The 72,089-nt window shown below is 38.6% G+C and overlaps 1 pseudogene; it reads right to left on the reverse strand.

Moving 5' to 3' along the window:
• Nucleotides 1–7,977: 7,977 nt before the first annotated feature.
• Nucleotides 7,978–33,129, reverse strand: LOC110287139 (uncharacterized; annotated as a pseudogene).
• Nucleotides 33,130–72,089: the final 38,960 nt, after the last annotated feature.

Raw genomic sequence — 72,089 nt, forward strand, 5'->3', positions numbered from 1 at the left:
CAAGATTTTGCTGAAAGGATCCTGATATAGCTGTCTCTTGTGAGGCTATGCTGGGGCCTAGCAAACACAGAAGTGGATGCTCACAGTCAGCTATTGGATGGATCACAGGGTCCCCAATGGAGGATCTAGAGAAAGTACCCAAGGAGCTGAAGGGATCTGCAACCCTATAAGTGGAACAACAATATGAACTAACCAGTACCCCCCAGAGCTTGTGACTCTAGCTGCATATGTAGCAGAAAATGGCCTAGTTGGCCATCACTGGAAAGAGAGGCCCATTGGAATTGCAAACTTTATATGCCTCAGTACAGGGGAACACCAGGGCCAAGAAGTGGGAGTAGGTGGGTAGGGGAGGGTATGGGGGACTTTTGGGATAGCATTGGAAATGAAAATGTAGAAAATACCTAATAAATTTTAAAATGGGAAAAAAAGAAGTCAAAATCCTTTCCAAATACTTCAATAAAAAGCCATACAAATGACAAATATATGAAAAATTCTGCCTATCATGAAAATGCAAACTAAAACAACACTGGACTACTATACCATACCTACTAGGATGGTCATCCTCCAGATTACTGACAAGAACAAATGCCAGCAGGGATATGAAATAGTAGGAACTCTTGTTCATTGTTTATTACAACAGTTCTCAACCTGTGGGTCGCAATTTCATTGGGGGCCAAATGACCCTTTCACATGTGTCGCACTGATAAGGGATATATCAGATATCCTATAATTTACATTTTGATTCATAAAAGTAGCAAAATTACAGCTATGAAGTAGCAATAAAAATTCTACAATTAAGGGTTCCCACAATATGAGGAACTGGATTAAAGGGTCTCAGCATTAGGAAGGTTGAGGACCATTGGCATATTAGACTGCAAAATGATAAAGCCACCTTAAACCACTCTATTATACAAACTAATTATACTGATACCCTAAAAATCTAGCCATCACATTTTTTCATACTTACTCAAATGTACTGGAAACTTATGTCCTGAACAACACCTGTGCATGGATACTTATAGCAGATTTATTTATAATTGTCAAAACACAGAAGCAACCAAGATGTCCTTTAGTAAGTAAATGGATAAATAATGGCACATCAAGATGTGGAAAATTATTCCATGCTAAAAATAAATGAGCATCAAGACCCAAAGAGATGTGAAGGAAACATAAATAGCTGACTAAAGTAAGGAAGCCTGTGATGTGGTTTCAATTATCTGACATATTGGAGACAGCACTGTGGAGAGATTTTTTTTTAATGTGGCTTCCAAAAGCAAGGGACATGAACAGACAAGGCTCAGAGGACATAAATTTTAGTTTTACAGAAGGGCACTCTATATTCCCCATATTCTGATCCATATCTCACATGCCCTGTTTCTACCCCTCACCTTCCCACAAGTCTCCTGTATCCCTCTAGACAGTTTCATGTTATAGATACACATAGGATTTTCTGTGCCTATATAAAATCATAGAGTGTTAAATGAGAGAAAACATATGCTATTTATCATTTTTGAGAATGGTGTTATTTATTTAAGATGATTATCCCTAGTTGTATGCATTTTTATAAACAATGTAACTTCATTTTCTTATACATTTTTCTGTTTTGGGACCTCTAGGTTGGCTCAATAATGTAGCCATTAAGAATAACACTGAAGTAAGTACTAATGTGCAGGTATTTGTGATATGTTAACTTAAGGTCCTTTGGGGAAATACCCAGAAGTATCTTTGGGTCAGGCTTACAATCTAGTTACATTTTTAATGCCCATATTGGCCACCAAAGTGGCCTGATTAGTTTATATTCCCACCAGTAGTAAATAAAAGGCTCCCATTTCTCCACACCTTTGATAGCATTTGCTATCTGTTTTGTTTTGTTTTGTTTTGTTTTCATTTTCTGGTTCTTTTTATTTTTCTCTCGTTTATTACATCCAAGCAGAGTTTCCTCTCCTTCCTGTCCCCCAGCCTTTCCTCGCACTGCCTCTCTCCCTGACATCCACCCTCCTGCCTTCACTCAGAAAAGAGCAGGCCTCCTAGGGACATCAACCAAACACTGGATAACAAGCTACAATAAGACCAGGCACATACCATCACAAAATGGCAGGACAAGGCAACCCAGTATTAGTGGAAAAGGTCTCATAAGTATGCAAAAGAATCAGGAACAGCTCCCGCCCCCATTATCAATATTCCCACAAGAATACCAAGCTACTCAGCTGTAACATATATGTAGAGGACCTAGGTCAGACCCCTGCAGGCTCCCTGAGCTCTCAAATTCACAGGAATCCTGGGAAGTTGATTCTGAGGTCCATGTTCTTGTAGTAGAAAAGACAGGACCTTGGTGAAGTTTTGATTTCTACATTTATGATGACTGGTAAAGTTATGCATATATTTATTACATAGTTGTCTTCATCTTTTGATAACTGTTTATTTCTCTGGGCTCAGAAGAGTCTTAAAAGCAATAAAACAGGTATGGTGATGTCAGATAATGCTTGTAACATCTATTAAAATCCATAGAATGTACAATAGTGAAATCTAGTGTAAATTGTGGGCTTTGGATATAAAAAGGGTCATCATTTGTAATAAACATACTGTTCTGGTAGGCCATGTTTACAATGAAGAGGCTTATACATGTTCAGTGGTAGAAACTGCATAAGAAATCTCCAAATGTTTCAATTTTGCTGTGAAATCAAAACTTCTCTAAAAAATAAAGTCCATTAAAAATCAGTTAGGTTAAGAAGGGCATACATGGCTGAGAGCAGTAATTGGATGAAAATTACTGTCAATAAGTTGTTTCACTTGGCTATAAAGTTTCAGAATATTTTTCTTTTATTCCTTATTTATTCTTCTTTCATATATTATATTCTGCCTGCAGTTTCCCCTCCATCCCCTATCCCAGCCTCTCCTCCTCCTCTCCAGATCCACCCCCTTCAAAAAAGAGCAGGCCTCCCAGGGAAATGAGAATATATTTTTCAAATGATCTATTTTATTTAACTGATTATATACAGAATATTATATCTTTTTAAATTAGGTATTATTTTGCCACACATAGATAAGAAACACAAGTTATATTTACTAAGATGACAATAAGAAAAGCTAGGCAGAATGCATTGGAGGTTTGACTGTTTATATTGGTATCTAAGAGGAAATGAAGAGAGAGAGAGAGAGAGAGAGAGAGAGAGAGAGAGAGAGAGAGAGAGAGAGAGAGATGGGAGGGAGGAAAGAAGCTAGCATTATATACTGGGGCTATTATACTTTGGAGACCACACCAGAGGATCAAAAGCAGCTTAGTTAACATCCATTATAACCCCTCAAAGAATACCAAAATACTACAGTGGTAGTGCCATTGGGACAACAACATCTGAACAAAGAAAGACACAAAAGGTATACATTTCGGAGGGAAACTAGCATCTTTCTACCCCTGGTATTATTCCCTTTCTAGGTGTGTAGATGTGAGAAGTTCACAAAAAATACTTCAAAAAAATCAACAGTCATTCATAGAACTAAACTCATCCAACAGCAAAAGTATAGTTTTTTTCTGTCTTTCATTTTTTCTTTTTTTTTAAATTGTTTTTAGAGACAGGATTTTCTCTGTGTAGCCCTGGCTGTCCTGGAATTCTCTATGTAGACCAGGTTGGCCTCGAACTCATGGAGCTCTGCCTGACTCTGCCTCCCGAGTGCTGGGAGTAAAGGTATGTGTCATCACCACCAGGTTTCTGCCTGTACTTTCAGTTCCCAGAAGAACTAGAAGAGAGGGGCTCCATAAATACTCGCATAGTCTCCAGAATAGCAACAATGTGCAGCTATGCTCAATAAACACTGGTCACAGATTAACTACATATTCTTTACCCACTGCTCCAAATTGCTAGGCTAGATAAAATGTCAGTTTCTAAGAAATGGAAAGATTAAATGACTAAGGTGATCCACATCCACTTATTTAGTTCTCTCCTATTTCCAAGATCATAGCTTACACTCCCCTCTGATGATACTTCGGTTCTTTGGTTGATAGATTCAAAAACTACTCCAGAAAGAATAGTACATGACAAATGAGGAAGAGTCTTTGCAAGCACTGCCTTGGCCAATCAGGCCCAGCTCTATACATTACTTCTGGCTCTTTTGCAGGAAGATATTTCAATATCAGATATGTAGAGTGCCTAGTATGAACCCATGGCATATAAATACATTTTCTATAGAGATACATGGATAAGTAAGACGAGAAGCTTGTACCCAAAATATGTTATATTAAACAAAGAAGATGCATACATATATCCTATAGGATGGTTATGACTGGACTATAAAATTTCACCCACAGGATCATGTATTAGAGACTTAGTCTCAAGCCTTCACATATTCATTCATTCTTTGACAAGTATTTGTTTATTTCTCTCTGCTCAGAATAGTTTTAAGAGCAACAAAAAGTTTCAGTATGGTGATGTTGGATAATGCCATTATGCATGTATCTAAATCCTACTATTTTGGGAGGTTTTTGGAATGTTTGTGAGGTAGGTAACAGCTGGGTAATTGTGTCACTAGAGGCATGTCTTTAAGAAACCAGTCTCCCATGGAGAATTAAAGTTCCCTTACTATATATTTCTGCTACTGTGGTGTTTTGTCAAAATGCATGTAGGCAATGAAACATGGACTCAGTACTCTCTAACTGTGAGTCAAAATAAATCTGTTCTCCCTGAAGAAATAACTAATGCAATAACTAAGTAAAACCTAGCCCTTCATAGAAGCAGAGAAGGATGGAAGTATGTGAAATATGGAAAGATTAAGGCCAAGAGGTATCATGATGAAAATCACCAGTTCATGTTTACTGAGTATTTACCATGTGCTCTGATTCTATAATAAGCCTTTTTTTCATAAACCATCTCATTTGATTCTCATAATCAAATAAGTAGCCTCATCTACACTTAATTGTATGAAAAAAGTAAATAGCATATCCAAAATCATGTAGCTAGTTAAAACTTGTAATTAGTCTGCTTTAATCAACATGCTTGGGTCTCAGTTCTCAAGATGATAGTAATAAGGGGTAGGGTGTTGGCAAAGCCATTTAGTCATGAATGCTGAGCCCTCGTTATTAGAATTAGAATGTTTAAAATAGAACCTAAGAGATCTAAGTCCCTCATAATGCAAAGATGCTCTAGGAATTGGATTCTCACCAGACATTAAATCCATAGGCACATTGGTCTCAGGCTTCCTAACCCTCACAATCATGCATTGAATACAATGAACCTATCCTATGGTATTCTGTCCTCAAAGCACTGCAGATATAATTCAGCTCTTTCTGTCTTTCCGGCCAAAGATAAGGCTTTTTGTTTGCTTTCAGTTTTGCTGTTCTTGTTTTTACAACTTTAGAGTTATTGGTTTGCTTCCTTCCTTCCTTCCTTCCTTCCTTCCTTCCTTCCTTCCTTCCTTCCTTCCTTCCTTCCTTCCTTTCTTTCTTTCTTTCTTTCTTTCTTTCTTTCTTTCTTTCTTTCTTTCCTTCTTTCTCTTTCTTTCAGTATGGTCCAAACTCTATTCTGTACTAATTAAGAGAAAAGGCAAATTTGCCTCTCAGGAATTAAATTGTAATGAAAGATAAGTTCTCTTACGGAGAAAAAGACATGTAAGATGATATCTAACAAATGCTTAGAGTAAAAAGTAAAAAAGGACACTTAGTAAAGACTTCCAGGTACATCATTGTAGTACAACAAAGTTAAATTTGTTAATTCAATAAAATAATAGACCACACATCAGAAAAAAGTAGGCACATAGCCAAAAACAAACAAAAAGGGTTACAGGGCTATACTTAATTGGAAGGATAGAAGAATATGGATGAAATTTAAATGGAATACTGTTTGGGTAATCATGAGGAAAAGTGAGAATATATGTAAATATGTCAATTCCATGCCTGTGATCAGAAATAGTTCTGGGGTCATGTGTCCTTTGAAACTAATGAATTAAGACAAATGTGTCTAAAATCCTTTATTTGAAACTCAACAACTGGATTGAAAATTAAGGCTGCTTTCAGGCAAAAATAAAATGTTCCATTGTTACTAATATGATTCACAGTACAAAGTTTTGAAAATCAGAGTATTTTATTCTTTAATTGATTTCCAAAAAGAATCTTAGTTCATTTAGTTCATTTTTACAGGTTCACAAAGTTCATCTTCCAACTCTAACGACCTGAGTGTTAAGTAGCAGAGACACTGAAAGGTAAAAAGGCAGCTCCCTCTACACAGAAAGAGTGTAATTTAGCATTCTCCTGTGCTTTATAAAAGGGAAAAAATAAGATGGGAGGGCACCGGTGGACTAATATGAAGCAGTACTGTGTAGAAAATAGTGTGACCCTGTTCATAACACTGAACAACGTCTGTTAAATTAAAGGACAGATTATGATCACAATGGAAAGAGAAGCATCAAGTCAATAGTGTGACAGATTAGCCAAAAAGTTTTAAGTGAGTATGTATTTACACAGGTCATGAGGAAATGTTACATCGTATATCACTAGTGTAGCAAAACCTGTAAGCTGACTTAAAATATATATGAGACAGGGAAAATCGAAAAATGCTATCTCAAACTACAAGGAAAACAAAAAGAAGAGAACTTATTCTGTCAAGAAGCAGCTATCAGAAATCAAGTTCTGTCTCTATTAGTGAACAATCACCAAACTCAGAAATACACACAAGAGAAGTCACAATGGCCTATGACTAAGCAGTTGAGACATGCAAAATATCAACAACAACAACAACAAATAGAAATTCAAAGCTTAAGACACTATTTCCACTTGCCTTTATCTTCCTCATGAAGCATGCAATTACTTGGGACTCTTATGACCTCCTTCTGAAGGTAGGACTGTCAGTTGCTAATGAACATCAGGTTCCCCCAGCTGTGCAGTAGAAATACTGAGAGGATGATAGACTGCCAACAGAATGCTCCAGGGTAAGGACACAAAGACAAAGATAGTTAAACTTAACTATCAAAATTGAAGCTTTGTTATTTTAGCAACTGGATGTCACTTTTTTTTTTGACAGAAAATACCTAATGTAAAGAGTTTTAAAAGAGAAATTCATTTGACCAACTCCTCCTGGTTTGAAATATTTCAATCTTTGATGAAATGCCCTGAGTCAGAAGCATGGCAGTAGGGAGGCTGTAGCAAAGGTATTCACATCATGGTAGACAGGAAACAGAAAGGAATGCCTTCACTAGCTGGCTTTCTCCTTTTTCCTTCTGTGTTACATCTAGACTTGTGTCCTATGCAGGACATCCTCTCCAACCTTGGTAATTCTCTCTGGAATGCCCTCTAAGGTACCTGAGAGGTATGGGTTGCTTATCTTTTAAGAGTGCCCCACTCTACCTAATGAAGCAAGAGAGAGAGAGAGAGAGAGAGAGAGAGAGAGAGAGAGAGAGAGAGAGAGAGAGAGAGAGAGAGAGAGAGAGAGAGAGAGAGAGATTCCCACTCTATTTGAAATAAACCATCAGGTACCCGTTTTCTTTCTGTTTGTTTGTTTGTTTATTCGCTTTACGTTCTGATTGCAGCCCCCTCCCCTCAGCCTCTACCTCATACAAATCCTCCCTCATCCCTCCCCTTCACCTCTAAGAACCACTCTGGCCCCTCAAGTCACTGAAGAATAAGCACATCTTCTCTAACTGAGGTTAGACAAGGCAGCCCAGTTAGGGAAACAGGATCCACAGGCAGGCAACAGAATCAAGTTAAGCCCCTGCTCTAATTACTGGGGGACCCACATGAAGACCAAGCTGTACATCTGCTACATATGTGCAGGGGGCTTAAATCCAACTCTTGTATGCTCCTGAGTTGATAGGACAGTCTATGGGAATCTTCAAGGGTCCAGGGTAGTTGACTGTTGGTCTTCCTTTGGGATCTTTATCCCTTCTAAATTCCTCAATTCTTCTCCCAATTCTTCCACAAGATTTCCCAAGCTTGGTATAGAGTTTGGCTATGGGTCTTTGCATCTGTTTCAGTCAGCTGCTGGGTGGAGCCTCTCACAAGACAGTTATGCTTAGGCTCCTGTCTGTGAATCCAGGTTGACAGACACAAACATAGCCTGAGGGTCCAAGGTAGTTGAAGGATGCAGACAGGCCTATAATATGTCCCTATTGACCCCCTGAGCACAGCTCAGCACCCTCCCCCCAAAAAAATTGTCAGGAGTTGCTAATACATTCACTTATGTCTGTCTCACACAGACATTATCTGGGCCAGCAGTAGCCAAAATAGCTGTCAATGGTGTCTTCACATGTTGTATCATTGTGTCAAGGCTTTGACCAACAAAAAGACATCAAAGTTTCACAGTGTGTCCCTGTGAATCCACAACCCATGCTGTCTCACTAGTAGTTGTTTCCTCCTTCCACAAGTAGACCTCCATGAAAACATGGCTGTCTGGTACATTCACCAAAGCTGAGTTCACAGTAGTCTTCTAGGAATTCAAGTAAGTAAGCCCCAAGAGCATACTGACATGTGGCACCATGTGTAGGCATGGCTGGGATCCACATTCATCAATTTCCAACTCACAGTTCACATCAGAACAGTCTTGAAGAGAGACACATGTGTCTTCCTATCTTACTGGGGCACACAGTCTCATTCACGAATCAGAAACACATTCATCTACTTCTAAGTCACAAAGACTTAGAACACCTTGGTATTCAGGCACACAGAAGCAGTAGTGGCCATTGATTCCATCCTGGCATACAGTACCATTATGACAAGGGCTGGAAGCACACTCATTGTGATCTCTCTCACAGAACCTTCCAGCATATCCAGCAGGGCAGACACAGACAGGGTGCTCAGGGTCTTTATGGAAGAGGTCTCCCTGTTGGCAGGTGTTCTCTCCACAGTAATTAGTGGAGGACTCACAAGCCAGCCCCTTTATTCCAGGAAGACAAGGACATCAGAAGCCCCTTTCTCCTGGGCGATTCACACAAGTGGCAATTCTTTGGCAGGGACCGGAGAAACAAGTGTCTTTTAGATTTTCACAGTCTTTGTCCAAACTATTGGCTATGTCTAAGCAACAATAGTTGTCTTCTGGAAAACCCTCAGACATAGAATTGTTTGGCAAGATTTTCAGAGACATGTGGTATTGTTTTTATTATAAAATGAGTCCTGGCACCTGAAGTCACTGCAGGATCAAGTACATCCTTTCACACTGAGGTCAGTCAAGACAGCCCAGTTAGGGAAGCAGGATCTACAGGCAGGCAACCCAGAGTCAGGGTAAGCCTGAGCTCCAGTTGTTGGGGGACCCACCTGCACATCTGCCACATATGTGGGCAGCATATCAGGCACTCTTAAGAATATAGAATATTTTTAAAGATAATTGTATTCTTTTTGGAAAACTTCATGTTTTAATATGCATGAGAACATCACTTATATCACCCCTACTTCTCCATCTCCCTCTTCAACTTCCCCCATGTCACACTTCATACATTTCATAATTAATGCACTAATGACAGAAAATGCAAGATTCCACCTGTTATTTAACCCATGATGCTCCATGGGTTAAATATGCTCTTTAGTAAACACTAAAATCCCAAAGAAGTAGACTCTAATGCCAGTGAAGGAATGGACTTGCCAGTGAGAACAAGCAAACAAAGAGCATGTGCTTCCTTCTTCCATGTTATGTATATGAGCTGTCAGCAGAAGGTATGGCTCCAAATAAAGACAGATAGTCCCACCTCAAACGATCTGGATTAAAATTGGATCATTCCTATTTCAAATGATTTAATTAAGAAAAAATACCCCTCACAGGTGTGTACCAGGCCACTTGTGCTCTAGTTAATTCCAGTAGTAATCATGTTGACAACCAAGAAGAGCTATCACAGTTCCACCCTTGTCAACTTGACATGCAATCATATCTCCTTAGGACATGCTTAATTTTCTAATGAAAACAAATAATCAGATGATAATTATGTCTAACACACTATAACTGTCTCATGTACAACCACAAACACATTAAAAATTTTAGAATATTTGGCAGTGGTCCTTGAGGGATAGTCTTTTATAATCTCAAAACTAGAATATAATAACTGCTGATAGTCTCTTAATTGATGTTACATTACATGATAAAGAAATCCCAGAAAGAAAACACAAATATCTGTACAAACACATTCTTAACAAAATATGGCAAGAAGCCCACATGTCAATTATAATCTTTGTTTCCTCTACTACACACTTTGCATTTGTTCCACCCTCAACAAGCATTTTAGAAGGTCTTGGATCTTTTCCTAGAACAGTGGCCCATATCTTCACTTCTGATGAGTCTGTGCCATTTGTCATTCTGCCTGGATTAGGCTGTTTTAGTTTCCCACTAACTTCATTCACAGGACATGGTAGCACCAAGAGATTCCTTAAAGGATCTCCTGCACTGCAGGCACCATCTTTCTTATCTCCTTTACGGAGAAGCTATCCAGTTCCCCCACGGTAATCTGAACCAATTACCCCTCCTAAAGATAATTGAAGCCCAAAGTGACCAGGGGAAAAATAAGCTTCAGGTTTGATGAAATGTTTGTTGTGACTCTTGGCAGGAGCACTCTGAACTCTGGAAACCAAAGTTCTAGGACAGCAGAGTTTAAGGTCACTGGGACAGGAAGCAAAACTTTTCATAGTTGGTCACTAAAGGTGATAGTGAATGAAAATATTCCCTTTTCTGTATTTTTATTCCTAGACCTGTGACTATAGGAGAAACCATACCATATATTGGACACTGATTCAACACATATACTGCATTCTTGAGAACTCTGCCCCAGCCCTTCAGGACGCTGCCATCTACTAGGCATTGTAACTCTGTCTTCAACAGGCCATCCCATCTTTCTAATAGGCAAGCTACTGCAGGATAATGAGGAACATGATAAGACTAGTTAGTGGATTCCATGATAGTGGGCCCACAAATATATTTCTCTGGCTGTGAAATGAGTTGTTTGGTCAGAAGTAATATTGTGTGGAATATCATGATGGCAGATAATACATTCTGTTGAGAGACCAAATATCTTAACTTTAGACTTCACTTTAGAGAACCCAACCTAAGTTTAAACTCAGGTAAACTAACAGGCCTAGCATTAGTTTCCAAGTTGCCCCTCCCCCAACAAAACCTGAGCCCAGGCCCAGTCTCTAGGCTAATCCCCAATAAGACCAGAGTTTCCAGGTTACACCCTCAAAAAGACCAGTGTCTCCAGGTTATTCCCCCAACAAACCTGCACCCCAGGTTACAAGCCCACCCCTGCCTAAAGATCACCAATGCAGAAGGGAACAGAAATTAAGCTTATGATATGACTCCCAACACCAGCCAATTATGTTAAAGGCCACAATAGCTTTCCAATTAGATGCTTGCACACTTACCCACTGCGTTCTGCTTACTGTAAAGCTTTATCCCATAGACATCCAGGGATCCCCCACCACCAAAACTGTTGTGCTTGATGGCAGTGCATTTGGGGAGCCCAAACTAGCTTGAATAGAATAAAAACCCTGCTGTGAGGGTTTGGGGGACCACTAACATTTCCCTAGCACTACACTGTAAGTACACAAATGGTGGCAGTTCATGTTCTAGAGCCCATATGTAAGCCCCATCTTTACCACCATGACCACTTTGTTCATGGTCCCATTGGTCAGTGACAGAGAGGGCTAGAGAAAGATTAACAAGGCACAGAATGGATGGATCAACCTATCTACCTGATTATTAAACCCCTCTTCAGCTGAGTCACCTTTTGATGAGATTTACATGGGACACAAATATCTTCACATCCTTTGTCCATATCTAGTCACATACTTTTTCCTCAAATGTCTTTCTTACCAATTTTTGAAACATGTTTTCTACAAGTCCCTGACCATGCTGCCAATTCATTTGTTATAGCCCACGAATCTCTGAAAAAATCATATACCTGACCATTTCTCCTTCCAAAAATAATGTGTACTGCCTGATGTTCTGCCTACTGTGAAGATTTCCCTTTGCTGGTGTCTTTCAGAGTTGTCCAAGAAAGGGGTTGTGAATTTCTGATTTCATTGGAAATTTGGTTATGTCATATGATGTTTTGCTGAAGCAGCACAGGTGAGAGGATGTTTTGCTCACCTTGAATCGAGTTGAAAATCTTCCTTAACTAGGAAAGGGGATAGCATTTGAAATGTAAATGAAGAAAATCTTCCCTTCTTGTGACTTTGTAGAGTGTAACTCACCAAAGAACTTCTCATGGCTTCTTGCTGCTTCTGTGGACTCAGACTGATTAGTGGAGCCTTGCAGTTTCTTCTGGATAGAACTGTCATTCCTGATTAATGAGAGGTGATTGCCAAGTGAACTGGACTGCTGCTGCTGCTGCGTGTTGGTGTTTTGCTAGTGGACTGGATTGCTGACAACTACGATTGGAACAGTCTCAAAGAACTATTTCCAAATAGGTCTACAAGCTCTGTTTCATATTAACCTTTCTTTCCCACTACCTCTGGTGGATGGTGGGCTAGAAGAGAGGTTGAACCATTTAAGGAGAGAGGCTATGGTGTTTAAGAATGCTTATTAAAGGGCTGGAGAGATGGCTCAGTGGTTAAGAGCACTGACTGCTCTTCCAAAGGTCCTGAGTTCAACTCCCAGCAACCATATGATGGCTCACAACCATTTGTAATAGGATCTGATGCCCTCTTCTGGTGTGTCTAGAAACAGCTACAGTGTACTCATATAAAGATAATAAATTTTAAAAAAAAACTAAAAAAAAAAAAGAATGCTTAGCCGGGCGTGGTGGCGCACGCCTTTAATCCCAGCACTTGGGAGGCAGAGGCAGGCGGATTTCTGAGTTCGAGGCCAGCCTGGTCTACAAAGTGAGTTCCAGGACAGCCAGGGCTATACAGAGAAACCCTGTCTCAAAAAACCAAAAAAAAAAAAAAGAATGCTTATTAAAGTAGGTTTTGAAAAATCTAAACGAACAGAGTTGTAATGCTATAGCTCTCTACTTCAGGTTAGTGCCTGCAGGAAGTGCAGGATAATCAGTAAACCTGACCACCCTAGTCTTCTCTTCCTCAGTCAGTCAATCATAGGGCACACCAAAGGTGTCTATAGGTGCATGCTCAGGAGTAGATGGAATTGTAGCAGGAGTAGCAACCATAAGCATTTGGACAACTTCTTCATATAACTTGCTTGTGTCTTCAGAATATGATTGGGACCAATCACATATATACCACTCCTATATGATAATAGATTGATGCTGTGCACGACCTAATTTATGGTTTGGTGGGTCAGATAAAACCCATTTCATGATGGCCAACTTAGGTCACAAGGTAACTTGGAGGCCCTTGGTCAAATGTTCAATTCCTACTAAGGTCCAAACAGGTGAAGAAATGCCATGCGAAGGAAGAATAGTTATCTGCATGTGATGGTAAAGGCAGGAATAGCCATCACAATGTTTGGTTTTCTTTTGTTTTTATGACCAATTAGTTTCATTATGGTTGCTTATAATGGTATAAATGGACCCCTTTATGTACTACACCATGGAAGACTTCTCTCCCACCCACAACAAAACAAACAAACAAAAAAGAATATATAAGCTATACATGAAGACAAGTCATTAAAAGACATAAAATCCATATTGAAATGTGGAGCTACAAATCTAAAGTGGCTAGGCTTTAAGCATCAGTAAGGCAAATGTGTTCTTCAGTGATAATTTACTTGTTGTTACTTATAAGGTATGTATTTTCATAAACTGGTCTCCAGTTATTGTATATGGAATTCTTACATGCTTGACACTGCTGTGCATTTTCAAGGAGGCCAAAAGCAGTGAATGATGGAGGATCCAGATTCCTCATACTCCTCCTTGATTATTCATATCTCCTAGAAAGTGGTTAATGAGACAAGGATAGAGCCACTGATCCACACAGAATATGTGCATTTAATGGAGTGATAATCTTGATCCTCATGGTGCTAGGAGCCAGACAGTGATCTCCTTCTTCATCCTGTAATTGATATCTGATCATAGAGTGGTGCCACCAGACACCACTGTGTTGACATAGAGGTGTTTTGTTTGGTTGACTGGTGTTTGTTTGTTTTTGCAAATATTGGCATCACACCATGATGAAATTAAAGGTAATTTCTTGGATGCTGCAGGATTTTATAGCCAGGAAGGAATGTTGGAGGAGACTCTCTGGACAGTGGATCTACTCATTATCAATAGTGATAATCTGGCCATCAGGCTGCTCATAACTCTTTCCCAAGAAGGAGAAAGACACATGATGATTATGTCTTGCTCAGTGTCTATGGTGATATACAGAAGTGTTTCCATGATGTCGTTATCAATTTCCCACTGGACTATGTAAGGAAACTATAGCCACGCTTGGTCGGGATTTTCATGACATAGTCTGTTAGACCCAAGCAAGCCTGGAGTCTATCACAAGTTTGTGGTAAGACTGGAAGCATCCAGATAGCACCTACTGAATGGCTAAGTACATGGCTGGGGTGTAGAATATCTAAACATGATCTGTGTCATGTTTTCCTGATTGGCTTTGAGATATAGTCTGTCTTTGGAGAGTAAAACCAGGGTGTCGGTTGGGGAGGGGGGGCGGTCATGAACCATATTATAAAAAGTTTGGTGCCAGTTCTTCTCTGTGTCATCCCAGTTGGTGATAATGTTGTAACCAATGGATTACTTCAGGTTCAGGATGCCTCTGTTATTCTAGGTCTCATTACCCACATAGTTCTTCTGTCCCATGCCCAATATCACACCCTGGCAGAAGGCATCCACTTATGGAGGGGAAGGAGGTCTTGTGAGCATCAGAACCTGCAAGTGTGTTTTTCACATGCTGGACCCATTGTTGTCCTAGTTGTTCATGGACAACTGAGTGGTGGGTTAGGAACAGCAACACAGAAGCTGAGGCCTGTGTTCATAATGTAGAAAAGGATTTGACAGCATCTTTGGTGATATTATATTTGTCCCACACAATGACTTTAAAAGTTTCCTAAGCTAACTTTCTAAACTTTACAAATTGAAACTATCATGTTTTAACAAAAATCAAATTACCTGTTTGCTTCTTTTGAAGAATAAAATGATTTAACAAGATTTGGACCATGTTCTCAAGTGGCAGAAGGAAGCTACTGTGGGTGGGAGATGATTCTCAGTCCCCATGGATTCTATATCATTTCTGAATCTTTCATACCCATACAGTTTCACTTATTTATATTACTGTTTAGAATCCTGAAGGAGTTTGTAATTCCTGTCTAAAGTATCAAACTTCATGCTACCTTATTGAACAAACAAAATGCATCCCATCTGTTCACTCATATACTTAACAAATCGTTTGGGGTTCCTCTTTTTTTTTTTCTGTCTCTCTTTTCAGAAAATAATACTATGTCTTAGTGAGACTGTTGCTTCCAGGCTGTGTAAAAGGACATGCTTGCCATTACCCCAGACTCCCTTCTTCATTCTCTATATGGTCAGTGCAGTCTTCTATTTGGTTATCAGCATTTGTTTGTAAAGAAGGACAGTGTGACCTCCCGGGCAGGAGGACCCTTTGAGTGAAGAAAGCCGTTAGCAAATCAATCCTAAAGTGATTTATTTCCAAGCAGTAGATAGCAAGGAGGCAGTGTATATTTATCATTTGGACAAGGCCTTAATAAAGATAAATTCAGAGTTTGAGTTCCTCTAAGAAAGTGGCTTTAACTTCCGACATATGCCAAAATGCACTTCACAGCTAATTAGGTGGTATTCACACATGCCTTGCAAGTGGGTTACAGCTAGGCACTGGGATAAGAATGTTTTCTACATTTAGATGTGCAATTGATGGTCTGAAAATCAAGGACCTTTGAAACTAAAAAGTAATGTCAAGAGGTAAACTCAAGGAGATCCTCAGAGCCAATAATTAATGTATGTTCATTAAAAAAATCTATGGCAAGACTTTGCTCAGCCACATTATAGAGGGCATATAAACAGAAGGCTAGTCTTACCTCCATGTAATTAATAAAACCATTGTTGCTGAACTACATTTTAATTGTATCTCCTGTCACACAGACATGGAAACAAAAATATAGAGTAAAGTATTAGGACTGACTCTTTAATCAAACATATTTCAGACACTTTCTTGAAAATCTGAACCTAAACCAGAGTAAGACAAGCAAGGTACATAGGGCTTGAAATATAGGGAGATTCTTACACATTGTCAGCAAGAGAGTTAGTACCTTATAAAATTGTGTTCCTTTGAGGTCTGCACAACTTTACCTTAGCCCCTGACCTATTAATAATGTTTCTGTTCTTGAACTATAATGTTCTAAAATCTAGCTGAAAGAGTATAAAGAACAAAAATATATGATACTTATAAGATCATGTGCAGTTGTGAACAATATTTATTAGAACATATGGTGATAATACCATAAATCCTTATATGCCATCACTATAAGGAAAGGCAGGGGCCTGTGTAAATTAATAACATGTCTGAATATCTATGTGATGCTGCCAAGAAGAGGGTCTACAGGTGAAGGCTAAAGTCCTATCTTGAAGTTCTATGGGTTGTACTAGTGCATTAGTTGATTGAACCTAAGAGCTAGTAGAAAACAAAACTGATTTCTTCAGCTGTTGCTGAAATCTGGATAACAAGATTCATTTGCTTGTGTATTACTTTTGTATCATTGTAACAAAATTCCCAACATAAACTACTTACTGAGTAGTAAGTAGTAAGTGGCTCACTACTTCATAGTTTGGTAAGAGGAGCAAAGGTATTGATGGTGGGGGTTTGTGAAAGAAATTGCTTGCATCATGGTAGCTGGAATTAGGACCAGGCTATAGCTTTCAAAGGTCCATTCCTAACAGCCTACCTCTGCCAGCTAGAGCCTGTCTCACAAAGATTCCATAGACTCCCCAAACAATATACAATCTGAGGAAGAAGAACTCAAGATATAAAACTGCAGGGGATATTTTATATTCATATCATGATAGTTTGTGAAATCTTTCTTTGTATGGAATTCAAAAGGGATCCTCAGCCTTCTCTTATTCCAATATAAATTCCAAGTTGAAAGTAATTAAAAAAAATAAAAGGAATTCCAGTTAGGAGTTTCCACATGCAGGTGTATTGTGGTCAGAGACATCCAGGTCCACTTAATTTTTCTCCATGTGACTACCATAGATTATAAAGTAAGTTCTATTTTAAACTGTACACATATCATCTCTTCCTCTAAGTTCCATATCCCTCAGCATGACTGCATATATTAGAACTGAGAAAAGAATGGGCTAAAACTATGCCAAGTTGAGAGCAATCATTTTCATTTGCTTTAATTGGTACCCAACTTGAGATTTTCCAAATGGAAGATCATTGGGTGTTTCCAGGTGAAAGAAAAAAGCAACCCCTTCAATAAAATTGATCAAATTGGCTCATGAAATGTTGTGGACACAAGAAAAATTCACTCTTGTTAAACAGAGAGGCTCTTGGAAAATGCATTCCAAACATAGGCATTAACATTTTCTTTGTAAGAGTCGCAGCACATAAGGAGGAAAGTCCTTGATAAAATGTTTCTAGTTGCTGAGTTTCACTTAGCTCAGCTCTCTGGCATTTTCTCTTAGTCTGCCTATACTTAGAGAGGGATTTTCAAACAAGTAATTATACTAAGCAGAGTCCTGAAACTAGCATAAGTCATGTTGCCCTTCTGAAGTTTATGCTCAACTCAGAATTAGATGAAGTCACTCATCAATTATTCAAGCAGTTATTAATTACCAGTAAGTGTTCAAGGCTTTATTCTTGGTGCTGGAGGGAGGCAGGGTGAAAGTGACAGATGCCAAAGAAATTTAGAGTCTGTTATGGGAACTGCCTAGTATGGAGGCTAAGATATGCACATGAATAGTAATATGGGGTACAAAAGGTTATACCTCATATGAGCGAAGCAAAAAAATAGTACATTCAAAGTATGTTCTGTTGATGAATACATGGGTATCACCTGGGAGCTTGTTAGAAATATAGATTCTCACCCCCTAGCCCTGACCAATTGATCCAGACTCTGTAGTCTTAAAAAGTTCCTTAGGTTAGTCTTACATTCATTACAATTTGAAAAGCCCCATAAGTGTAGTTAGTTCAGAGAAAGGAGAAATTCTTCCAGTTCACGGGGCATCAAAATCCTGAAGGAACATGAAGGAACCTGGGGTGGACTTTAAGAGTGTAGCACAAATTTTGAGAGAGCTATCAAAAAATTGTCCCCTGATTTTCCACTCATGTGTCTTGGCCATATTTCCCAGCCTTCCTTGCAGTTGTGTGAGAATGTGACTAACTTACACTGTGATATGAGCAGGGCAGCATGTTCTACTTCCAAAAGAATGGTTTTGTGTTACTCACTCTCCCTTCTTTCTAGAATTGGAGCCACAGAGTGAAGTGACACAAATCTGGCTGCTCAAATGATGACCATACCCTCGGGGATGGTGCAACAATAATATATCCATTTAACAACATATAAGGAGCCTAATGTCCTGAAAGGTCATGTAAAACAGGAACTAGTGTTCTGAGATATTCAAAATGAAACTATTACATGAGAGGGAAATTAACTTCTCAAATTGTAAGCCACTTAATTTCTCCTTGTTAAAAGTAGGCATGTTTATCTTAACAAATGTAGATATATGCAGTTCAAATACAGAGAGAAGGTTAAGGATAAAGCTGGTTGAGAGTGTAGCATAAGAAGTCCCAAAGGTACATAAACCTGTGTATGGAATGTTCAAGGTATCATAATAATGTATCTGGCTGATTCATACAGTATATGGATTTGTAATACCAAATCAAATTAGAAAAGTGAAGGAAAATATATCAGATTACAGTTAATGATAACAGGAAGCCATTACCAATATAAGAAGGGAATGATACAATGCTGGAGGAGCATATTCTGGGAAGTGGGTTTGGGAGCAAAGGGAAGAAAATTTCCTTACATTTTTACAGTAGACAAGCTGAATGATAGATAATTCGAATCTCAGAGAGCTGGTCATGGTGGTCCATGCCTGAAATCCTAGCACTGGAAAGACCAAAGGAAGAGTATTACTCTGAATAAATGTCAAGTCATACTGGGCTACTCAGTAAGGACCTGTCAAAAATAAAATAAAACAACAAAATCTTCATGCAGACATTGCAATGCAAGTGCAGAAATTCTCAATCTAGGTACCTGTTCCAAAAATCTAGTAAGGAATTTGTATGCTCAAAGTCAAAAATAATGATGGAGTTTTCAGAGCAGAGTAAAATTAGTCACCATATAGAACTATAGTAAAACATCTGCAGAGGTCTTTGAATGTAGATCTTGGAGAAAAGAAACAATATCAACATGAAAATAGTATTCTCATCAACAAAATCCACCATGTGAAATATGGAAATATATCTATCATTTTTAGCATTAAAATTTAGCTAGAAATTAAACTAAAATTGGATATTAAATCAAGTACAATCTTCTCAATGAGCAGCTGCATTGTCTTTGGCTGTCTACAATAAACACCTGACCTTTAGTGTTTTGACCCAGACTCTAGTATAACCCAAATGTAATATACTATCCACTGAAATTTCTTCTTCTTTATCTATTTTGACTTGATTTTCTCCTTTCTCTGTCTCCCTGTCTCTCTGCATCTCTGTCTCTCTCTCTGTCTCTCTCTGTCTCTCTCTGTCTCTGTCTCTGTCTCTGTCTCTCTCTCTCTCTCTCTCTCTCTCTCTCTCTCTCTCTCTCTGTCTCTCTCTCTCTGTACATGCATGCACACACACATTGGGAGGGTTAGAGAAAAATGTGAAAAGTCAATTTTGTCCTTCTACCATTTGAGTTCCAGGGATTGAACTTGGATCATTAGCCTTTAAATATCCTAAAAGCCATCTCTCAGTGCAAGGTGTTACATTCTTTAATAAGTCATTTGTTTATTTTTAAAATGTTAACGAATTTGTTTTTTTTTTCTCTTCAGAAAATTTAGGTATTACCACATGAGGTATATTTTTAAATTGTTAATCTAAACTAGAAAATAAATAAGTTTCATACAAATATATTTCAAGCTGGCGACTAGATAGAATTCCAAGATTATAATGAGATCCAACTGAAGCACTCCTGAGGGTGTGAGCACACAAATATTGAACTTGAAAATTACAAGCTTCAAGAGTGTAGAGAGTGCACTAAAGAAGTTGATTGAAATCAATTACCCTCTTGAAAATTAGGAGGTGTTCAGAGAACAATTAGGAAGAGTCCAATCCATATTCATTAATACAAAGTGGGTCCCCAAATGACAGAGATATCTGCTGTGATTAACAAAGTTGTTTTTTTTTTTAAGGAGAGCCTCATAAAAGAAACAGGTATATAAGAGAAAGACTTATATCGCACACTACTCAACTGATATTCTTACTTTATATTAGAAAGAAGCTATAAAATAGTTCATGGTGAAATATATTTATTAGAACAATCATGTAAAATATAATGGTATTTTTTATCACAGGCAGACCTCTTGTACAAATGGAAAAACCACATAGCCCAGTTGTTCAATAGTCTCTACAGTGAGATTTGTATGTATACCCTGGAGTGTTTGTGTGCTGATCATGAAATGATCATTTCATAATCATGAATGATGCATTTTTCAAAACCTGATTCCATTATTAAGCAAAACTGTGGACCACAAGTTAAGAAATTCTATTATGAACACAGAATGAGCAAAATTTCATTTCTCCATCCCCATGACCCATTAGATAACTCAATAGTTGTCTTGTTCCTTTTAAGTTACAATAGCAAAATACCACAGACTAAGATTCATATGAACAATAGAAAATTATTTCTGTTAATTATGGAGGTGGAGAAGTCCAAGATCGATATGCCAGTAGATGTACTACTGTCTTGTAAGGGCCTATTTCTGACATCACCTTTATAAGGACATTAGTCTTAGTTAATCAGATAATCATGCAGGGCATCAAAACCAGGGTATAATACATACCTGCTAGATATCTTCTACCTTACTAATCCCACCCACGCATGTTGCATCCTCATGACATAACCATCAAACATAGTCCTCACTGCTTATATCATTATACAGTAAGGAGATGGGAACTTGACATATACGTTTATAAAGGAGAGATACAAATACTCAGTCCATAGAAATAGTAGTCCACATAAAAGTTACAGCCTAAATATAAGCAAAAGAGGATGTCTACTGCTACCTTTGAGTGAGCAAGCCAAAAAGTTCTGCCTTACTAGTCTGGCATCCAGCTAGTCTCAAAATTCACTTGCACCCATATGACATGAATTGCAGCTCTAATCAAATGCCTATCATCCACGTGCTGTGTATTTTTAAGTGAATACTCAGCATTTTTGTAAAATGGTGATAAGAGGACCTGTCATTCTCACAAAATTGTTTAATTATCAAATTTATTTGCATGTGTAAAACTTGACTGTTACTATACAGTGTAAGTGGAAAGGATCGTTACAGTTTTCCTATGATCTAGGTATTGTGAGAAGTTACTATGTGTAGCCATTCTACAGAAGTAAGTTCTGTTATTGTTCCACTGTATAAATAAGCAAAGGAATCCATGGAGAGTTGCCCAGGAATTCACAGATAGTAAATGGCAGAGGCAGAATGTGGTATCAAACACATTGATTCCAGAACTCTAAACTGCAGACTGCCCTCTACAAAATTTCAATGTTAATATATACAGTTGCATGCATAGTATTTTATCTCCTCTTAGCTATGATTCCACATGTGGAATCCTTCTGTATACTTTAAGTTACCATATAGGTTTACATATTTTCTCATTCAATCAAAACCCTAATCTTATGAGGTCAGGAAATGATTCTGCTTTCATGAAAGTGAAACTAGATTCTGGAGAAAGCAAGCAACCAAAGTTAATTAGCTAATAATCATTATATATTCTTCATGCTATGAAGAGGCTACCTCACTGGCTTTGGTCACTTAGGTACATGGATGTTAGGAGATACTCCTTTTGTCACCTGCCATAGAATTTGAGTCCATGGAAATACTCATCTTGAATCTGGTTGTTGTTCTTATTTTGTTTTGTTTTTATTTTAGTTCTTTGAGAATTTTATACCATTTCTTATCATATTCATACCCTTCCCTAACTCCTCTCAGATCCACTTCATTCCCTATCCACCTAACTTTGGCCAAACAAACAAAAAACAACAACAAAATGCAGTCCAATTCATGCTACCCATATTTTCTATGCCTATATTCTTGGATGTGTGGACTTCCATTAGAATGTGATCAGCCTACCTAACAAGGACTCCAATCATAAAGAAACTGACTTTTTCTCTCGCAGCCACTACCAGTAGCCAGTAGTTTCTCAGATAGAGATGGAGCTTCCTGCCCATGTCTCCTCTCCATGCAGGAATTTATTCTGGCTTGACTTTGCATGGGTCTTGTAAACCTAGGTACTTTTTAAAGGTATTTTTATTAGATATTTTCTTCATTTACATTTCAAATGTTATCTCAAAAAACCCTCTCCCTGCTCCCCAACCCACCCACTCCCACTTCCTGGCCCTGGCATTCCCCTGTACTGGGGTATATGATCTTCACAAGACCAAGAGCCTCTCCTCCCATCGAAGGCCAACTAGGCCATCCTCTGCTACATGTGCAACTAGAGACACAGCTCTGGGGGGGTACTGGTTAGTTCATATTGTTGTTCCTTCTATAGGATTGCAGACACCTTTAGCTCCTTGGGTACTTTCTCTAGCTCTTTCATTAGGTGCCCTGTGTTCCATCCAATAGATGACTGTGAGCATTTAAGTGGGTTTAAGATTGGTTTTAAAAACTAGGTGGTGGTACCTGCTTTTAATACCAGCACTCAGGAGGCAGAGACAGGCAGGTCTCTTAGTCTGAGGTCAGCCTGGTCTACAGAGCTAGTTCCAGGACTTCCAAGGCTATACAAAGAAGTCATGTCTCAAAAACAAACAAACAAGCAAACAAACAAAAAACAAAAAAACAAAAAAAACAAAAACAAAAAACCAACAACAACAAAATATTGGGTTCTAAGATGTCATTGCACTAAAAAGATATTGGGTGAGATCTAGTCAGGTACCTGATGGAAGCTCTGAGCAGTCGAATGAATTCATTAATGGCAACCAAATACATTAAATTCCTAAGTCATTTTGATAGACTGAACCTCATACACCCTTCAGTCGTAAATCCATACCCAAGTACTATTCAGGATTATAATATATACCATTTACAAAAGCATGCATGCAGGTTTTTTTTTTAACTTCAGTAAGCAACCTTTAATTTAGAATTTTTCTCAGTGAATGAATGACTTCTCTTCAGAAGATTTTAAGTCAACCCTTTATCTTGCTCATCTGCCCACCCCATGTTCTCCTGAAAGGCAAGTGAAATAAATATACAAGGTTGAGAAAAAGATTCTTGCTTGGGGCATGCTTTCATCTTCCTTCTGGCTCTCTGCTCTCCAGATGCCTAGTGTCCTCATGCTGTCTGCCATTCCTGCATACCATCTGGTGTTCTTCTCCCTCTTGTAGCTCATGACTCTCACCTATACTTATCTGTTTAAGTGACCCCTTCACTTAGGATATCACATGGGATTGCAAGTTGCTTGGAGAAAATAATTACTCCTGATCTGTATTAGCTGACAGCGAGTTTTGTTATTCAGCCTGGTGTTCATACCACCTTAGCCAACAGGAGGTAGCACAGAACAGCATTACATATTAGTATAAAATCTGCCAGCTAGAGTCAGGATTGCACAATCTTAATTCAAAGTCTCAAAATAGTTGATCTGTGTGATCAACTAATTTTTTTTTCTCTTAGAGCATCAGATTCTTAATTGTGATGAGAAAATGTTATTTGGTATTGGATTAACAGTACTTCCCTGAATACACCCATGATCTGTTTATGTCTGCCTCCAAATAAAGAGGATTTTTGGATTTTCATATTTCTCCTACAGAAAATAACTGGCATTACTTAATTTTATACACAGCATATTGCTCTCCAGGAGGGACAAACTCCCTTTTTAAAATTGAATCAACTCTATGGTTTGAGGAATGAACAGAATAAGAAAAATTTGAACACTCAGGAAGTGTTTCCAATAAAATTCTGATATTATGAATCCTAAATGTCAAAACAAGAGAGTTTTCAATTTGACTTTTTAGTGCAATGGGGAAGTGTGGAAGTTTCTAATCAAAAAATGACAAGATTGTAGTAGTAAATGTTTGTATGATAACTCTAGGCCAAGATCCTTATCTTTATTCCTTACAGCACACCTATGAGCTAGGTAGTTCCATCTACATTTACAAACATTGAGATATAGATGCAGGATTTATTTAAATCATACTGCTACATAGTGAGGAATCTGGAGATTTCATCTCTACTGAATTTCAAAGCCATGATTTTCCTATAGGACGCTAAACAGAGAGAGACCATGTGTCTCACATCCAAGGTGTATCAGAAAGAAAACAAAATGTTTCCACCTTTTGCAAGCCTTGAGCCCACATCAAATCCTAACTATCAGATACTCGACATTTCATGGGGAAATTAACTGTACCTCAGTCAAGTACCTGCCTTATCTTAGAGCAGCCCTTGGTGTCTTCTTATAAAACTTTCCCTCATACCTTCCAGGAGCAGCATTTGATGTATGTATGACTGAGGAATGGGAAATGGACAGGTTACTTACAGGATTAAAAGAAGTTAGGAAGGCTGAGGAGATAGCTCTGTCCATAAAGTGTCTGCTATGTAAGAATGAAGGCCGAGCTTGGATCTCCAGAACCAACATGAAAATCAGACAGTTTCATAAGCCAGTAATCTCAGAACCAGGGAGGGAGAGACAGGAGGATCCATGGAACATTCTAGCCACCAAATCTAGTTGAAATGTTCATCTCCACTTTCATTGAGAGACTCTGTCTCAAAAGACAAGGAGGAAAGTAATGGAAGACACCTGATGTCAAGTTCCATGCTTTACACATGAACACATAGATGAGCACATCATATGTGTGCTCACCTATGCACATGCACACACACATGGAGGAGTCAGGACAGGGTGATACTGAAGAAGAAAGACTTGTAAAGATTACTTTTTACTTCATGGTTTTATCAAAGATTTCTTTAGAAGTTCCTATCAGAAAAAAAAAGAAGGGTGAGTATAGCTGTTCACATCTGTGTTCTGGATGCTGAGACAAGCAGATTATAAGTCCAGGGATAGCCTTGCAGAGTGGGTTTCTGATCAACCTAATATATATATGCATATATAATATATATATATATATATTCTCAATCAGTCAACTATCAAAAACAAGCTCAGCAATATTATTTCCAACACTTGCATTAAAGAGAATGAGTGTCATCCACTATTATAGCCCATACAAAAGAATTCATTCAAAGATTCCATTTTAATACTAATAAATATTGCTCTAGGTTATCAAAGCGATGTATTTCTCAAAAATTTCCCCCAGATTTATGGTATTGTAACCTTTTCTGCCATTTCTTCCCTAGTCCTTATCTTGACGCTTACATAATTCACAAACTTCTGAACAGATCAAGGCCAACTGTTGCTTGTCTCTTGATTTTTATGCCTTTCTGAAAGAAGACAATGACCACTTCTCTAATACTAAATGTGCCTTACATATCCAGTGAAGCTAGGTACTACTTACCTCTTCTGAAATGTCTCTAAAAGCCTCAGTGGGCACAAATCACCAGAATAGAGGCATGGTAACTGAAAGGGGACAGAAAAGCATGAAGGGAGGGAGAGAGGAATGGAAAAGGAGAGACAGACAGACAGACAAACAAAAAGAGTGGTGTTGAGAGACTATTACTAGAACCCAAAATCTCATCTCATCAATCAAAGAGAGACCATAGACTTTGGATTCAAAGATACAACAATGACTATATGCTGGTAGGACTAGCATCAGTAGGTACATCTTATGCTCCTGCAGAGTATGAGAAATACTTACACCCCAATTGTTTTAAATAGGGGAAAATGGCCTCTTATTATCTACTGAGTAGAAACTACAAGAGGCTGGTGAGTAGAGCCTCTTGGTGTGCAAACCCCAAATAACCTCATATTGGTGCCCATATTCTTCATTATGTATTGAGCTCATCACTTCCTGCCAATTCCAAAAAGGGAAGCTGTTGATGACAAGGAATATCTTTCTACCCCCAGTGTCTATTACAGTGCCTGGCCCATTGTAGAAACTCTATCCAGGGAGCAAACCAGCAGGAGTATAAGTAAAGTGAGCGCTTCTTTTTCACTCACTCCAGCGACTGATGTGTTTTCCTAATGCATCTTCAATGATCAATAGCTGCAAACACTGTAGTGTTCAATCCTCTCAATCAATGGCCTATGATATGTTAACAAAGCATAAAAGCACCTGGAAAGCACCTTCAATTTTAAGGCATTCTTTTGTAGTCTAAAAAATAACCACCCCAGTTATGTAGCTGATCCTTTAGTGGAGTTTGGCATGCCTGAGCTTCTTAAGAAAGACCACCTACAGCAGCCATCTTTTCCAGCCTTTCTTCCATAAAGCAGCTTCCCTGATTTAAATATATCCTGGGAAGGAGAAACCATTTCCTCCCAGCAATTGTTGTGTGAACCCACAGCTGCTGCCTATTGTCAGGCACCAACTCCAAGTAATCAGGCTTTCTTTGTATCAACTGAAGAATGAGGAAATCGGAATCACAGAGCCACCATGCCTAACTACTTTACACCTGTGTTTGCAAAGGTGACAAAGCACTGAGTATCCTGTGACTAAGTCTGGAAAAAGTCTCTCCTCCAAGCAAAGTGACTTTTAGTCTTTTGCTAGGGTAATGCTAGGGTGGTGAGGCAGGAGTGGGTGGGTGGGTAGGGAAGCACCCTCACAGAAGCAGGAGGAGAGGGATAGGAGATTTGCAGAGGAGAATTCATCTCTTCCCTAATCTTTCAGGTTAAGAAATGCCTGGTACAGGTCGTTAAATTATTACTATATGTAGACACCCAGGAATAATGTGTTCAGGCCCCTAAGTACAGAGACACCACCAGAAAGACTTAAAAGCAACCCATTCTAGGTAGGCTCTTTTGACCAAGTATTTCATGCTCATTACAAACTAGGTAGTGTTTTAAAGTGCCTATTACCTAATTTTTACCGACAACAGAACCAAGACACAGATGGGCCAATTAGCCTGTTGCAAGATTTTCACAATTAATGTTAGCTCAACTTCATGTGTCTTTTTCCATATTCACTTAAATATCAACTCACCACTCTCAACACAATAAAAATACAGATATAAATGAATTTTCACAACTTGTTGATTTTAAAACAAGAGAATCTTTTTTTTTTTTAAATTCGGGGATCCATACCATAATCAGCCACCAAACCCAGACACTATTGCATATGCGAGCAAGATTTTGCTGACATGACCCTGATATAGCTGTCTCTTGGAGACTATGCCAGTGTCTGGCAAACACAGAAGTAGATGCTCACAATCATCTATTGAATGGAACACAGGGCCCCCAATGGAGGAGCTAGAGAAAAGAATCTTTTTAAAATATATATATTGAAAACAGATTCGACTCTCATACAATACATCCTGAACACAGTTTTTCCTACCTCCACTACTCTCAGTAATCTCCACCTCTCCTCCCCCCCCAAATCCACTCCCCCTCCATTTCTTCTTCAGAGAAGAGAACACCTCCAAGAATGGACAGCCAAATAGAACAAAACAAGATACAAGGAAAGGCAAAAGTCCTCATATTGAGGCAAGAGAAGTCAATAGGAAGAAAACATACCTGCTCCCACTGTTAGGAGTCCTCCCCAAACACCAAGCTACATAACCTTAACATAAACACAGTGGACTTATGAGACTCATGCAGGCCCAATGCTTGTTCCTTCAATCTCTGTGAGCCCATATGAACCCACCTAGTTGATTCTTTGGGCCATGGTCTCCTGCTGACTGTCCTCCATCCCCTCTGATTTCTACAATCTTTCCTCTGACTCTTCAGCAGGGTTCTCTGAGCACCAAGAGGGACCTGATGGAGATCTCCAATTTATACTTTCTCTCTCTTCACATATTAGACTGTGGGTATCTGCACCAATCCTCATCTGCTGCTGGAAGAAACCTTTCTGATGACAACTGGACAAGACACTGATCTCTGAATGTAGCAGGATATCATTAGGCATCAGGAAGCATTTTATTGTTTTACGTTGTTGTTGGTTTTTATTGTTTTGTTTTTGTTTTCTTTTCTTTAGACCAGTAATGTTCGGTTTTACTCTAAGTCTCTAGCAAATCTAGTCTCAGGTTCTTGGTTATCCAAACAGCGTCAGGTGGAGGTTCCTTCTCATGGAGAGAGTCTTAAGTCAAATCAGACATTGGTTGGCTACTCCAACAAGTTCTGTGACAACATTGCCCTAGCATATTTTGCAGGAAGGACATATTTTAGGTTATAGGATTTGTGGCTAGGTTGGTACTTAAGTTTTTGTTTGTTTGTTTGTTTGTTTGTTTGTTTTGGTAGACTTCAAAGAATCTTCGTACAGCAAAGACACTAGAACGTATGGGGGTTCATGCAGGCAACAGCTCAATGTCTTCATGTTCAATTAATTTTGTAGATGTTATCCTTGGCAATGGAGCCCCACTGTCAGTTGGCAGAGAGCAATTTTCATTCTTATCACCCTGAGTGGTTTTAATTTCCATAGGCCCCCTTGGCTAATGACTCAATTGAATGCAACACAGTCCTAGTACTGGAAGCCTTGCCTCGCTATAAGATGTGTCCAGTTGAGAATTCATATTTACACAATAGATTGTTACTCAGGTTTTATAAAAATGACATCATGAAACTTTCAGTAGTATAGATGAAACCAGAAAAAATTATCTGAATGAGGTAACTCAGATCCAGAAACATGTCATGTACTCATTTATAAGAGGGTATTAGTTATTACATAAATAATAATCAAACTATAATCCATAGACCCATATAATCCATATAATGGGGGTATTACTAGGAGTCCTAATAAGATTCACATTCATAGATTCTAGAAATTTTTCACTGCACTAGCTTTCTACACTGCTCCCCAAATGCTGTTTCTCTCCCTAATTCAAGCTGTCTCTCCCCATACTCTCTCCTTCCACCCCTTACTCCCTACCTGATGCCTCCTACTCTAGTCACCACCTGCCCCTAGTCTGAACACAGTCTATTTTATTCCCCCTTCCCAGGGAGGTCGATGTATCTTCCCTAAAGCCCTCTTCTTTACCTAACTTCTCTGGGTCTATGGATTATAGTTTGATTATCATTTACATAACAACTAATATCCTCTTATAAATGAGACCATAACATGTTTCTGGATTTGAATTACCTTATTCAGGATATTTTTTTTCTAGTTCCATCCATATGACTGAAATTTTCATGAGTCATTTTTATAAAAGCTGAGTAATAATCCATTGTGTAAATGAACTACATATTCTTTTTTCTCTTTTTTAATGGATATTTTATGTATTTATATTTCAAATGTTATCCCCTTTTGTAGTTTCCCCTCTGGACCCCCCTCCATCCCATATCCTCTTTTCCTGCTTCTATGAGGGTGCTCAGCCTCCAACTCACCTACTCTCACCATCCATTCTTCTAATGCTGGACATCTAGGTTGTTTTCAAATTCTGGATCTCATGAATAAAGCCACTATGATATTAGTTGGAAAAGTGTCCTTGTAGTAGGATGTGGGCATCTTTTGAATATATGCCCAAGAGTTGCTATAACAGGATCTTAGAGAAGATTCATTCCCAAATTTCTGAGGAACTGCCACATTGATTTTAGGACATTTGTACTCCCACCAGCAATGAAGGAGTGCTCCCCGTGCTCCATATCCTCGCCATCATGAGCTGTCACTTGTTTATTCATCTCAGCCATTCTGTGTGGTATAAGATGAAATATTAACGTAGTTTTAATTTATATTCCCCTGATGGTTAAGGATATTGAACATTTCTTTACATGTTTCTCAGACATTTGGGTTTCCTTTTGAGAATTCTATGTTTAGATCTGAACCCCATTTTTAATTGAACTGTTTGATTTGTTGATATCTAATTTCTTGGTTGTATACAACTTTTGGTTGTATACAAGAAATGTACTTCACTTTCAAGGATAGATAGTACATTATAATGAAATGGTAGTAAAAGAAATTCCAAGCAGACAGGGCTTTCTACTCTCCTCACTATTTTTCACTAGTGCTCAAAGCATTTAGTTGCTAGAGCAATAACACAAAAAAGGGGAAATTACAGAGTAACAAATAATAAAAGAAGTCAATTATCACTATTTGCATATAATATGATATTACACATGAGATCCCAAAATTTCCATCAGAAAGCTTCAAGAAACAATGACAATTTAAGACAGTGGCATGATTTTTTTTAAAGCAACCTACAAAAAAAAAATCAATAGCCTTTCTATATACCAGCTACATACCTGCTGAGAAACAAATCATTGACACTTTCACATTCACAATAGCCATAAAGAAGATAAAATTTCCCTGAAAAGATAGAGAACACAGCAGAAAATGGAAAGAGCACACATTTGCAAGGATTTGTAGAAAGTCAATAATGTAAAAATGATTATTCTTCCAAAATTGATGTATAGATTCAATGAGATCCCAATCAAAAGCCTCACAACATATGTCACAAAAGTAGAAAAAGATCTTAAAATGCAAATGGAATCTATGAAAACAATGTGAAAGTAATTCTGAGGGGGGTAACCACTCTGGAGATAGTACCATTCCTGATTTCAAAATATATTACAAAGCTATAGTAGTAAAACCAGTAGGGTAGGGGAACAAAAAAAAAATAAAGACAAGTGGAACAAAACAGAAGACACAAGCATGAAAACATGTCACTAAGGCCATTTGAAATTTGATAAAGATGCAAAAATCATACATTGGAGCAAAGATAGCATCTTCAACAAATACTATATGAGAAAACTATATGTTTGCATGTAAAAGGATGAAATTGGACCCATATCCATCACCCTGCACAGAAATTAGTTAATTTTGCTAGATGGATCAAAGATCTAAATGTGAAACTTGACATACAGAAACAAGTATAAGAAAGCATAAAAACAAACACTGAAGACCTTATGTACAGCTAAGAAACAAACTAGTGGAAAGGAAGCCCACAGAGTGGAATCGAATTGCACAATAAAGGATTAATGTCTAAAATAAATACAGAACTCAAAAGCCAGTGTCAAGAAAACAAATGACACATTTAAAAATGTTCTGTGGCTCTGAAGAGAAAATTCTCAAAAGAAGAAATAAAAATGACTAGGAAATATCTCAGAAAAAAATGTTCATCATCCTTAGCCATAAGGGAAACACAAATCAAAAGAACATTGCGATTTCATCTTACCCTAGTCAGGGTGGCTAAGATAGATAAAACAATTGACTACAAATGCTAGAGGAGATCCAGGGGAAAGGGAACCCTCATTCACTGTGGGTGGCATTGCAAACTATTGGAATAAATCTCAAAATCTGTGAGGTAAATTCTCTAAACACGAAAAATGAATCTACCATTTGATCCAGTGCTTCCAATCCTTGGCAGGTACCAAAAGCACTAGAGATACTTGCACATCCATGCCCATTGTTCTTCTATTGACAATGACCAAGAAATGGAAACAACTAATGAATGGATAATGAAAATCTAGCACATGTAGACAGTGGAATTATTCAGCTACAAAATAAAAGAAATTGTAAAATTTTGCAGCAAATGGGTGAAACTAGAGACAATATTGATTGACATAACCCAGACCCACAAAACCAAACAAAACAGAGCATGATTTATCTAAGGCTCAGAGCTCCAAATCTTCTAATGTGAGTGTATAACCCGGAGTTACTACAGAAATCAGAAATGGAAAATGGGATGATAGGGGCACAATAGAAAGGGAATAGCTGATTAGAGATGCTCTGAAGGGAAAGCGGGAAAATAGTGGGGTTAATGTGGGAGCAGGAAGAGAATCAATACACAGAGAGGAACAGGGGGAGGATAAAAAACACTATGTATAAAAAGTCATAAGCAATCATTGGATCTTTATAAAAAGTTTCTACATGCATACATATGCATGCCAGTACACACAGTTTAAGTCAAATGGCATTATGCCACTTGGGTTGATAATGAAAAAATGTTTCCCAAGAGACATAGACTGTGTAACAAATCGTCCAGTACTAAGCATGAGACACCTTCTAATGCATTGTTGTTCTAGTAAGTCCAACACTACAGACTATTGCTGATGCCCTTGGTTGTTCCCTCCTAATGCCTGAAGTTGAAAGTAAGTTCCTATTTCTAAAGCCTTCATGCAATTTGGAAACAAGTCTCCAAGGATTCATACTGGCTCTGACATGAAAGACACCTCACTGAGGGTTATCTTTTATAGTGATGGAAGGTGCTATACAAGCTGTAAGGGGAGCGAAGTAATGGTTAGCCCTATGCAGTTGCGATGCCTATGGACCAGAACAATGACTAAAATAGGAAAATAACCTTAAAAGTGCAGTAGCTTGACAATATCTTGCAGCTGTCTAATTGGACTTGAGGCCCTCAACAGGAAGGAAATCATGCCTGGTACTGGAAACCTACCTAACTACACATGCCTACTGAGGTCATGGATCGTACAGAAGAACCTATTACTTCCACTTTAGAAAACCAGTATAATTCCTAACTGCATTCTAAATATTAACCCTGATACCCAAGGGGAATATATAAATCTCAACTCTCATCAAGGAAGCTTCTCTGGACAACAGTCATAGAACATTACAGTAAATTACATTCAAACAAACCGCAGAGAACAAGTAATTGAGGGGTGTGCAGCTCCAGTTTATATAACTACAACACTTCTCTACACCTAAGGCTCAGGGAATATCTCAGAAGAAGGGCCAAAAAGATTGTAAAACCCAGAAAATCAGGAAGTATGCTGCAAGATTGTGTCTCCTAAAAGTGACAGGTAATCTACATCATGTTGCTGCAACAATATGGTTAGATGTGAACAGAGAATTCCCAAAAGAAGTAGGCATAAGTAATAAACACTTTAAAAATGTTCCCATCAGGAAAATTCAGATTAACACTACTTTGAAATTGTATCTCACCTCAGTTTGAATGGCTATCATCAGGAAATAAAATGCTGACTGTTACTGAGAGCAAGTATGGAAATCAGAGTGGAAATTCCTCATGAAGGCAGAAACAGAATTTTCATATGACCAGCTATTCAGTCCCTAGGTACATACCCAAAGGACAATGTTCTACTTGTTCATCCTCATTCATTGTTGTTGCATTCACAGTAACTATAAAATAAAATCAGTCCAGATATCCATCAATGGATACTGAAAATATGGTACACACACACACACACATATGTCTATGTGTGTGTGTGTCTTAGTTAGGGTTTTACTGCTGTGAACAGACACCATGACCAAGGCAAGTCTTATAAAAAAACAACATTTAATTGGGGCTGGTTTACAGGTTCAGAGGTTCAGTCCATTATCATCAAGGTGGGAGCATGGCAGTATCCAGACAGGCATGGCACAGGAGGAGCTGAGAGTTCTATGTCTTAATCCAAAGGCTGCTAGTGGAAGACTCACTTCCAGGCAACTAGGGTGAGGATCTTATACCCACACCCACAGTGACACACCCATTCCAACCAGGTCACACCGATTCCAACAAGGCCACATCTTCAGATGGTGCCATTCCCTGGTCCAAGGATATACAAACCATTACATTCCACTCCCTGGTCCCCATAGACTTGTTCAAAACCATGAGTCTACGGGGGCCATACTTAAACATAACGCAAAATGCATTTAGTCCAACTTTCAAAGTCCTCATAGTCTATAGCAGTTGCAACAATGTTAAAAGTCCAAAATTCAAGGTCTCTTCTGAGATTCATTCAACTTAATTAACTATAATCCCCAAAGCAAGGCAGAAAACCAGCGGCAGTCTTCAGATCTCCACTCCTTTTTCATCTTTGTTGACTGCAACAAACTGCTTTCTCATGGGCTAGTTTCACTCCCTGTTAGCAGCTTTGCTCAGCATGTATCCCATGGCTCTGGCATCTTTAACGTCTTTGAGTCTCCAAGGCAATTTCAATGTTACAGCTTCTTGTTTCAGTGTCTGGGATTCCACTTGATCTTTTGGACTCCTCCTAAGGGCTGGCATCACTTTTCCAGTTCTGCCCTCTGTAGCACTCTAAGCTCAGGTTGATCCACTCCACTATGGCTGCTGTTCTTGGTGATCATCCCATGGTACTGACATCTCCAATACACTGGGGTGTTCCACTCCAACTAGGCTTCACCAATAGCCTCTCATAGGCTCTCTTCAGGGTGCCAAGCCTCAAATCCTTTGCATGACCCCTTCAGTCCTGGGCCATCAACTACAGCTGAGGCTATACCTTCTCCAATGGCCTTCCCTGGCCTCTCACAGTGCTAAGCCTCAGCTTCTCTCCATGATCCCTTCATTCCTTCACAAGCAGTACCACCTGAGTGACTCTTACACATTACCAAGTCCAGCCACAGCATAAGGTACAACCTTGGGTATCTCTGGAACACAGCTTCTTTGTGCTCCCAGAAAACAATTTCCAGAAGATTTCACCTCAGTGATGCTGGTCTCTTCTTAATCACTGCTAATTCCTTAGCTCCAGCTAACCAGCATCAATTTTCCCAGTAGTTCCTTTCATTCTTAACTCTAGAGCCAGAGCCACATGTCTGAGTTCTGCTGCTTACAGGAACTAGAACATGATCCCCTTGTACTATTACATTATCACTAGCTTTATGTTTTCTAAATCCTTCACTGCCTAAGCTTGGCTATCCTGGTTCTTGCTCTGTAGATTGACCTTGAATGCAGAGATCAACATGCCTGTCTCATGGGATTAATGGTGTGTACTACCATGCCTGGATTTAATTTAGCTGGGTAGGATCTTGCCCCAAGGTCCCACTTCCTTAATCTGTTATCTCCTAGAACACAGGATTTTGCTCCATTTCACTGCCTGGAATGCTTTTAATACTCGAACCATATATTTTATATTTGGCCTTTCTAAGCTTGCTATGCTTGTTCAAACTTCTCTTTGTGAGACTTAACCAGAGAACAAAGTCTCTGCTGGGCTTTTTTGAAACTTCCTTTGTCAATGCAGTTAATTCAATTAATCCAAGTCTCTTCACCTTAGCCTCAGACAGACTTTTCAGACAAGGGCAAAAAGTAGCCACATTCTTCACCAAAATACCACAAAAACAGTCTTTATGCCACATTCTGAAATTCTTCTCTTTTGAAAATTCTTGGGCCAAGTCAACACAGTTCAAGTTACTCCCAGCAACAAAGTCTTCCATATTCCTACTAGGATGACCCATTAAGCCCCATTTAAAGCATTCCACTGAGTTCCAAATCAAAAGTCCAAAAATCCACATTCTTTCAAATAAAAGCATGGTCAGGCCCATCACAGCAATACCCCACTCCCAGTACCAACTTCTGTCTTAGTTAAGGTTTTACTGCTGTGAACAGACACCATGACCAAGGCAAGTCTTATAAAAAAAACAACATTTAATTGGGGCTGGTTTACAGGTTCAGAGGTTCAGTCCATTATCATCAAGGTGGGAGCATGGCAGTATCCAGACAGGCATGGCACAGGAGGAGCTGAGAGTTCTATGTCTTAATCCAAAGGCTGCTAGTGGAAGACTCACTTCCAGGCAACTAGGGTGAGGATCTTATACCCACACCCACAGTGACACACCCATTCCAACCAGGTCACACAGATTCCAACAAGGCCACACCTTCAGTTGGTGCCACTCCCTGGTCCAAGGATATACAAACCATTACAGTGTGTGTATTAGGTTTACTCATCTTTAAAGAAAAATGAAATAATACAAGTTTCAGGTAAATGGAACTCAAAAAATTATATTGAGTAAATTAACCCAGGCACGGGAAAGCAAGTGCATACTAGCCTTTATATGTGAATTCTAGATTCAAATCTCTAAGTTGCAATCCCTATAGAATCCAGGAAACTAGAATGAGAGCACTGTGAGTTGAGTGACTGATTTGTAGGAAGAGGGAAGAGTAGAATATGGATTATATGAAAACAGAGAATGATTACAAGGCTAAAACATGTATGGAAAGGGTAGATAATGATGATAGGGTACAGAGAGGTTAGCACATAGGAACACAAAAAAGTTACATGAAAACTAACTATCTTATAACCAAACTTTAAAATGTCATTTGCTTGTTTTCTTAAATATTTGTATGGGAACCCTTGCAAGGCTGGAAAGAGCTGTTCTTGGAGCCCAGTGTCAAGTGGAGTATATTTCCTTGTCTGTTATTGAATAGGCAGACCTCAGATACCTCCAAAACAAAGCCTTCTGATGTGATTCTTGGTTGCCCATTGAAACTAAATGATGAGACCCATCCGCTCAAGACAGCACAAACATCACAGACTTTGGATGCATAATCTTCAAAGACAGCAAGCTGTGCCTAAGCTAGGTATCATAGTCTGTCAAGGAACTATGCAGGCGACTGAGAAAAGATATCATTAGTCTTACCCAACTGTAACCTCTGTGAACTCTGAGACCAACTTGCCAAGTAAGACACATCCACTTTCGCAACAGTAGCACTACAGTTATGGGGATAACCAACTACTCTATGATTCGATTTGAATCCTGATTCAGCGGAGAGAACTCATATCTGGTATTATAAACTTTGTCAAAACCCATAGTGATGAAGCACATTGCTCCTAGCGGGGAGCTGAATACTATTGTTTAGCTAAATAGAAGGAATGTACCGCCTAAACATGATATTCATACCCATAGGTAAATGTTTCTCTGAGCCCTAATCAGAGAATCCTCCCATTGCCTGGAATGTTAATACCATTCCAGTCACCACACAGATGGACCTAGTTAAACCACATGGATCACAAAACCACGCAAAAGGTTTTAGAAAGGAACTAGTAGGGAAAATAAAAGGGTAATAGGAATAATAGGGAGAAAAGGAGGGAGCCAATAACCAGAATGCTTTACCCATATTTATGTTTATACAAATTTATGTATTAAAAAATAAATAGAAAAAATGATGCAAACTAAAATAATGGATGCCTAAAGAGGGGGCATGTGCACATACCAAAATTCTGCATATTAAAGAATGGTAGCAAGCCTGTGAACTATCTGACATAAGAGTAAAAAACACAAGTTCACAATGAGGACACTAAGCAATTACCAGAATCCCAATCCAAGCTTCAAGGGGACAACAGAAATCCAGTGCAATATTCAACATGATAAAATAATTCAGTCTGGCAAATGGAAATAAAATAAAAAAGAACCAACTCCTTGGAAGAGAACAGTGAACTCTATATACAATAGGTTGTCATCATCTGGATTAATGTCACTATTTCAGGAGATATTTTGTGAGAGCATAATTCTGGGAGACTTGACAACATTGGCTCTTCTTAAGATAGAATAAAAGGAGCCTCATTTTGTAATGCCTTAATAAGTTTTCTGATTGATTAGATTTTCACATTTCATTAATCACTCTATTATTTTTTATGAACCGTCATTGAGTGATTAGTGCAATAAGAAATCCAAGTACCACCTACATCTTCAAAATATGCTTATAAACCTTGCTGAAAATCAATAATACAATGGCTTTGGTCTAATCATTATGAAAAGTTTGCATTTAGAATGAGGTTTCCTGAAGGGACTTTGTAGAGAGTGTGAGTCCCTACCCCAGTTCATCTAGTTAGACTCAAACCTACTGCTCCATCAAGAATTCCAGTGTGTCATCCACTGAGTATGAAATGAACTTATGTAATTATTTTTTATCTATTTTTCTTGACCTTTATTCATTTATTTTTACAGAGAATCAGGCAATTTAATATTATCTATGAAAAGCATGGTTTTTATAGAAATAACCTGACCTTTCTGCATTTTTGATAGTAATGCTGGCTGGTATACATGTATATGTTGTACATTCTTATATGGCAATGTAAAATACTAGCAATTGAATATTACTTCACTAACTATACACATATTTATCTACCTATATTCACATGCTCACTTTTTTCTTCTCTTCGTTTTATAAACAGTCTGACAAACTGCTCAGAATCACGTTCACAACCTTAACAAGTGTATGCAAGAATGAAAACAAAGTACTTCCAATTAACAACCAAATTCAGCAATATCGTCCTGCTGTGGTAAGCAGCCATTTTCTTCAAATACAAAAGCCAGTAAATTGTATTCAGTTGAGTTACACAATGTTATAAATTTCTTACAAGAGTCTGCCTCAGGAAAACCTCTGAATTAATATTAATATAGAAATCTATTAATATGCACCATTTATAATAATTTCATTAAATATACAGAGTGCATAAATGGTATTCGTGAACATTCTAAAGAGAAATGCATTTGTACATTTATCCTTGAGTCAGGCACTACCATATTGTAGCATAATTGTATTTATAGATTTTTTTTCCCATGGAACTCAGTCTCACAGACACTTCAGTGCAGTCTCTCACCATCCTTTTGCAGCCTCCTGGTGGAGATGACATTTGCTCAGCTAGAGAATAGACACTTTCTAGCTGAGTTGCTCATCACACTGATACCCCAAGGCCTGGCTGATTGGCTGTCAGAGGATTCCAGCTGTTAGCTGCTGTGATGTGTCTTTCATAAGAAAAGACATTTCCTGGAACATCAACAGCTTGTTAAGGATTTTGGAGTGCAGGGGAGAAATTTTGAAATTTGGGAGGAACTGAGTGGTTTGAACTTGGAAGAGGTATGAAGATAAAACAGAGGAAGGGCTGAAGGGAGGATGGCTTCCCAAATCTGTGTTTAAAAAGACTCACTTCCAGATCTAATTTTACTCTATTTGATAAGCAACCTTCCCTAGATTAGAAGGTCGTGTTGGTAGTGGAAACAAAATCTGATGACTCTCCACCCTAGGGATGCACAGATCATCTGAGAACTTAAAACTCATCAAATATGTTGGAAAACTGCTCATGATATTGTCAGCAATTTCAGTTCAGTCTGATTTTCTTTGTGCCTTGATTTCCTCCTGTGAAAACTAAGGGCACAGAATATTCTTGGGTATGCTTGTAAAACCCAGCAAGCAAAAAGCTGACCAATGATACCTGGATTCAAAAGCTCCCTTTGGGAAGTAAAGGCAGTAGGCAGAGCATGCAAAAGGGAGGAGCACAGTGCTAACGAGGCCATGCTTGCCAATTTGAAGCCCATGTGGGCCAATTAGCTCTGCTTTATTCCACAGTCATTGACTGACCTCTGAACTCTGGTCAGTCATCTCACAGATCTGTGCCATTGGTCACTAGGGTCATCGAGAGAGGGAGAGAGAGAGAGAGAGAGAGAGAGAGAGAGAGAGAGAGAGAGAGAGAGAGAGAGAGATTAGCTTCGTGAAAACTAACTAGGCAAGACATGTCTTGAAGTTTCCCCTGTATGTGTAAATGCTTTGGGGCACCAAGTACCATTTAATATGTGATGAAATCCCGCTGCTACTTGTGGCTCTCATTCTTGTCCCTCTTATGCCTCCACAGTCTCATTGTCCACTTGCCTATTTCTCTCACCATATAAATAGCAACCAAGTAGACTGTTTTCACCTAAGAATTGTGTTGAACATCTACAACCTGGTATTTTGCACAATACAAAACCATAGCAAGAGTCATTAATTAGTGAATGGAAGTCTGTAAAGGCATTAACTCCAGTGTTCCCAACCACAACTTAACAAAAATTCTTTTAAATAAATCCAACATATCGAAATAAAATGCACATAGTTCACACACACAAAAAGCTAATGGATAGAAGTATTTGCAAGAATGGATATTGGCCATGTATATAGGGAAGACAGAAATAGTAACAATTAGTCTTCCATGGTAATATCTGCCTCTAAAGGTTGCTTAACCCGGGCTTACTTAATTAAGTTAAGCAGATAAAGATAAGCCTTTTTAAATACAAAATAGGATCATCATCTTAGTTTATGATGGGAAATAACTATAGCTTTAGAACAAAGGTGCTTAGAGAATAAAGCAGATGGGTAGTGTTTTGTCAGAAGCCATACTCATGAAATGTACCAGGGAAGGTAGACAGACATTTCAAATATCCACTCCAGTAACAAGTGAGTCATATTCTTTGGGGAGGGCAACTAAAACCAAAACCAAAACCATATGAAAACCTGCTACTGTAGGTGTGTGTGTGTGTGTGTGTGTGTGTGTGTGTGTGTGTGTGTGTGTTTGTGTGTGTGTGTGTGTGTGTGTGTGTGTGTGTGTGTGTAAGAGAGAGAGAGAGAGAGAGAGAGAGAGAGAGAGAGAGAGAGAGAGAGAGAGAGAGAGAGAAGCTCTCCTCTTACAGGGAAGGTGCACAGATATCTGAGGTTCGGACCTCCCTCCGGTGCGTGGATTGTCCTTTAGGGGACTTTGGGGGTGAGAGAGATGAGTGGTATGGAAATGATCAGATTAGGATTAGGTTATACCCTGCTCCCTAAGAAAGAACTCATGAAAAGAAAGTCACGGCCAGCACCAGGTCACCTTGGGCACAGAGTCGGCAGACAACCCTAAGGTCCCCTAGAGGAATCTCCACGCGATCTTAGGACCACCTGTGAGTGGAACACAACTTCTGATCCAATCCAATCACACTGGACATGAGATAGCATTAGAGAAGCGGGAAATCCAGCCTGTCCAGGGTCACAAGTCCCGTCCAGTTGGTGCCAGCACCAGGTCACCTTGGGTGCAGAGTCAGTTGACACCCCCAAAGTCCCCTAGAGGATTCTCCACACTATCTTAGGACCACCGGAGGGAGGCCTGAACAGTAGATATCTGTGCACCTTCCCTGTAAGAGGAGAGCTTGCCTGCAGAGAGTGCTCTGACCACTGAAACTCAGGAGAGAGCTAGTCTCCCAGATCTGCTGATAGAGGCTAACAGAATCACTAGAGGAACAACCTCTAACCAGAGACAACTATAACAACTAACTCCAGAGATTACCAGATGGCGAAAGGCAAAGGTAAGAATCTCACTAACAGAAACCAAGACCACTCACCATCATCAGAACGAAGCACTCCCAATCGACCAGTCCTGGGCACCTCAACACACCCAAAAAGCTAGGAGCAAATTTAAAAGCATATCTCATGATGATGGTAGAGAACATCAAGAAGGACCTTAATAACTCACTTAACGAAATGCAGAAGAACACTGCTAAAGAGTTACAAGTCCTTAAAGAAAAACAGGGAAACACATCCAAATAGGTGATGGAAAAGAACAAAACAATACTTTACATAAAAAGGGAAGTAGACACAATAAAGACAACCCAAAGTGAGGCAATGCTGGAGATAGAAACCCTAGGAAAGAAATCTAAAACCATAGATGCAAGCATCAGCAACAGAATACAAGAGATGGAAGAGAGAATCTCAGGTGCAGAAGATTCCATAGAGAACATTGGCACAACAATCAAAGAAAATGCAAAATGCAAAAAGATCCTAACTCAAAACATCCAGGAAATCCAGGACACAATGAGAAGACCAAACCTACGGATAATAGGAGTAGACAAGAATGAAGATTTTCAACTTAAAGGGCCAGCAAATATCTTCAACAAATTATAGAAGAAAATTTCCCAAACTTAAAGACATGCCCATGAACATACAAGAAGCCTACAGAACTCCAAATAGACTGGACCAGAAAAGAAATTCCTCCCAACACTAATAATCAGAACAACAAATACACTAAATAAAGATAGAATATTAAAAGCAGTAAGGGAAAATGGTCAAGTAACATATAAAGGCAGGCCTATCAGAATTACACCAGACTTTTTACCAGAGACTATGAAAGCCAGAAGATCCTGGACAGATGATATACAGACACTAAGAGAGCACAAATGCCAATCCAGGATACTATAACCAGCCAAACTTTCAATAAACTTAGATAGAGAAACAAAAGTATTCCAGGACAGAACCAAATTCACACATTATCTTTCCAGGAATCCAGCCCTACAAAGGATAATAACAGAAAAAAACCAATACAAGGATGGAAACCACGTCCTATAAAAAGCAAGAAGGTATCCCTCAACAAACCTAAAATAAGACAGCCATAAGAACAGAATGCCAACAATAACAACAAAAATAATAGGAAGCAACAATTATTTTTCCTTAATATCTCTTAATATCAATGGACTCAATTCCCCCAATAAAAAGACATAGACTAACAGACTGGCTACACAAACAGGACCAAACGATTTGCTACTTACAGGAAACCCATCTCAGGGAAAAAGATAGACACTACCTCAGAATGAAAGGCTGGAAAACAATTTTCCAAGCAAATGGTCTGGAGAAAAAAGCTGGAGTGGCCATTCTAATATCTAATAAAATCGACTTCCAACCCAAAGTTATCAAAAAAGACAAGGATTGACACTTCATACTCATCAGAGGTAAAATCTTCAAAGAGGAACTCTCAATTCTGAATATCTATGTTCCAAATGCAAGGGCAGCCACATTCATGAAAGAGACTTTAGTAAAGCTCAAAGCACACATTGCACCTCACACAATAATAGTGAGAGACTTCAACACACCACTTTCATCAATGGACAAATCATGGAAACAGAAACTGAACAGGGACACGGTGAAACTAACAGAAGTTATGAAACAAAGGATCTAACAGATATCTACAGAACATTTTATCCTAAAAGAAAAGGATATACCTTCTTCTCAGCACCTCATGGTACCTTCTCCAAAATTGACCATATAATTGGTCACAAAACAGGCCTCAACATATACAAAAATATTGAAATTGTCACATGCAGCCTATCAGATCACCATGGACTAAGGCTGATCTTTTTTTTTTATATTTTAATTAGGTATTTTCCTCAATTTCATTTCCAATGCTATCACAAAAGTCCCCCATACCCTCCCCCCAACAGTCACCTACCCACCCATTCCCAATTTTTGGCCCTGGCTTTCCCCTGTACTGGGGCATATAAACTTTGCATGTCCAATGGGCCCCTCTTTCCCAGTGATGGCCTACTATAACAACATAAATAATAGAAAGCCAACATTCACATGGAAACTGATCAACACTCTTCTCAATGATACGTTGGTCAAGGAGGGATTAAAGAAAGAAATTATAGACTTTTTAGAGGTTAATGAAAATGAAGCCACAACATACCCAAACTTATGGGACGCAATGAAAGCATTTATAAGAGGAAAACTCATAGCTCTGAGTGCCTCCAAAAAGAAACTAGAGAGAGCACAAACTAACAGCTTGACAACACACCTAAAAGCTCTAGAACAAAAGGAAGCAAATTCACCCAAGAGGAGTAGACAGCAGGAAATAATCAAACTCAGGGGCGAAATCAACCAAGTGAAAACAAAATGAACTATTCAAAGCAACAACCACACAAGGAGCTGGTTCTTTGAGAATATCAACAAGATAGATAAATCCTTAGCCAGACTAACTAGAGGGCACAGGGACAGCATCCTAATTAACAAAATCAGAAATATAACGGGAGATATAACAACAGATCCTGAAGAAATCCAAAACACCATCAGATCCTTCTACAAAAGACTGTACTCAACAAAACTGGAAAACCTGGATGAAATGGACAAAATTCTGGACAGATATCATGTACCAAAGTTAAATCACAATCAGGTTAATGATCTAAACAGTCCTATATCCCCTAAAGAAATAGAAGCATTCATTAATAGTCTCCAAAACAAAAAAGCCCAGGACCAGCTGGGTTTAGTGCAGAGTACTATCAGACCTTCAAAAAAGATCTAATTCCAGTTATTCACAAACTATTCCACAAAATAGAAGCAGAAGGTACTCTACCCAATTCATTCTATGAAGCCACAATAACTCTGATACATAAAGCATAGAAAGACCCAACAAAGATAGAGAACTTCAGAACAATTTCCCTTATGAATATCAATGCAAAAATCCTCAATAAAATTCTCGCTAACGGAATTCAAGAACACATCAAAAAAATCAACCATCCTGACCAAGTAGGTTTCATTCTAGGGATGCAGGGATGGTGTAAAATACAGAAATCCATCAACATAATCCACTATAGAAACAAACTCAAAGACAAAAACCACAGGATCCTCTCATTAGATGCGGAGAAAGCATTTGACAAAACCCAACACCCATTCATGATAAAAAGTCTTGGAAAGATCAGGAATTCAAGGCCTATACCTAAACATGATAAAAAGCAATCTACAGTAAACCAGTAGCCAACATCAAACTAAATGTTGAGAAGCTGGAACCAATCCCACTAAAATCAGGGACTAGACAAGGCTACCCACTTTCTCCATACCTATTCAACATAGTACGTGAAGTCCTAGCCAGAGCAATTCGACAACAAAAGGAGATCAAGGGGATACAAATTGGAAAGGAAGAAGTCAAAATATCACTTTTTGCAGATGATATGATAGTATATATAAGTGACCATAGAAAGTCCACCAGAGAACTCCTAAACCTGATAAACAGCTTCAGTGAAGTAGCTGAATATAAAATTAACTCAAACAAGTCAATGGCCTTACTCTACACAAAGGATGAACAGACTGAGAAAGAAATTAGGGAAACAGCACCCTTCTCAATAGTCACAAATAATATAAAATACTTTGGTGTGACTCTAAATAAGGAAGTGAAAGATCTGTATGATAAGAACTTCAAGTCTCTGAAGAAAGAAATTAAAGAAGATCTCAGAAGATGGAAAGATCTCCCAAGCTCATGAATGGGCAGGATCAATATAGTAAAAATGGCTATCTTGCCAAAAGCAATCTACAGATTCAATGCAATCCTCATCAAAATTCCAACTCAATTCTTCAATGAATTAGAAAGGGCAGTCTTCAAATTCATCTGGAATAACAAAAAACCTAGGGTAGCAAAATCTCTTCTCAATGATAAAAGAACCTCTGGGGGAATGACCATGCCCTACCTAAAGCTGTACTACAGAGCAATTGTGATAAAACAAAACAAAACAAAACAAAACAAAACAAAACAAAACTGCATGGTACTGGTATAGTGACAGACAAGTAGACCAATGGAATAGAATTGAAGACCCAGAAATGAACCCACACACCTATGATCACTTGATCTTTGACAAGGGAGCTAAAACCATCCAGTGGAAAAAGCCAACATTTTTAACCAATGGTGTTGGAACAACTGGCGGTTTTCATGTAGAAGAATGCAAATTGATCCATTCCTATCTCCTTGTACTAAGGTCAAACCTAAGTGGATCAAGGAACTCCACATAAAACCAGAAACAGCGAATCTTATAGAGGAGAAAGTGGGAAAAGGCCTCGAAGATATGGGCACAAGGGAAAAATTCCTGAATAGAACAGCAATGGCATGTGCTGTAAGATCGAGAATAGACAAATGGGACCTCATAAAATTGCAAAGCTTCTGTAAGGCAAAAGACACTGTCAATAAGACAAAAAGTCCACCAACAGATTGGGAAAAGATCTTTACCTATCCTAAATCAGATAGAGGAGTAATATCCAATATATACAAAGAGCTCAAGAAGCTGGACCTCATAAAATCAAATAACCCCATTAAAAATGGGGCTCAGAGCTGAACAAAGAATTCTCAACTGAGGAATACCGAATGGCTGAGAAGCACCTGAAAAAATGTTCAGCATCCTTAATCATCAGGGAAATGCAAATCAAAGCAACCCTGAGATTCCACCTCACACCAGTCAGAATGTCTAAGATCAAAAACTCAGGTGACAGCAGATGCTGGCAAGGATGTGGGGAAAGAGGAACACTCCTCCATTGTTGGTGGGATTGCAAGCTTGTACAACCACTCTGGAAGTCAGTGTGGCGGTTCCTCAGAAAATTGGACATAGTACTACTGGAGGATTCAGCAATACCTCTCCTGGGCATATATCCAGAAGATGTTCCAACCTGTAAGAAGGACACATGCTCCACTATGTTCATAGCAGCCTTATTTATAATAGCCAGAAGCTGGAAAGAACCCAGATGTCCCTCAACAGAGGAATGGATACAGAAAATGTGGTACATTTACACAATGGAGTACTACTCAGCTATTAAAAAGAATGAATTTATGAAATTCCTAGGCAAATGGATGGACCTGGAGGGCATCCTCCTGAGTGAGGTAACCCAGTCACAAAAGACTCACATGATATGTACTCACTGATAAGTGGATATTAGCTCAGAAACTTAGAATACCCAAGACACAAGATACAATTTGCAAAACACATGAAACTCAAGAAGAACGAAGACCAAAGTGTGGAGACTTTGCCCCTTCTTAGAATTGGGAACAACACCCATGGAAGGAGTTACAGAGACAAAGTTTGGAGCTGAGACAAAAGGATGGACCATCTAGAGACTGCCATACCAAGGGATCTATCCCATAATCAGCCTCCAAACGCTGACACCATTGCATACACTAGCAATATTTTGCTGAAAGGACCCAGATATAGCTGTCTCTTGTGAGGCTATGTTGGGGCCTAGCTCTGCTGGGGCCTAGCAAACACAGAAGTGGATGCTCACAGTCAGCTATTGGATGGATCACAGGGCCCCTAATGGAGGAGCTAGAGAAGTACCCATGGAGCTATAGGTGGAACAACAGTATGAACTAACCAGTACCCCCCCCCATTCCACCAGAGCTCGCGTTTCTAGCTTCATATGTATCAGAAGATGTCCTGGTTGGCCATAATTGGAAAGAGAGGCCCATCGGTCTTGCAAACTTTACATGCCTCAATACAGTGGAATGCCAGGGCCAAAAAGTGGGAGTGGAAGGGGGAGGGGAGTGTGGGGGAGGGTATGGGGGACTTTTGGGATAGATTGGAAATGTAAATGAAGAAAATACCTAATTAAAAAAAAAGAAAGTTAAAAAAAAAAAACCTCATGATACAACTCACAGACAGTATGAAGCTTAACAAGAAGGAAGGCCCAAGTGTGGATGCTTCAATCCCACTTAGAAGGGGGAACAAAGTAATCATTGGAGGCAGAGGGAAAGAAGTATGTGGGTGGGACCGGGAAGGCAGAGGGAAAAGGAGGGTGGGATCAGGCATGAGGGAGACAGGAGAGAAGCCCAGAGGGCCAGGAGAATGAATGAGAAAATGCAACAGCAGGGGTAGAGAGTGGGGAAACCTCTAGAAAATCCCAGAGACCTGGGATATCAGAGCCTCCGATGACTCAGTGGGGATGACCTAAGCGAAATGCCCAACAGTGAGAAATGGAACCTGAAGAGACCATCTCAAGTAGGTAGCTATGTCCCCCATTTGAGGCATTGGGCAATCCACCCATCTTCAAAATTTCTAACCTAGAAGTGTTCCTGTCTAAAGGAAATGCAGGGACAAAAATGGTGCAGAGACTGAAGGAAAGGCCATTCAGTGACCAACCCAATGTGGGATCCATCCTATGCATAGGCACCAAAGCCCAACCCTATTGCTGATGCCATGTTGTGCTTTCAGATAGTAGCCTAGCATGGCTGTACTCTGAGAGGCTCTACCAGCAGCTAACTGAGACAGATGCAGATACTTATAGCCAACCATTGGCCTGAGGTTGGGGACCCCTATGGAAGAGTTAAGGGAAGAATTGAAGGAGCTAAAAGGGACTGCAACTCCAGAGGAAGAACAACAATGTTAACTAACTTGGACCCCTCAGAGCTCCTAGAGACTAAGACACCAACCAAAGTGTATACATGGCTGGTCCATGGCCCCCAGCACCTATGTAGCAGAAAACTGTCTTGTCTGACCATATTGAGAGAGCATATGCCTAATCCTGCAGAAACTTGATGCCCCAAGGATGGAGGATGCTGGTGGTGTGTACCCTCTCAGAAGCAAAGAGGAGGGTAGAAGGTGAAGAACTCAAGGAGAGGGGACTGGGAAGGGTGTCAACAATTGGAATGTAAATAAATAAAATAATTTAATAAAATGAAAACAAAAAGAAAGTGACAATTGCTTTAAATTCTCATCAATGTGTAGTTTTGCTTATCTTTTAAATTTTAACCATGATATGGAAGTGCAATAGCATTTTGTCATTAAAATTGCATGCTTTATCATATCAGTACTAATGCTCTCAGCCTCATTGCAGTTTCAGATGTGTGTAGGTATGTAAAAGTAGCCAGATGAAGTATGGGGCACATGAAGCATACAACATAAAGAATGCTAAACATTGTCACTGAGGAGTGAATTAGCTTCCAGATAAAATATTCATTGTGATTCCATGATAAGTGAGATTCATTCAAATGAGTTTATGGAGAACCTATTGCATAGTTGAATATAACAGAAACAAAATTAAAGGGCCCTGACTTCATGAAATATAAATTCTACCCTGACAAGATTCACAATAATTAAACAAGCAAAATTTACTTCAGATGAAAATATATGCTATAGGGTAAAATATAATAAACAAAGTTTAGACAGGAAGAACTAGAAAGAGATAAATATTTTCTTTCTCATTTTTGACAATTCCTTACATGCTTACAATGTGTTATAATCATATTGCACCACTTCACTTCTCTTGTTTACCCCTCTCCTGCTCTTAATTACCCTTTCTTCCCAACTATTCATCTTCTATTTTCATATCTTCTCTGTGTATACATGGGTCTGATGCAAGTATCCACAGGTGCCATGTCTTCATGGTTGCAATAGATATGTCATACCTAGGAGGAAGATTTGCAGAGTTCCTTCCTATCCTCCAGCTTTTGCAATCTTTCCACCATGTCTTCCACCAACTTCCCTGAGCCTTGAAGGGCCTTTATAGATGCCTCACTTAGGGCTGAGCACTCAACAGTAACTTATTTTCTGTATTTTAACCACTCACATATCTCTGAATTAACCTTTACCTACTACAAAAGAAGCTTCTCTGGCTTGGGCTGAGAACAGCACTGGTCCATTGGTATAAACATAAATATTGAGGAGCAGTTTGACTTCATGTCCATTTAGCAAAGCATCAGCAATATATTTTCCCCTAAAGCACGTATCTTCTTCAGGCAGAGGCTTTTAAAATCAGATTTACAGTTCAAGACATGAATTCTATCCTATGGGATGAGCTTAAAAGACACTAGAAAAGCAGCTGGTTATCCACAAACAGCCTTGCAACTATTGCAATAGAGGGTATATCTTCACTTGCACATCAATATATTTACCACACATGGTTCACAATTGAGAATGATCATTGATGGAGGTCCCCCCTCAAACCCTCAATAGCACATTCCAGGATTATGGATGTTAGCCCTCATGGAAGAATCTTCCTGTAAGTTCTACTTCAAAAAAAAATTGTGTCCCACATGCAAACCATGTGATAACTTCAAATATAAGGACTTACCATCTGTTCTGGTGGGTAAGAAACAGCAGTGATGACAACTGTATTGTTTGGGAAGGAGGTGGCAATTTGATATAAGATTATGAAAGCCTTTTAGATAGGCCTTCATGAATGAATAAGATTCAGCCAGAAGGAAATAGGTAGAAGAGTAGGGTAGGACATGGGTAAACATACAGAAGCTACAAATGAATCTGAAAGGACAAGTTTTGAGCATAGTAAAAATATTGTGTTCATTTTAGAGCACAATGGGAGAGAAATCAAGAAATATAGGTATGGTAGCTTATGGAACTTGAACCTATTTCAGAAGGCAACTCAGAGTTATAGAATAGGTTTGAACATGGATAGACCCAATCAAAATTACATAGAGGAACATTAAATTTGTAGCATCCCTCCACTTCCATCTCTTCCACCCCTTCCATCCTCTCTGATGGGGCAGAATCCTGGTTGAACTGCTCCCATGAAAACTCCATCTCCTGATCTATCCTAGAGAACCCACTGCACTCAGAGAAGTTGGACCCACTGCTCTCAGAGCAGTTGAGCAGTTAAGGAACCTCTGCACTTAGAGCAGTTGAGGACACATTGCTCTCAGAGCAGTTGAGGATCAGCTGCACCGAGGGCAGTTGGACAACAGTTCGACTGCCCCACTGAAGATCCAACGGTCTGAAGGCCTCCCAGGAGATCTACTGCAGCCAAGGTAACAGATCAGCAGCTTCTCTGCCCCTATGAAGAGCCCCCAGTTGGAAGGCCCCACAGGTGGTCTGATATAGCCAGGGCCACAGGCCTACCTGGAGACTTGAAGCAACCAAGGAACAAAAGAGGCAAACTCCAGACAGTCACCAAAGTATCCAGATGGTAAAAGGCAAGCACAAGACCATAAGCAATAGAATCCAAAATACGTGAGAATCATCAGAACCCAATCCTCCAAGCAGAGCAAGGCCTGAATACACCAACACACCCAAAAATCAGGAATCTGTCCTTAAATCCTATCTCATGAAGATAATACAGTCCTTTAAGGAGGATATCGATAACTCACTGAAAGAAATACAGGGAAAAAAAAAAAACAGGTAAGCAGGTGAAGGAATTGAATAAAGTGTTCCAAGAACTAAAAGTAGAAGTAGAAACAATAAAGAAAACACAAATGGAGGCAAACCTAGAAATGGAAAACCTAAGAAAGAGGTCAGAAATTACAGTTATATTAACAACAGAATACAAGGAATAGAAGAGAGAATCTTGGGTGTAGAAGATACAGCAGAAGAGATTGACACAACTGTCAAAGAAAATTTAAAACATATAAAACTCCCAACCCAAACTATCCAAGAAATTCAGGACACAATAAAAAGACCAAATATAAGAATAATATGACTAGAGGAGAATGAAGATTCCCAGCTCAAAGGACCTGAAAATGTCTTCAGCAAAATCATTGAAGAAAACTTCCCCAAGCTAAAGTGATGGCCATAAAGGTACAAGAAACCTATAGAACACCAACTAAATGGGACCAGAAAAGAAAATCTTCTCGTCACATAATTACCAAAACACTAAATGCACAGAGCAAAGAAATAATATTAAAAGCTGCAAGGGGAAAAGTCCAAGTAACATACAAAGGTAGACCTATCAGAATTTCACCAGACTTCTCAACAGAGACTATGAATGCCAGAAGAGCCTAGTCAGATGTTATGCAGTCTCTAAGAGAACATAAATGACAGACCAGGCTACTATACCCAGCAAAACACTCAATTAACATAGATGAAGAAACTAAAATATTCCAGGACAAAACCAAATTCAAACAGTATCTATCTACAAACCAAGTTAGAAGGAAAACTCCAACACTAAGAAGATACCTGCACCAAAGGAAGGACAAGATATTCAGCATCTCACACAAAGTCAAAAGCAGAGAGCCACAAGCACATAAAACCACCTACAAAAACAAACATCAGAAACCAACAGTCATTTCTCCTGAATATCCCTCAATATTAATGGACTCAACTCACCTATAAAAAGATATAAGCCAACAGACTGGGTTCACAAACAAAATGCAGAATTTTTGCTGCTTACTAGAAACACAGCTCAAAAACAAAGACAGACAAGATCTCAGAGTAACAAAGATGGAAAAAGGTCGTCCAAGAAAATGGTCCTAGGAAACAAGCAGGATTTGCCATCCTAATATTCAATAAAATAGGCTTTCAACCAAAAGTTATTAAGCATGATGAATAAGGACACTTCATATTCATCAAGAAGAAAATCCACCAAGATGAAGCTTCAATTCTGAACATCTATGCCTCAAGTACAAGAGTAAAAGAAATTTTACTAATGCTCAAAGCACACATTGAACCCCACACAATAATAGTGGGAGATTTCAGCAAACTATTCTCACCAATGGACAGGTCATTGAAACAGAAACTAAACAGAGACAACAGAGAACCAAATGGATTTAAAAAATATCTACAGAACATTTCACCCTAAAACACCCTAAAGCATTTGCTTATTCTTTGTATTGTTTTCTTTGTTTCTATTTGGTTGATTTAGGCCCTGAGTTTGACTGTTTCCTGCCTTCTACTCCTCTTGAGTGAGTTTGTTTCTTTTTTTTTTTTTTTTTTTTTTCTAGAGCTCTCAGCTATGTTGTTAAGTTGTTAGTGTAAGATCTCTCCAGTTTCTTTACCAGGGCACTCAGTGCTATGAATTTTCCTCTTAGCACTGCTTTCATTGTGTCCCATAAGTTTGAGCATGATGTGTCAATATTTTCATGAAATGCCAGGAAGTCTTTAATTTCTTTCTTTATTTCTTCCCTGACCAAGTTATCCTTGAGAAAAGAGTTGTTCAGTTTCCACTTGTATGTGGGATTTCTGTAGTGTTTGCTGTTTTTGAAGACCAGCCTTAGGCCCTGTTGGTCAGATAGGATGCATGGTATTATTTCAATCTTCTCATATCTGTTGAGGGTTGTTTTGTGACCAATTATATGATCGATTTTGGAGACGGTGCTGTGAGGTGCTGAGAAGAAAGTGTATTCTTTTGTTTTAGGGTGAAATGTGTGTGTGTGTGTGTGTGTGTGTGTGTGTGTGTAATTTTAAGCATCAAAAACAATTGTAACATCCTATCTACTTTTTACTAAACATTTTGTGGTATTCTATGTGCTTTGCACAAAAGGCTTTAGTGGAGCCAAGGGAAAAATTGTTGTGGGGAAATGGAAATACTGAGTTATCTTTTGCCACTGTTCAGGGTTATGCCAAAGGATAACCAAAGTTGTGCAGGTTGTAAAAGAAAATATATTGAGGAAATACAGCTAAAAGCCTTGGTACCTTGATGGGTAGGTGGAAAGTGTGCTAATATTTCATCTAATTGCAATAGTATATATCTATTTGCCAGTAGGAGAACAGTAGGACAGTCCCCCTATTTTATATGGGAAAAAATGGGTTTTCCAAACTAAGTCTTTTTCTTTTGCCTTATTTTGAAATCAGCTTTGTCATTCACTAAGTTACTCCACATTGTATGTAACAATGATTTTTCAGATCTTTCAGACTGTCCTTGACCTGAGAGACTTCATTTTATAAGAACTATTCAACTACATTTTAAGGACAACTCTGCACTATGGTGGACATGTGAACAATACCATCCAGCAGCATCTATGAGGCACAGACTGATGAAGAACTTATCCCTAAATATAAAAGTAGCACTGTGGTATAAATTTTGTCAAAATAAGTTGGGACTACAGGAACACATGCATGTATTAAAATGGCATCAGAAGAAGACATTACTTGCAAAATAGCAGACATAAATGACCAGGAAAAGAGAAAAAAAAATCCTTCCCCTGAACCAACTAAAAAGGACATTTAACACTGTCAAGAAAGTGGCTCCACCAACCTTTCTTCACATCATCCAGTATACTAGTCAAGAGACTGAGGAAGAATTCTGAATTTTCATATGTCCATCTTCATGTTCATCCATCTACATTCACTGGCCATCTGGCCACCATTTGCTTGTTGGATCCTGATCCTGCTCTGTGCTTTTAGAACCTTCATGGTTTCATATCTTACTACTTCACTACAGTTGTGACACTGCAACTTGACTCCACTGAGGTGGTGCTAGAGACAGCAGTGGGGGCAGCAACAACAGAGATCCAACAGATGGCAAGGTAGATGATCCCTTTCTACTTTTGAAAGAAGTAGGAATCCTTAGGGATTTCTGCCTTTGGGGCTTCTTTGAATTTTCTTAAATTTCTGCTTCAGCCTTTTTAGATTCTTATAAACTTACACATTTACACAGAGAGAGAGAGAGACACACACACACACATGTGCACACAAGCACACACAGAGAGATTGCACGATATACAATATGTGTCTACAATATGAGAGTTGCTATTAGTAATTAAGATGGGATAAGACTAAAAGACCTTGCCTTTATTATTAAAGTTGTTTTTTGTTTGTTTGTTTATTTGGTTGTTTTTTTATAAGAACCACATAGCAAATTGTTTCTGTTGGAAGTACCCAATCTTGTAATTGTATTGTTATCCAGTTGGCACTGTGGAAAGATACACTGGCATGCTCTTCTATGTTTCTAACATTGAGCACTCGTTATACTTGCCTAGAGCAAGGCCTTTCATTGGCCCTTCTCTGTTTTGTTTTGCTTTATTCCTTAAGAAATGTACTTTCCATGTGGTCCTATGTAGACCAGGCTGGTCTCAAACTCAGATTACATCTCTGTGTTTCTATGCTAAAGAGTCTCTCCCAAATTAGACCAGCATATGCACATTTATGAAAAAAATCACACTAGAATTAAAGACCAAATAGCACCAATACCATGAATTCTTTTACCAAATTCTTTTAGCATAAGCTTATCAACTATCTAAACACTTGATATTAAAGAAGAGAGTAGAGTGATAATGATTTTATAATTAAGATAGGACTTTTGGGAAAATAGATTATACTTAGATTATACTGAGAATTCTTGTCTGGGAGAAGAAAGAGATTAGCATGGTATATGTATGAGGTACACCAGTTATACTTTTTCACTGAGTACAGCAACATTCTGATAGAACAGAACTCCTGACATAGTTAATGGATGTGTGTAGAAGAATATTAAGAAAACATACAACAGGAAGCAGGCCCAGGTACAGGACTTACCAATGAGGATATTGGAAACCTGAGTCAGTTGCTCAATTATATAAATAAATGTGAAAATAGTCCACTAAAAATAATTAGCAAAACACCTACTTTCAAGATTTTTCTGATTATCACACTGCTTAGGTGTAGAAAACCTAAAAGCTAAGAAAGAATTACTGGCCTCCATATTATCTACAAGACATCAAAGCTCTGAAAATTAAAAATGCCAGGATCACAGCTAATTTTTAAGGCCATGATGCACACTACCATACCTTATACAAGTCATAAATAATGTCTCTATTCAGGACCCTCAACTTTCTAAAAGTCTGTATGTTATTGACAGACACCAAGGTAGCCCCCACATGCTCACTCTTGTTAGCCATTGCTCATGCATGTCCATTTACTCAGTATACCCCTAATACTTGGTTAATGATACCGCCTACTTTCAGAGCTCTGAGTTGAAAGGAAGGTGGATTTGATCTTGCCAAGTGTCAAAGTAATGTACAGGGGAAGTGAAGCAAAGTGGCCCCAGTAATCAGCAGCAGCAGGAGCTACAAAGAAGGCATAAACCAACCTTCACACTTCTCACTTTAAATAAAGAGATTCTAAAGCAAAGAGTCTTGAGAGGCACAAGACAAAAGGCAGTGCCTGGGCAGAGGGAGCACCATATCAATGTATGTTAAATGAAAATTCAAACAAAATAAAACAAATCAAAACAGAATCAAATCCCATGAGGCCAAGCAGACATACCCAGAGGCAAATCTTTCCTCTTTTTAATAATTTTGCCTCTCTCCATATTTTATATGATCTGTTATTTTCGTCTAAATCCACAGTGCCTTGAGAAATGTATCTCCCCCTTGGGATCCAGTGGTAGGGCTTACCTGCAAATGACAAAATCATCAACTGCAATTTAAAGGTTGACCTAGCTTACAGGGCAGACCAAGTACTCTAGACCCTTCCCACGCAAAATTGATGATGACTTAACCAGTGTCTGCTGCAAGAAAGAAAATGAGAGGTAAGCTTCATCTGTTTGAGTGCATCGTCCCCTAACCAGTTTTCAAACACAAGAATAACTTACTAAATTGTAAAGACTCCAGACACTGAAGTACTTCATTAATTCATTCTGATCTCTGTTCAATCACATGTGGTTGTTTCAGATCATTGGTAATGTCTGTTAAGGTAAAGCTAATGCCAAGTATTCTCTAAAAAACTTGTGGTTGAAGCTGAGATACCAAAAGCACTAAGAGCCTTGCTCAAAATGTGAAGAGTTCTCTAAATTCAACCCTGGATATTCTTATAGGTTTGAGCAAAGGAGAATCTTTTACTTCAGTTAAACTCTAGTTCTCTAAGTAAAGTTTCACCTTGTTAAATACCACTTGGATCTGAGAGAAGGAAAAACAAAAGAGAATTTTCTTTTAGACCTCTATGGATGTTAAAGAATGAACAAAGGAGCTTCAAAAATGAAGTAGGCACTCTTTATTGTTTGTCTTCCCATTTGAGGACAAAGGAACTCTCGCTTAGAACCTGCTTATAAGTTGTTAAAACATATTTCTAAAGAGAAGTAGGAAATGAGAGAAAAGGGAGGGAGAGTCAAGAGAGACTGTCAGAATTAAAGCTGAAAGAAGACAAAGGAGTCAAGACCTGCATATGAAGACTAGAAACCATAGGCCCTATTTGGGAAAATATACTTAGGCTAAGATTAACAGACCCAGGATTTCCTACATAAGAGAAGAAATAGAACTTGTTGAATATCAGTGAAGTTGTAAATTATAAAGTACAGTTGGTCCTCCACATTCATTTGTTCCACATTCCATCAATCACAGATCAGAAATATTTGAGAAAATGTCGGTCCATACTGAACTTTTAAAGTCACCTTTTTCTTGTCACCATGCTCTAAACAGTACAGCCTAACAACTGTTTACTTAGAATTCACATACTATTAGCATAGGGAATCCAATCTGAAAAGGATTTGAAGTATCTTGAAGGGTATGATTCATTTATATACAAGCACCATGACATTTTATACAAGGAACATCATTAGCTGACTATCAATACCCAATCTTGACACTGAGGGGCAACTTTACTTGGTAAAGAAAAACAAAACCACACAGCCCATCTCTAAAACTCAACAGTAACATTAGCTCCACAAATAAAACTATAAAATGAGCAGTGTGAACAATTCCAGTACAATAAGACAAGTAACACAAAAAGTAAAATTCGGTGGACTATTTTTCTTTACCACAGAGGACAGAGAAAGTGATAATGGAGACAGACACAATTTTTACTCTGATTGAAAGAAAACAAGCCAGGATAATTTTGCCTCTACATTTATTTTCCAACCTACTATGCTTTTAGTGACCCAGAAAAGAGAGGAGAGGTGTGTAGCAGAGAATGCACTTAACATTTCTAATAGAATGACTTCAATAAACAGAATTGTGGGCTGACTGTCCAGAGACCCAGTCTCTACAATTCTGTCCCCTCTACAATTCATGTCTGAGCACAGGCATGCCATTAAACCTCTCACAACCCCAGTTACCTCATGTGTCAAATGAGAGCCTCGGTTCAGTTGTGTGTTATGTGCATGATGATATGTCTCGAATTGTTTCCAATGCCCCTACCATTAAAGTATCACATAAACCATAAAAACTTTTATACTTTATGATCCAGTGAGCTCATCTATGCATGGAAGAGGTCCCAACCCCCTCATACTTATGCACCCACAGAGAGGGAAAATGCAGTAGAAAGCAGCGATTTATATGAACTTAGAAGAAAACCAACAAGAAGGAAATAGTTGTTTGAAAATTAAATTGCCATCTACTTACTTCTAATTCATTCTAACCAAGATTGTGACAGAGTTGAGTCGCAGCATGAAAACTCTGTTGTCAAAAGCTCCATCGGATTTCTATCCACAACTTCTGCTTCAAAATCAAACAAGGGAAATTTTCTTTTGCATCTTTACATTTCCATCAGACATCACAGGAAAACAAGGATGAGCTCTACCACATGGTGAAGTATAAGCCAACAGGATTCCATTCTATACCAATGCATAGAAATTGCATTGACTATGTATCAAAAGATGGCCTAGTCGGCCATCAATGCAAAGAGAGGCCCATTGGACTTGCAAACTTTATATGCCCCAGTACAGGGGAACCCCAGGGCCAAAAAGGGAGAGTGGGTGGGTAGGGGATTGGGGGGGTATGGGGGACTTTTGGGATAGCATTGAAAATGTAAACGAGGAAAATACCTAATAAAAAATTAATTAAAAAAAAAAAGAAATTGCATTGACATGTAATGGACAGCTAATTTTATTTTTGGCAAGCTGAATATTATTTTTACAGGATAAGGAACAAGTTTAGACTCAGGATTGAGTGACAAACATTTTTAGAAAAACATATTAGTAAATAATTTATGTTATGGATGTTTTATGCTGCCTCTGCTAAATATGATTTTAGTTAGTTGCTTATCTGGTTGATTCATTGGGTTAGGTTTGCTCTTCGTAGTCTGTAAATTTGGGATACAAAAGTGGCTGCAGGTTACGTTTCCTCTCTTGGCAGTAGTGTGTCTATTCCTATACAAGAAGCATTGTATGTAGCTAAGCAATAATAATAGTAAAAGCTCAAATATACCAGGTATGTATTGTAGCCAAAGATAGCTAGAACCCATCAAGCTATGTTAGGAAAGAGCTGCAGTAGATTAGATAAAGCAAGGCACTAAACATGTTGATTGAGGTCCTGGGAGAATGGCCACAGCATTTCTTCAAGATACTACTTTTCATATTATTTATGCCAATGATTTAAACCAAAACACACTGATACCAGGGGCAGTGTTCCTCCCTAATCACTGTGAATATTCTAAATCCCCACCCAGGGAGGCTTTATAAAGGCATCTCACATATTAGATAAATAGGATTTCTTCCACACTGTAAATCAACTAACATGTCCTCACTGATTCACATGAAACCTTGAGATAGGCCCTAAGCCTGTACTTGTTTTTTTATGAATTAGTCTTAGCATCACTGACTTCCCTTCTCCCTCTAGTCTTCCCTGCCAGGTACTTAATGACACAACCAGAAACAGTTGAAGCTGTAAAATATAAGCAATATGGAGGACTCCTTTAGGAAGCCTACTTATAAACTGAAAATCATTTCAAAATGGACCAATTGATTTGTCAATAGAAAAAATAGAAAGTAAGCAACTGGAGTTAGGAGTCTGATGTATACTAAAGGTAGTCCAAGTGTAAAGAGACAATCAAGTAAATGATGTTGCATGAAGGTAAAGTTGAGGTTATTGTTTACATTTGACACAAAATAAATTCCACATAAGTGGAGACTTAAATATATAAGACAGGTTGGATGAAATAAAATTGTTAAAAAGATTACAGGGACAAAATCATTTTAAATAATTGTAAAGCAGAGAGAAGTCACTTCAAAATATAACACAACATTCAGAAATCAAAAGTAAAGGCACACGCCGGGCATGGTGGCGCATGCCTTTAATCCCAGCACTCGGCAGGCAGAGGCAGGCAGATTTCTGAGTTAGAGGCCAGCCTGGTATGCAAAGTGAGTTACAGGACAGCCAAGGATATACAGGGAAACCCTGTCTCGAAAAACAAAAAACAAAACAAAACAAAAAAAAGTAAGTAAAGGCACATACCATCAAGCCTAATGCCATGATTTCAATCCCTGGAACCAGAGCATGATAAAAGTAAGAACTGATTCCCATAATTTGTCCTCTGATTTCCACACATGCTGGGGTGTGTGCTGGCACATGCACAGGATGGAAGAAAGAAAGAAAGAAAGAAAGAAAGAAAGAAAGAAAGAAAGAAAGAAAGAAGGGAGGGAGGGAGGGAGGGAGGGAGGGAGGGAGGGAGGGAGGGAGGGAGGGAGGGAGGGAGGGAGGGAGGGAGGGAGGGAGGAAGGAAGGAAGGAAGGAAGGAAGGAAGGAAGGAAGGAAGGAAGGAAGGAAGGAAGGAAGGAAGGGAAAGAAGGAAGGAAGAGAGAGAGGGAGGGAAGAAAGAAAGGGAGGGAAGAAAGAAATGAAAGAAATGGAGAAAGAAGAGGGGAGGAGAGAGGGAGGGGGGAAGTAAGAGAAAGAGGGAGAGAGAGGAGGGAAGTAAAGAGGAAAAAGGAAAACAAAATAAATAAAAATTCCTTCATGTCAAGAATATTCATGCGATTGAAAAACAATGAACCAAAAATACTTGTAACCAGTGTCACAAAGAATAGGCTTTCTACATATGAAATATCTAAAAATCAGTTGATAAACACCAACAGGACAGTGGAAAATTGTCAGGTGATGATAAGCTGGTTATTCCTAGGAAATAAAATACCAAATTTAGCATTGCAGTCACTCAATTTTGTCCATAATAAGAGGGAATGAAATTTCAAAACTCAAAGAGGTGACTTTTCACCTATCAGACAGGTAATGAAAAAGTTTTGCTAACACATTGTATTGATGAGGATATGAGGAGATAGGCCCTTATAAATTGAAAGGATGATGCCCTCCAGGTCCATTCATTTGCCTAGAAATTTCATAAATTCATTTTTTAATAGCTGAGTAGTACTCCATTGTGCAAATGTACCACATTTTCTGTATCCATTCCTCTACTGAGGGACACCTGGATTCTTTCCAGCTTCTGGCTATTATAAATTAGGCTGCTATAAACATGGTAACCCAATCACAAAAGAACTCTCATGATATGTACTCACTGATAAGCAGATATTAGCCCAGAAACTTAGAATACCCAAGATAAAAGATACAATTTGCAAAACACATGAAACTCAAGAAGAACGAAGACCAAAGTGTGGACACTTTGCCCCTTCTTAGAATTGGGAACAAAACACCCATGGCAGGAGTTACAGAGACAAAGTTTGGAGCTGAGATGAAAGGATGGACCATCTAGAGACTGCCATACCCAGGGATCTATCCCATAATCAACCTCCAAACGCTGACATCATTGCATACACTAGCAAGATTTTGCTGAAAGGACCCAGATATAGCTGTCTCTTGTGAGGCTGAGCCGGGGCCTAGCAAACACATAAGTGGATGCTCACAGTCAGCTATTGGATGGATCACAGGGCCCCCAATGGAGAAGCTAGAGAAAGACCCAAGGAGCTAAAGGGATCTGCAACCCTATAGGTGGAACAACAATATGAACTAACCAGTAACCCCCAGAGCTCGTGTCTCTAGCTCCATATGTATCAGAAGATGTCCTAGTTGGCCATCATTGGAAAGAGAGGCCCATTGGTCTTTAGATGCTTCAGTACAGGGGAACACCAGGGCCAAGAAGTGGGAGTGGATGGGTAGGGGAGTTAGGGGGAGGGTATGGGGAACTTTTGGGAAAGCATTGTAAATGTAAATGAGGAAAATAACCAATAAAAATGTAAAAATATAAAAGAATTGAAGGGCATACAAATGAACAGTATATGTACTAGAAAACAAGTTGGCCATGTCTATCAAAATTGAAAACACACTTATTGGGACCAAGAAATTCCAATGTCGATAATTTATTTTACTTAAATATCAATAGGTAACAAATTACTTATGTATAAAGATATTAACCAGAATTTTTTTACAGTAGTCACAAAATAAACCTAACTTATTCATAGAAAACTTGATTTTTTTAATTCACATTATTATAAAATATTTGCAAATAAATAAAAACATTGGACACCAAAATTAACCAGGAAATTGTTTATAAACTTTGGTAGAAACAAATAAAACTGTTCTTCTAGGATGCATCCTTGATGGATTGTTTCCATAATTCTACATGGATACCAAATCCAACTTTACTCATTTTATGCAAAATTGTGTAGCATGTGTATATATAGAGTTGGTTGAATATGTGAGTGTGGAACCCATGGGTATGAAAAACAAGTCTTATCAATATTGATGCATTATAAGTAAAACATGGTCTTCCAAATACATAATTTAAGCTGGAGAATAAGGAATATAATCATTGTAAAGTATACAGTATGCTATCGATTGTCTAAAAATTGAAGGAGAAGAATACCTGATATGTGCAAAGCACAATAATTCAGAGCATAGACACTGAAACTAGTTAGTGTGGATTGAAATTTTGGCTTCATCACTAAACAACTGTTATCTCTTTGATCCTCAGTGTCCCTGTCAACAAAGTATAGGGAATAAAAGTGCATTTCTTCTTGGTCTCCTTTGAAGTTAAAATGATTACTATGTTTTTATATCTTGGCAAGGAAGCTAGAAAGATGACTCTGCAGTTAACAGTACTGTTTCTCTCGCAGAGAACTGAGGTTTGGTTTCCAGTATTCACACTGTAGTTCAGGGCCATCCATAATACCAGATTCAGGGGATCTAGTACCATCTTCTGACATCTGTGGGCATCAGGCACATATATAGTGCAGACATACACATTCAGTCAAAATATTCATACACATAAAATAAATAGATTTACATTAAAATCTTTGAACAATATCTGACACAAAATATATAGTATTTAAATATTCATTAAATATATAACAGCAAAGACTACACCTGAGAGATTATATAAGAAGCTATATCTGGCTAAAGGATAAAAGTGAATACCTTTTTACAATTGAACCCAATTGTGTTTCCCAATACCTAGTCTTGCCTGACTTCATCTCATTCCTACCCAGTCTCTACTTTGGTTCATTACTTTTGCTTTTCATGACTTCCACTGTCATTTCTCACAGATCTTCATACACCTAGCACCTCGGTCACTTCATTTGCATTTAGCTTTCTACACTACTTCATGACTTCACTGTTCCCCTCTGCTGCTAAATCTGTCATATGCTTCTGACCCAATAAAAGTACTACATGTTCAAATTTTTCATAGACATTCCATGGCCTAAAATTCAAAAGGTTAAAATAAGAATGCCATCTAATTCCAAATCAATTCTTCACTGAGTTGAAAAGGGCAATTTGCAAATTCATCTGGAATAACAAGAAACCTACGATAGCAAAAACAATTCTCAACAATAAAAGAACCTCTGGGGGAATCACCATGCCTGACCTCAAGCTGTACTACAGACCAATTGTGATAAAAACTATATGGTACTAGTACAGGGATGGACAGGTAGATCAACCCACACACCTATTTATGGTCACTTGATCCTTGACAAGGGAGCTAAAACCATCCAGTGGAAAAAAGAAAGCATTTTCAACAAATGGTGCTGGCTCAACTGGTGGTTATCAGGTAGAAGAATTCTAACTGGCCTATTCTTATCTCCTTATACAAATCTCATGTCTAAATGTATCAAAGAACTCCACATAAAACCAGAGACATTGAAACTTATAGAAGAGAAAATGGGGAAAAGCCTCGAAGATATGAGCACAAGGGAAAAATTCCTGAAAAGAATAGCAATGGCTTATGGAGTTAAGACCAAGAATCGACAAATGGGACCTCATAAAATTGCAAAGCTTCTGTAAGGCAAAAGACACTGTCAATAAGACAAAAAGGCCACCAACAGATTGGGAAAGGATCTTTACCAATCCTAAATCCGATAGGGGACTGATATCTAATATATACAAAGAACTCAAGAAGCTGGACTCCAACTACTCAGCTATCAAAAACAATGAATTTATGAAATTCTTGGGCAAATGGATGTATCTGGAGGATATCATCCTGAGTGAGGTGACCCAATCACAAAAGAAGTCACTTGATATGTACTCATTGATAAGTGGATATTAGCACAGAAACCTAGAATACCCAAGATACAACTTCCAAAATAAGAAAATCAAGAAGGAAGACCAACTCATGGATACTTCATTCCTCCCTAGACTATGGAATAAAATATCCATGGAAGAAGTTGCAAAGACAAAGTTTAGAGCGAAGATGAAAGGATAGATCATCCAGAGACTGGCCCATCCAGGGGTTCATCCCATTATCAGCCTCCAAACACAGACACTATTACATATGCCAGCAAGATTTTGCTGAAAGGACCCTGATATAGCTGTCTCCTGTGAGGCTTTGCTAGTGCCTGGCAAATACAGAAGTGGATGCTCACAGTCATCTATAGGATGGAATACAGGGCCCCCAATGTAGGAGCTAGAAAAAGTACTCAAGAGCTGAAGGGGTCTGCAACCCTATAGGTGGAACAATATGAATTAACCGGTACCCCCAGAGCTCATGTCTCTAGCTGCATATGTATCAAAAGATGGCATAGTTGGCCATCATTGGGAAGAGAGGACCCTTGGTCTTGCAAACTTTATATGCCCCAGTACAGGGGAATGCCAGGGCCAAGAAGTGGGAATGAGTGGGTAGGGGAGCAGGGTGGGCAGAAGGGTATAGGGGACTTTTGGGATAGCATTTGAAATGTAAATGAAGAAAATATCCAATTTTAAAAAAGGAGGAAAAAAAAGAAGCTGGACTCCAGAAGATCAAACAAACCTATTAAAAAATGGGGTACAGAACTAAACAAAGAATTCTTGACTGAGGAATAACGAAGGGCTGAGAAGCACCTGAAAAAAATGTTCAACATCCTAAATCATCAGGGAAATGCAAATCAAAACAACCCTGACATTGCACCTCCCACCACTCAGAATGGCTAAGATCAAAAATTCAGGTGACAGCAGATGCTAGCTAGGATGTGGTGAAAGAGGAAGACTCCTCCATTGCTGGTGGGATTGCAAGTGGATACAACCACTCTGGAAATCAGTCTGGCGCTTCCTGAGAAAATTGGACATAGTACTGCCGGAAGATCCAGCAATACCACTCCTGGGCATACACCCAGAAGATGTTTTGACTTGTAATAAGGACACATGCTCCACTATGTTCATAGCAGCAGCCTTATTTATAATAGCCAGAAGCTGGAAAGAACCCATATGTCCCTCAACAGAGGAATGGATACAGAAAATGTGGTACATTTACACAATGGAGTATTACTCAGCTATTAAAAACAATGAATTTATGAAATTCTTAGGTAAGTGGAGGATATCATCCTGAGTGAATGTTCACAGTCATCTATTGGATGGAACACAGGGCCCCCAGTGGAGCAGTTAGAGAAAGTACCCAAGGAGCTGAAGGGGTCTGCAACTCTATAGGAGGAACAAAAATATGAACTAACCAGTACCCCCAGAGCTCCTGTCTCTAACTGCATATGTAGCAGAATATGGCCTAGTTGGCCATCATTGGGAGGAACAGCCCTTGGTCTTTTGAAGATTATATGCCGCAGTACAGGGGAATGCCAATGCCAGGAAGCAGGAGTGAGTGGGTTGGGAAGCAGAGTGGAGGGAGGGTATAGGGGACTTTCAGGATAACATTTGTAACGTAAATGAAGAAAATATCTAATAAAAATTTACATAAAAAAGAAACAAACTCTTGGCCCATCATACTCCTAATCCACAGTTAATACATTAGGACAAGAGTACTATGTTTATTCACATTTTTAAAGGGGTGATTTTTTTTCTAAAATAATAAAATTAACATTATAGTGTAACAAAAAAAGAATGCCATCTAATCTTTTCTTTTTCTAATTTCATAAGATAGAAACTTGATCATTGACTGTGTCTGTTGCATCACCATCCCTCAATCTTCTATACCTATTATTTTATCCTTATACATTCTTTCCTTGTTATTTGCAATTAAAGATATATTGGCCTTGGGTAGCCCACGTCAAACTTTGATATATATATATATCTTTATACTTTAGTATATATTTATATATATATATATATATATATATATATATATATATATATATATACTAAACATATGTATTATCTAAAGAGGATGCTAAAATGTGGGTTTGGAATCAATAGTGTGCAGCTTTACCTGGGAAGATATGAACATTTACCCAGGTAGTGCACCATGACCAGATCAAAGAAATGTTTCCACTCAAGACTAGCTTGATGAACTAATAGTTTTATTGTACTTATGTATAGGACCATTGATGAGAAAACCCCAAAAAGAACACAGGTAAATTAAGAGTAATAACACCACCATACAATAGTAGTGGTAACAGCTTATAATATAAGCAGTTGTTCTCAATCTTCCTAATACTGTGACACAGGTTGTGGTGAACCCCACACACAACTATAAGAGTATCTCATTTATGGCTATAATTTTTTTTTTGTATTTTTTGGACAAGGTTTCTCTGTGTAGCCCTGGCTGTCCTGGAACTCACTTTGTAGACCAGCTATAATTTACTGTTAGGAATAGTAATGTGACTATTTGATAAGCAAGATATCTGATATAGAATGCCTGTTTAAGACTCAAAAAGGATCATGACCTACTGACTTATATATATATATCCTTCATGAGGAGCAGGACTCTCACATACTTCATAGAGTGCTTCTGCACTGCCTGTATACCTCTCAGTGAGCTTTGTAAGTCCCCTCCACCACCATTGCTGCCATGAGAGACTCATAGCAGACCCAATTTTATGATGGTCACCTTCAGGAAAACACAGCTGCTCTGATTTTAAGACAGAAACCATCATGCTATTTCTAAATGACCAAGATTCACAGTGACAAAAGCAGCCAGCCTATAATATGGCTGCTAATAACTCCATCTCTTTATCTTCTCTTTCTATGAAGTTTCCCTCACTATATCAGGATTGTACTGCATCATCATGAAAATAAGCAGAGGACAGACATTGTTTCTGAGATGAAATTATAGAAGGCAATGAATTTCATCTCTCTCTCTCTCTCTCTCTCTCTCTCTCTCTCTCTCTCTCTCTCTCTCTCTCTCTCTCTCTCTCTCTCGCTTGCTCGCTCAACTTACTCATGCTGAAGAAGTATTGAAAAGTCATTTAGAGAGCCTATGGGAAAGCAAAGATAGTGACAAATTGATGCTTCTAGCCAATATCTAATGGAAACTGAAACTTCTTACCAAAAATGACTTGAATGAGCTTGAAAGCTCCTTTAGCTCCTGTCTAATCTTTCAGATACTCCAGCTCTAGTAAAATTTAGACCACAGCCCCATGAGAGCACTACTCTGGGGCAAGCCCCTCCTGGATACCTGATCACATAAACTGTGAAATAATGTCTGATATTTTAACCTACCAAATTTTGCAGGAGTTTATGTAGCTGTAGAGAGCATGGACAGTAGGTCCTAGATGAGTCATTTCTAATGAGCTCTTGGGAAAGAATGATGTGACGCTGCTAAATATTATGTCAGTGCCAGGCCCTTTATCGTTGTTACAGCCTTTTACCAAACTCTCTACCAACACTGATTTTTTGGTTCCAAACCTATTAACCCATCTTTGCCAGTATTCAATGTTTCCCAACTACTGATTATGTAAAGTTAAAGTTCACAATCTGTCTTTCAAGACCCCTTGGAAACTTTCCTATGCATGCCTTAGGGTAGCGTTTTCCACTGCCCTTTTATCAGGCTCTTTCTGCTCTCATCAATTCAATTCCCTTATTGTCCTCTGCACATTTAGAGGATATTTATCACATTTATTCCTACTCCTGGATCTGGATTCTTTATTAGCTTTATGTCCTCTTATTTTTTCCCAACAATCAATATACATATAGCTTAAATATCTTAAATACTATGTAGGTATCCAGAAAAAAAAATCAAGGTTTCAAGCCTGTACCACTCTCTCACATAGCACTTTATTTGTATCTAATAGATTCATGAGTCACTTTTTGAACTTCTAAGCTCATCAGACACAAATTGAGACCACAAATAATACCTTATATAGTCATTTCAGGACACCAAAACCAGTGTTGAATACATAAAAAGGGAAGAGGGTGGCTCTGGCTGTCACATTCAGTGTGACTGCATGAGTATCAGCCATTTCTAAAATTTATTCCTGGGTTTTAAACCCATAGTGTGAGTCCCACAAAATACACCTCCCTTATCCCTTCCACAATCCTATACACTAAATAACTATCTCATGTATTCTAGCCACATCATAGACAGGTAATAACACACCTAAAGACCTTTTTTGTGGTAGTGATGAAAAGGGAAATAATGCCATAGTTAATCCAAAAGCTATTGTTTTTTTTTTTAATTTGAAATCTCTCCTTTGATCAAGAAGTCAGATATGCTGTGAACTTATTAGGGTTTTCTGAGCAGTGTGAATCAACCACAAGGACACAATGAAAAGAGAGTGCATACAGTCTGACTTGCAAACCCAGGGGCCACTGAAGAAAGACCATCTGAACAAAGATAAACATCTTTTGAGAGTTAATGAGCAAACTGAACAACAAAGAAGTGGAGACAGCCAGCCATACCATCCTGAAGTACATTCTATGTATCAGACAAAATGACCATTTTGCAAAAAGGTAGACATTGTGTTGACCACTTTGAAAATTCCAACTCCTGCAACAAGCCCAAGAAATATTTTACAATTTATGAGACAATGAAGGTGAGGCACAGAACATATAAGTGATTTCTTCAAAATCATACAGCTAGAAGTTGTTTAAACTAGGTCTTGAATCCAACATACTCTTCATCCAAAGAGTCTATTCTTGGTCTCTACTCTCTCTATATCTAGCATCATTCTTATTTTGGTAGAGTATTCCAGAGTGATCTATTTTAATTCACAGAAAACTGTAAAGTAGAAACAACTTACTATTCAGTCCCCATCTATACCCATATACTTCCTCCTGTCCTGTGCTTTCCCTAGGGCTATTCAATATGCATCATTAAGTAAGGAAGTAATCTTAGCCTTCTGCTCCCAACAAAGCATACTCATCCTATATTTCAGGCTCTTAATTCTACAGCCTGCAGGGTAGCAATGAATGTAATGAAATAATCAAATCCTGTTACTAGGTAACTAATGAGTTACCCCTCCCAGGTAATATAAAGCATTAGCTCTATTAAAACAGAAAGCCCCTAAAGAGGAAATATAATGACAGGAATGTGGGCACCTTGGAAGGCCCAAGAGGAAACAGAGTTGGAATCATAAGACCTTTTGATGTCTCTCTATCATGCCTATTCTTCCTTACGGGTTTGATATATGCCCTTAACACATCGCTTCTTCCACTTTTTGTACTTAACAGCCAACAGTAGAACAAAATGCAGCTTCTTTTAAAAATGCAAATGGAGTTTCCAGTTCTCAATTAAAAGAACCATCTTCCCATCCATCTATTTATCCCTGCCAAGCATTTTTGTTTTGATGCTGAAAGTTTCATTATCTGAAATTTGCAGGCAATTACTGGGTATAGTAACTCCCAAGATGTGAATATCCACCCCCCACACACACACAGTCTGAAGTGAAAAGTGACTTAAGTAAATTTCTCTCTGTCTCTATATATCTCTGTCTCTCTCTGACTCTCTCTGTCTCTGTCTCTCTGTCTCTGTCTCTCTGTCTCTCTGTCTCTCTGTCTGTCTGTCTCTCTCTCTCTCTCTCTCTCTCTCTCTCTCTCTCTCTCTCTCTCTCTCTCTCTCTCTCTCTGTGTGTGTGTGTGTGTGTGTCTCTGTGTGTGTGTGTGGTGCACATGCATACTAAGCAAAGGGAGTGGTGAAGGCACATGGGAACAGAGGTATCCAGAACCATACTTATCCATATATTTGTCTCATTTTCAGCTCCAGAAATATTAATGAACATCCTTCTAAGTCCCATGAGAACCTTCTAGATTTACAGCTTTATCACAACCACTCATTCTCATTTTGGCATATAGTCAGACCAAAATTTGTCATAGTTTATAATGCTTGTTAATGAAGAACATCAAAAATTAATGCTCATTAGGGTGCTCATTAATATGCACGGTGCTCACCAGTTTGACTTAATTAAGTGCAGCAACACTTCATGATAGTATTGTGTCACCCAGCAGAGAAAGGGGGTTGTTTAGATTCAAACGGTGTTCCCTGGGGACAGTATTAGGAGAACTGCAGGTAGGGCCCATGTCAACTTCTTCTGGAAGCTTCTAGGCAGGTTAGAAAACAGGGAGCTCTTAGCAAGTGGCTGTGGCACCTACTGGGATGTATGGTCCTACACTCCTATTTCTATGGACTGCAGTTGTTATTTGGTCGATAGAACTGAGTTATATCAGGGTCAGTAGTACAGTCCAGTCTTGGCCTAGAAAGACCACTAAAGAAGGGAAGAAGCTCAAATCTTAACTTCAAAACAAGTACTTTGGGACACAGTGAGGGAATAAGAAAAGAAGCACAAGGATTACAAATAATTATTTTATAAAAATGTAAAGAACAGTGAGAAACAAGGGTCAAATATCCAAACATGGACATATTTCAAAGGAAGCACACAGCTGGGATTTTTTATGTGAGAATTTTGTTGATGCTGACTATCTGAATTGGGTGAGACTGCTGCTAAGATGTTCACAAATATTTCAAACTTATTTGTTCCAGTGGGTCACTGTAAATTAAACATAATAGTTGATCTGTGGACCTTGTGAACCATACTTAAGACGATTTTAAACTTGGATGAAAACATCAAAGGTGAAAATGACAGTGGGGCTGGGGAATTTGGAAGCTGGGTCTCCTACCTACTCTACAGATGGATGAACTTGTAGAAGCTAGTTAATCTTGGTAAGCCTCAATTTGTTCATCTGTACACTGTTGGACAGAACTGGAGGGAATGTTTATTTCCTTTGTGTAGTTCAAGATGCTCGAATATAGGCAATTTTATCAAGTTTAGTATACTATAGGGATTAAGCAGGACAATATATTTGAAAACAATTTTAAACCAAGGACTTTGTTGCCAGTACCACAGATGGCATTTCTCTTAGGTCAGCTCCTCTTCATCATGCAGCTTTCTTAGGCAGCCATGCCATGATTATAGAAATTCTAACACCCTGGGTGTCCATTGGGATTGTTCCTTAGGCTTCCAATCTTGCCATATACTGACTGGACTCTATGGCTTTCTGGAACCTCCACACAAGTCTCCATGATTTCACCACTCTCACACGTGTCTTACTGATAAAATTAGTTTCACATGTACAAGACTCATGTGTTCTCTGGCCAGCTTTAGATGTAGCTTGGTCAGTGTTAACCAAATTTACACTGGTCTCTGTGGGCCTTTCAGACTGACTCTGGGGAAGTCCTTGCCTGCCCTAGGTAGTTAGTGTTTTCATCATCATCATTTTAATTCATTATTTTATTTACTTACATCCCAATGTTGCCCCTCACTCTTTTCCTAGTGTTCCATAGCAAACCAAATTTCCATTAATAGTGCTGATATTTTTAGCAGTTACAAGTGCCTACCACATCATGAACTTTAAACTCACTCATTTCTCATCCAAAGGACACATTTTTCATATCTTTTTGGCTACACTTGTTGTACTTTCCCATGGCATAATTCAGTAAGAGCAGTGACAGAAAATCATACTACAGTCTTGAATGCTACCATGCTTGAGAATTCTCTGTCCATTAATTTTGAACTCCCACTCAAGGTGTCTTAACACAGGAGAAACACAACCAGATGCTTTGTTAGAATATAATTCAAAGTGACCACTAGACCACTCCCTCATGGAAAGTTTGTTTTATTTTGAAACTTCATAAGCCAGACAAGCATACATTGTCCACATTTATCATGGTATTCGGATCCTACAAATGTCCACCAGAACAGCCCACTAAGCTCTGCTTACATCACATTAGGCCTGCTTTAGCCCCAAGATCCAAATTTTTCCACATTCCCCTTTGAGTACTGTTTCTAAAGCCTAGGAGTCGCAGCAATGATCCCACATTGGTACTAACTTTTAAATTTGTCATTTTTCTTATTTCTGTGACATAACTAACAAAAGGGATTTAAGAAAGAAAATGCTTATTGGGGCTTAGACCTTACCTAATATAATGATGGGCAAAGGCACAGAGGTAGGAGTATAAGGTAGCTGGTACCATTCTGTCCATAGTCAGGAAGAAGAGGGAAATAAATGCTGGTACCTAGACTGCTTCTTATTTATTTAACCTAGGATGCTAGCCCTTGGGATGGTGCTGAACACATTTAAGATGGGTCTTCTCAATTCAATTAACCAAAATTAGATATGAAACAAAAGTAATTTCAAATGTCTATACACACATTCACATCTCTCTTCATATCTTTTGCTAAGTAGACACAAAAATATTCCTGGAAAGAAATGGTACAAATTTGTACATGAAAAAGTAACAATAAAACACATAAAAAAACCAAAAAAGTAACATAAACACACTAAAATATTAATTGTGATAATCCAAGTATTTTCACGCTGAGAAGGCAGGGCAAAGAACTAAGTAACTTTAGTAGAGATTATGCTAGTACTAGTCACTAAAGCAGTCACTGGGCCAAGCCCAACTAGGCAGGCTTGACATTGTGCAATGAAACAATAGGGGAAAGCTAGAAAAGTAATAAGATAGAAGCTTAATAAATAACTAATAACCAAAAGCTCATAAATGCTTAAAGACTGGAAAAGGCCCCCATTGAGCTCTCTATAAGAGCTAGAAATATAGAGAAGTGAAAACAACCAACATTTCAGACACCAAACAATATAATAGGATAAAGTATAACTTCAAATTAAAATACTAGCTTTTGGGAGGATCTAATATAATGAGATAAAATATTCCTTCATCCATTTGTGGAATTGCTAGTCTGGAACTCACAAGAAATGGTTAAGTGGAACACCATTCCAATAAAGGGGATCCAGGGTGTTTGTGGAAAAAGATAGCTCTATATGTAGTGTGTATATGTGTATGTGTATGTGTGTGGGCGCGCACGTGTGTGTGTGTGTGTGTGTGTGTGTGTGTGTGTGTGTGTGTGTATTGTCTCTCTCTCTCTCTCTCTCTCTCTCTCTCTCTCTATATATATATATATATATATATATATATATATATATATATATATACTTTGAGGATATATGCAGAAAGCCAGAACACACACACAATCCTCTGGCAATCATACAGTAAAGACTTGGACTCTCTCTGAGCAACCGACTATGATATTAAGTTAGAATAATTTGCTTTATCATTCAATGCAGATAAGAGCAAATGGTATATTGTATT

Source organism: Mus caroli, unplaced genomic scaffold (assembly GCF_978045245.1).
Source record: "Mus caroli unplaced genomic scaffold, Mus_caroli_1 scaffold_5, whole genome shotgun sequence".
NCBI lineage: Eukaryota > Metazoa > Chordata > Mammalia > Rodentia > Muridae > Mus > Mus caroli.